This window comes from Magnolia sinica, chromosome 14 (assembly GCF_029962835.1).
Source record: "Magnolia sinica isolate HGM2019 chromosome 14, MsV1, whole genome shotgun sequence".
In the NCBI taxonomy this organism is placed as follows: Eukaryota; Viridiplantae; Streptophyta; class Magnoliopsida; order Magnoliales; family Magnoliaceae; genus Magnolia; species Magnolia sinica.
In genome coordinates, this window is record NC_080586.1 from 70,261,774 (window position 1) to 70,333,862 (window position 72,089).

At 40.0% G+C, this 72,089-nt stretch overlaps 2 protein-coding genes across 5 annotated transcripts; both read right to left on the reverse strand.

Moving 5' to 3' along the window:
* Nucleotides 1-26,840: 26,840 nt before the first annotated feature.
* Nucleotides 26,841-29,875, reverse strand: LOC131226112 (uncharacterized). Of its 4 annotated transcripts, XM_058221808.1 has the most exons (5): nucleotides 28,376-29,229; nucleotides 28,176-28,254; nucleotides 27,857-28,027; nucleotides 27,648-27,721; nucleotides 26,841-26,901 (listed from the first exon to the last, which is right to left on the reverse strand). In XM_058221808.1, exons 1-4 carry the CDS (start codon nucleotides 28,412-28,414, stop codon nucleotides 27,648-27,650), a joined length of 363 nt encoding a protein of 120 aa, XP_058077791.1. In that variant the 5' UTR covers nucleotides 28,415-29,229; the 3' UTR covers nucleotides 26,841-26,901. The 4 variants fall into 4 exon arrangements, 3 of the variants coding, with proteins under 3 accessions (XP_058077791.1, XP_058077790.1, XP_058077788.1); XR_009161646.1 differs by lacking the exon at nucleotides 27,857-28,027 and having other exon boundaries at nucleotides 28,376-29,223; XM_058221807.1 differs by lacking the exons at nucleotides 26,841-26,901; nucleotides 27,648-27,721 and adding an exon at nucleotides 29,857-29,875 and having other exon boundaries at nucleotides 27,728-28,027; nucleotides 28,376-28,455.
* A 2,089-nt stretch (nucleotides 29,876-31,964) lies between these two features.
* On the reverse strand, nucleotides 31,965-33,510 carry LOC131226111 (uncharacterized). The gene is made up of 2 exons (XM_058221804.1): nucleotides 32,764-33,510; nucleotides 31,965-32,052 (listed from the first exon to the last, which is right to left on the reverse strand). The coding sequence occupies exons 1-2, from the start codon at nucleotides 33,165-33,167 to the stop codon at nucleotides 32,040-32,042; spliced, it is 417 nt and encodes a 138-aa protein (XP_058077787.1). The 5' UTR covers nucleotides 33,168-33,510; the 3' UTR covers nucleotides 31,965-32,039.
* Between the last annotated feature and the right edge of the window lie 38,579 nt (nucleotides 33,511-72,089).

Consider the following 72,089-nt stretch of genomic DNA (forward strand, 5'->3'; position numbering starts at 1 on the left):
AGAGAAGGACGGTCCATGACCGTCTTGTAAAGGCTCGTAAGAGACTGCCAAGACCGTCCTTTTTAAGGACGGTTTACGACGTCCTTTTTAGGACGGTCCATGACCGCCTTTTTTGTCAATAAAAATGACGGTTTTCAACCGCCCTTTAAGTAATACGACACGCCAAAATTTGACGGCCCTTGCGACGGTCCATGACTGTCCTTTTTGTCATTTGAGACGGTTTTGGACCGTCCTTTTTCGCAGTTTTGGCGTAGTGAGTATTGCCAGAGCAAGGAGTTAAGTATACGATATATACTGACGCCTCTCGCATTGGTCTGGGTTGTGTCCTTATGCAGAAGGACAGGGTGATTGCATATACTTCGAGACAGTTGAGAAAACACAAAGAGAATTACCCTACACACGACCTGGAGTTGGCAGCTGTCATTTTCGCATTAAAGTTCTGGAGACATTACCTCTACTGAGAGGAGTTCAAGCTCTTTTGCGACCACAAGAGCCTTAAGTATATCTTCACGCAGCGTGACTTGAATATGAGGCAACGCCGATGGATGGAAACATTGAAAGACTTTCAGTTCGATGTTTCTTACCATCTGAGAAAGGCAAACCTTGTGGCAAATGCGTTGAGTCGCAAGAAGACTATAAAGTTTGCGGCTCTGATAATGATAGCAGAATGGGACATGATAGAGTTTGTGAGGGACTTTAAGCAGAAACTTACGGTGGAAGAGCCGTACGAGGTTATCGCACACATTCGAGTACAGCCCCTCATTGACGAGAGGATCATTGCAGCTCAGGCAGATGATGAGCTATTGGCGAAGATGAGAGAGCGGGTTGGTACAGATGAGGACTCCGAGTGGAGTGTTGGTTCAGATGGGAGCCTACGATTTCGTGGCCGGCTATGCATCCCAGACATTCCTGACTTGAGACGGGAGGTTCTCAAGTCAGCCAATAATTCTAAGCTTGCGATGCATCCAGGTAGCACGAAGATGTATCAGGATATGAGAAGATCCTATTGGTGGGACAACATGAAGGTTCACATTGCTGAGTTTGTATCTCATTGTCTCACGTGCCAGCAGGTCAAGGCAGAGCATTGCCGACCTCCTGGACTGCTTCAGCCCATACCCATAGCAAAATGGAAGTGGAACTTCATCTCTATGGATTTTATTTCAGGATTGCCGAGAACGAAGAAGGGACATGACTCTATTTGGGTGATCGTCGACCGATTGATGAAGTCGGCTCATTTCTTACTGATCAGAGTCACAAACTCTGCAGACGAGTTGGCTAGGTTGTACATCAAGGAGATTGTACATCTGTACAGAGTTCCTTTGGAGACTGTGTCTGACAGAGACACGCGATTCACATCTATCTTCTGGACTCGTATCCAGAAAGCGATGGGTGTAAAATTGAAGTTCAGCACCGCGTTTCATTCTCAGACAGACGGGCAGACGGAACGTGTGAATCAGATTCTGGAAGACATGTTGCGAGCTTGTGTTTTGGATTTCAAGGACAGTTGGGATGATTGTCTCCCTTATGCAGAGTTCACGTATAACAATAGCTTCCAGGCGAGTATTGGCATGGCTCCCTACGAGGCATTGTATGGTCGCCCGTATAGAGCACCGCATTGCTAGGCAGAAGTTGGTGAGCGCAGTTTGATTGGCCCAGAGTTGGTACAGGCGACTTCAGAGAAAGTTGACATTATTCGACGTCGACTTCTGACAGCCCAGAGCAGGCAGAAAAGTTACGCTGATACGAGGCGACGACCGCTTGAGTTTGAGGTTGGAGACCATGTATTTCTTAAGGTTTCCCCTATGAAGGGAGTTCTGCGGTTCGGTAAGAAGGGAAAGCTCACGCCGAGATTTATTGGTCCATTTCAAATACTGGATCGAGTGGGAGCGGTAGCATACCGCCTTGCTTTGCCCACACCACTTGCGGGCGTGCATAACGTATTTCATGTTTCTATGCTGAAGAAGTACGTTCCTGATCCTTCGCATATTATCAGTTGGGAGCAGGTGCAGTTGAGCGAGGATGCCACATATGTACTGCGACCGACGCGTATTCTAGACAGGAAGGAGCAAGTATTGCGTAGCAAGGTCATCCCTCTTGTGAAAGTACTATGGACGCATCATAGTGAAGAAGAGGCTACTTGGGAGGCTGAAGCTGAGGTCAGAAAGAGCTACCCTCAAATCCTTGAGGAGTATAAGAAGGTACAAATTTCGAGGACGAAATTTTTCTTTAAGGGGGGTAGATTGTAATGACCTGAAAAATTTCGTGCCAAGACCCGAGTACTACCTCATATTTCCTTAAAAGTTATGTGTAGGTTAATTAGCGTTAAACTCAATTGCTTGTGAAATTTGCACCAATCACTTTAAATTCGATCTGCAGGACTCAAAACCTGTAAAATCGTTAATGTTATGTTACCCCGAAATCTAGGATTCAATGCTAAAGCCAGTTGCTCTCGGGAGTACTGGGAAACTTTATATCAGACCTGGACCGCGCGTCGAAAGTTCGATAGCGTCGATCTTAGACAATTTTAGTCATCTTATTGGGCTTGACCATCACCTCAAAAATCAAGTCCAGATGATGTCCTGGGTCGATTTGCTTGAGTCCGGAGTAAAGAGTGTGAGAAAGCTGAGAAATTAAATATAATTTATGAAATCTGAGTCGTGTCGCTTGCGCGCCGATTCTAAGCTTTCTGACCGTTGGATTTTGACCCAATTTCACCCTCGGATCAGGGAAGATGGCCCTGACATGTCCAAGTGCCGGTGGACCTGATCGAGTTTCGGTGACCGTTGAATTGAGAGTGGTCCGCCACGGCTGATCTGTAAATCCGATCGGTACGAAAACTCAGCCTGACCTAGATCCATGGTCAGTGAGCTTAAGTCCGACCGCACGTGGAGAAAGGACCACCAGAAGTGCTCCGTTGGACCAATATAGACCTGATTTGGTTATAACCTAAGTATACCTTGGCCCTAGGGCTATTTTCATCTCTTTTAGGCCTATATAAAGACCTTAAAACCCTCACTCTCTTTTCCATACGAATTTCCTAACCCTAGCTAAGAAAGAGAGGGGAAAAGAGAGAGAAAGTGAGAGAGAAGTTGGTGAATCATCTTGAGATTCTTTTCTGTTACTCTATGTACCTAAACCATCACTTTTGAATCGTTATTCCGGCGATTCTAAGTTCCTTCTTGGGTAAGTTAATCAAACCCTAGCCTGTTTTAGAGCTTAGACTTGTCTAAGTGTTGATGTAGCTCATTTCTATTCTTGCCTTAGGTTTTCTAGTCGCCGTTGACGAAGACCTATCGTCTGAATCAGATCTATCGTGTTTTTCTAGTTTAAGGTGCGGACTATATTCGTATAGGTTATGGTTTTCAAGGCTTTCAATGTTGGGTAATGGTTTATTATTATTGTGGTTGCAATTTCACATGCCAACTGTGATGTTTATTTTGCGTTCCTGAAATATATGAGTTATATTGAGATTTGTGTATTCTATGTATATGTAGGAAGTATCGTATACGTATAAAATATGAACATGTGTTTGCCATGATTAATTGTCGTGTACTTGTATTAGTTGTATGTGTGTCAACTCCTTGGCGAAAGGAATTGTCCAAATGTGTGTTGTCACCAACATACGTCATGTATGTTGACATATGTAGTCTAAGTGTTTGTAGAAATGTCTGAATGATCTAGTGAGTAATATATTATCCTATTTATGGGTGTTGAGAAGAGATTCTCAACTACCCTATAGAGGTGTATGATTTCCTACATGTCATTTACATTCTTTGTTGTTTAACTTTAAGCACTACTTATGTGTAATTCATGTTAAGTTGATATTCTTCAAATGCTCACATACTGTATGATTAGCATGGTTGTTAGTATGAATATCTGTTATAATTGAAGATGTTTGGGACTATGGAATAGTCCAGGAAATCGGTAACAATCTTTGAGTTCGTGGCCGAGGTTATTTTCGCCACGTAAGACGTGTTTGACGAAACCGAGTCGTATTAGGGTTGTCGGCAGTGGTTTGGCCACACGGAGTGTTAGCGCACTCTATGTCGTTCAACTCAACGTGCGCTCGTGCTAGTCGAGTTCGTCCAGTAACCCGATTGTCCGATGTATGTTCACCATGTATGGACGCTATTGTTTGAATCTAGGGTACCAAACTTACCAATGAAATTTCGTAACCATTGTACCTTGATCCGCTAAGACTCATGGGCCGGACATGGTGGTATGGGACACCGTGGTCGAGCTGTCAGCCTACGCTGGGGTGACGAGCCTCCCCGTAGTGACCAGTGAGCACATCAGACTCGTGAGCCGATTATGGTGGTATGGGACACTATATTCGTGCTGTCGGCCTACATTGATTGGTGACGAGCCCTTTGTAGTGACCTCGAGCATACCTTGCTACTGCATTGAGGCGACGAGCCTTAGGGTAGTAACTAAGGTATGATAGGCATGCATTGATTGGTGACGAGCCCTTTGCAGTGACCTGAAACCATATGATCATATGAGATTGTCTAGGACTGACGACCCTAGAATGGATCACTGTTTGGAAATTGATATGAGGAAGGTACCTTAGCTTCCCAATCCTGTTATATGAAAAGGACTAATAACAACTTGGTAATCATGTTCATGCACCGCATTGCATGTGCGTAGGAGTTGTTGGCACTGCGGGAGGTTGTCATGCGTACTGTAAGATGAAGACGCTGAGGGAGTGCAGGCGAGGGCATGCATCATTCCTACATACATCCTTGCATTAACAAGAGTAGTTAGGATGTGTTTGATTGTATTGCCTTATCATTACTACTTGATTGATTTGATAACATGTTAACTTTTACTGTATAGTTCCACTGAGTTGATCACTCACTCCCACATTCTGAGACGGTGTTTCAACACCAACCAGACTTTGTCTTAGCTGCAGATGATGACGCGACCCCTGAGGCAAAGCAGAAGTACGAGGATAATGAGGACGCATTTTCTTTTATGCAATTCTCAGGTGGGTTCATGTGAGCCATGTCCTGATGTGCGTGGATTCTAGGTTTTCTTTTGTAATAATGTCATTTGATGCTTGTAATTTTAAAAGCAGCACTTGTAATTATGACCTGGCAGAGTATACGTATTTAAGGGATTTGCACATGTACACATATATTTCTTTAAGTCTTCCGCTTGCGTCTTTCACTTATCCCTGAATTATGTTTGCAGTTTGGCTTAATCTATTCTATGTTTATGCACTCATACAGACAACATACATCCATCATTCAATATGTTGCATAAGTGATGTTTTGAAACTTGGGAGCTGAGTTATGCTCGACCCCCGAATTTCAGGGCGTTACATATTGCCTCTTCAAAACACTATGGTTCACCATTATCTGTCAGCAGTAAATAATGTAATAATGGTGAGTATCGGACCGTGGGTCTCCTCTCCCAAGTAGACCTCCTCACAACCGGTGTCTGCAGCTCTGCCTCACAATGCTCCTGTGCATGTTCATCCTATGGCACTGTAACACCTGTGTCTGGTAACTCTTCCAACTCTACGAATTCTTTCTCATCGGCTTTATTTTACTGTATACTATCCTTATGCATCACTTTTTCATTGAAAACTACATCTTTGTTTCTGATGATTTTCTGATTTTCTATATCTTATAAACGGTAGTCAAAATCATGCTACCCGTAGCCAATAAACATGTACTTCTTGGACTTCGCATTCAGCTTGTTTATGTACTCTAAATCAATATGAGCATATGAAGTGCAACCGAATACTTTGAGATGTGTAAGGTTCACTTATTTTTCAGTCCACTTTTCTTCTGGTAGCCCACCATTCAATGGTGCTGAGGGCCTTCTATTGATGAAATATGCGGCAGTATTCACAGCATCTGTCCAAAACGTCTTGGGCAACCCTGCATGTAACCTCATGCTCCTGACGCGCTCAAGGATAGTCCTGTTAATGTGCTCAACCACACCGTTCTGCTGCGGTGTCCCTTGAATCATTTTCTGATGTTTGATTTCATTTGTTGCACAATACTCCTCAAACCTCTTATCACAGTACTCTCCCTTATTATCTGATCTGAGATATTTTACTGTTTTACCTGTCTCGTTTTCTACCATTACTTTCCACTTCTTAAATACATCAAATTTGTGCTTTAAGAAATAGACCCACAATTTTCTACTAGCATCATCAATAAAAGAAACAAAATAATGTGAACCACCAAGAGATGATACCTGTGCCGGTCTCCATACATCAGTGTGTACAAGCTCCAACAGATGCGTCTTTGGAGTGCGTCTTGTTTTCTTGAAACTTATCATCTTCTGCTTTCCATACACGTAGTCCTCGCAGAATTCCAAGTCAATAGACTTTAGCCTTGGTAGCTTCCCTTTTGATAATAAAACTTTCATCCCTTTTTCACTCATATGTCACAACATCTGATGCGATAACTACCCATTCACTCTAGTTGATGTGACTGCGAGTGAACTATACGATCCTGATGTCATGTACAAAGTACCTTCCTTCTTACCTCAAGATATTACCAAGGCTCCTTTTGTGATCTTCCAGGAATCACTAGTGAATATCGTCACATATCCAGTATCGGCCAACTGCCCCACTAAGATCAAATTTCATCTCAAAATCGGAACATGTCTAACATCCTTCAATTTCAAAACCATTCCGTCTTTCTCACTTATATGAACGTCTCCCTTTCTAACAATACTGCACGACTCATCATCACCCAGGTAGACTCTCCCGAAGTCACCTGACATATAATCACGTAGAACTTCCTTACACGAAATGGCATGAAACGAAGCACCCGAGTCTATGACCCAAGACTCATTTTGCGTATCAAGAGATAAGATCAATGCTTCTGTGTCACTCTCCTTAGATAGATTCACTGAATCCTTCCCGCCTTAGGAGCTTCCTTCTTATTTCTTAAGCACCCTGCAATCACATTTCATGTGCCTCTTCTTCCCACAATGCCAACACCCGTCTTTGTCTTTTGGTCCATTAGACTTCTTCCTCGACTTAGAACGTCCATTTTTATTGTCTCCTTTGTTCAGTGATCTTCCTCTTCCTTTAACATTTAGAGCATTCCCTGAATCCCCTAAAACTCCTGATGTCTTTCTTTTATATTCTTTGCTGAGAATTAGACAGGCCACATCATCGAATTTTAGTTTTGTCGACCCTGAAGAATTGCTCACGGCAATCACCAAACCATGACAAACTGGACAAGATCAATAACGCCCTGACCTCGTCTTCAAAAACAATGTCAACGGATTCCAACTGGCTTGTGACTGTATTGAACTCGTTTAGATATTTAGCCACACTCCCACCATCTGACATCTTCATGTTGAATAGCCGTTTCATGAGATGAACCTTATTGGACGCTAAAGGTTTCTTATACATCGTAGCTAGAGCTTCCATTAATTCTTTTATAGTCTTCATCTTGGATATATTGAAGTCGAAGCTCTTAGACAAAGAGAGTTGGATCGTTCCTTAAGCCTTCCGATCCAATAAAGATCATTCATCATCTGTCATCTTTTCTGGTTTCTTCTTTTTTCCTTCTAGAAGAATATAGAGGTCTTTCTGATATAGATAATCCTTCATCTGCATCTTTTAGAAGGCAAAGTTTGAATCATCAAACTTCTCAATTCCAGTATTCCCTTCTTCCATCATTGCTCTCACTTGAACTAAACCAATAGCTTTGATACCAATTATTGCACAGCACGCCAACAACGTAGTGAACCGAGATCCAATCTCCGGTCTCACCCACAAACGATAAACAAAAAGAAATATAATCTAGAGATAGAATCAAAGCATACCAAAACAAACCACAAGACAAAATATACGTGGAAAAATCCCAATAAGGGTAAAAAAAACCACAGGTTTCCACTATGAAGAAATGAGATTACAAGCAATATACTAACCTCTACCCTTGGATGTATAGAAAAACCCTTTGCATATACCTTAGAATACTTTTCCCATACCCTAGAATAACCCAAGGACCCCTATTTATAGTTTAAGCAACTTCCCTTCCGCATTCTTGCAAAATTGCCTCAAATTTAATTTACGAGTCCACACCAAATCCACGCAAAATTTGCATAACCTCGACTAGGCGAGATAGGCCCTCTACCCGTCAAGTGGGCCACTCGACCAATCGAGCACCACGGACCAAAAATAACTTTTGCTTGCTAGACTTTGAGTCGAGTGAACCCTCGACTAGTCGAGTGGGCCATTCGACCGGTCGAGCAGACCACTCGACTGGACGGATAGCCCTATCCAGATGTGGCTCCACATCTTAACAATTTTAACATCTCTGATTCTCATAATTTTACATATGTTATCATCGCCCACATAAACTATACCACCATCACATAACTGATAAGTGTAAAAATAGCCCCTATGTGATGTCAAACGGAATGAAGCAGTTGACTTCAAAATCAATTGATGGTTTAGATTCTTTCATGAAATAACTAATGAAAACACTTTCCTATCCGCAGATGAATAGCCTTTTTCAACCAGGTTTCTTTAAGAATCATTTGAATACAACACTTGATCATGTGAATTAAGTTTAGATTTTTTTCTAAGTTTATAATTTTTGGACAAGTGACTAACCCTACTTTCCGTAGTTCCAACATTTTCCTATTTTATGCCATTTCAACTTGGATCTCGTCTAATTTCTCCCACTAGTATACATTTCTTAATAGATCTTTCTTTGATAATCATGACATTACCAAAAGATCCATTATGTGTTTCTTTATAGTAATTTTTAGTAAGTGATATAGACATAGACTCCATATTGAGATTCGGACCGTTGCTGAGATTCATAGTCAAATCGTCCTACGAATCTGGCATTGAACAAAGTAGAAGTGTTTACATTGACCTCTCTACCGATTTACTAATTAAGGTATTAAACACATTCAAGTGTTCTTGCAAAAAGGATCATTTCTTCGTCTTCAAGTTACACAAATGTGTAAAGAAGAAAAATCTTATTTGACGTTGATTTTTCTTCGTACTAGTTTCATAATTTATCTCATAAAACATTGGCAGTAATTTGATTAGATAAATTAAACAAAATTGAATCTACTGTAAGAAGAATATCCGTCATAACTAACTTATTTTTTTCTCAAATACATCATCTTTTATCTATACGGACTTCTTTTATTTTTCTTATATCCTAATTACCAGCCTTCTTTCACCAACATCGCATTCATCTTCAATTTTAATAGTACATAATTAAATTTGTTAAACTTTGGCATCTTAAATTTAGTAGAACTTAATATAACTATCTAAAATGCAATTATAACACAAATAATAGCACTGATCTTGTGCTAAAAAGTTTCTTAACTTTTAAGTCTAATACCAATTGTTGCATAAAACATCTACACACAATCAATGCAGGCAAAGAAAATTCACGAAAGAGATAATCAAATAAAAAATCCAAAAGTTAAAGTAAAAAAAAAAAAAAAAACAAGAGACATGAAGCGCACAAATTTATTTGGGCTAACAATATGACGTCCAATGGAGGATAATACGCAGATTTCTTCTTTACTAAAATAAAATAAAAACAAAAATATAAGGCTTACTTCTCTTGTACTCTTTCACTGTACAAGAATTATCTTCCTAAAAAAAAATACCTCATAAAAATGCCTTTGCTTTTCCTGTACTCCTTATATAGAGCCCACCACCTAAAGAGAGCGAAAATTTGGCTTCACTGTACCTGAAAGAGTAAGCGAGAGAGAGAACCATCTCTCTTTAGGAAACGCATGGACGCGAGAGCACCACTGCAACACATGGTGGCTCCCACCTCATGAGTGAACCCAATCTACACCTATGTGCCACATTTGCAGGTATGGCGAGGATTTGTATGACTTGATAGATGGACAGAGAGAATATGTTGTGGCGCAAAAATCATGCCAATCCATTTATCATGTAGACCATATCCGTATATTAAATAATAATCCACAATAGGTTTTTTTTCCGTCTAATTTTCACATATGCAGGCAACCCCACGATGAATAAACTAGTGCTAGTTTTGAACTTGGCCATGTTCAAGGTGGGCCCCACTCTAGGACTGAGCCAGCTGACTTCCACAGGTATGGCGGGAGAAGGATTTTGATGGTTAGATAGATCGAAAGAGAGAGCCTCAACCTTTCACATCTATGGAAATCATCTATCTCCGATTTCATCTACTATTTCATTAACAAAACCAGAAAAGGCGGACGAAGAACTGTAATACTCTGGCAGAGTTTGAGATAATACGCAGGCATTACTAATAACTTTTCAAATATAAGTAATTCAAACTAAACTGTCCAAATAATAGTACTGCTTAGATGTATCATGACCCATCAGGTTAAAAATAAAAAAACATCTAACGGTCCTATCTCAATAAACAAGTGTCCACAAACCAGAGGATAGAAGCTGATCTTGCAAATTTAACTTTAAAATGATGAGTTGGAAATTTTAGCTGGTTTAGTTTGAGTTAATACATACACACACGAGGAATTTCTTAGTGCCTGCATATCAAGCATGATACACAATCAGAGTATCGACTAAAATTACCAACGGTTTCTAATCTTTCCGAGGATTCATCATTTTTAGAGCACACGCAAAAAGATATTGCAATGACGTCGGATTAAATAATAGGCATTAAAAGCATATCAAGAAGCAAACCCTAATAATAACCTCAAAAGCTCTCCCATCCGTGCGCACGCTAAAGCCAGAGCTATAACAGTCTTACATTATTCAATGGTCGTTGGCGTTTGCTTATTTGGCCATTTCCCTTTTTCAGCACATGATATATGTGGATCTCACATTCCCTGAACTAGTGGGACCTATTCATCCATCCTTCTCGAGTGGAGCAACCACAGCAGATCACATTCAAATAATAGATTTTGGGTTTACTGAGGAATGATGTATGCACTCAAGTGTACTTTTATTTGGAACTCAACCTCTTCTCATGTGTCAATGTGGTAAGCATGTGAGAGATCCAAACCGGTCATCGGACACTTCATGCCTTGTCCATGCCTTCTATGAGAAATCAGGCCGAGGTGATAGTAGGATGAGGTTGCACATGTACGGAGAAAAATGAACTATTTGTATCTCACACCGTTGTCCAAGTGCAAGAGGCCAGTGCCCCTAGTAATGTTTGGATTATGGAAATCCACATGCATGCACATGATTACCGTACAAGTGGCATGCTAGCATACATATGCCTCAATCGAAATCACAATGAGTGGAATCTTTAACTATCCAAATCATGCGCATACATCCTTAACTATCCAAGTCATACCGCATTTATCAATTTCAACTGTTTGAATATATACGCGCCAGAAGTGCTTATAAAATATTTCTCTCTAATTTTTTTAAAATAAATATCTCATTCTAAAATTGTACATGTACGTGAGGCCAGTTCAAGAGAAAAATTGGACCAGAAACAGTGAATCAGGTGCATGCATAGAGAAGATCTTACCTTGGTAATCTCAATCATGATTGTTTGAGTTGAGTCTAAATAGGCTTGGTTTGTCATAAATGTGGCCCACTTATTAAGTAAAAAATGTGCCTCTTAAATGAGAAGCAAATTGATGTTTTTCAACTGGATGTTTCTTAATTGAGTACTATAAGAAGGGCTCTTCAAATTAGGGTTTTATAACCTAGCAATCTGCAATATTTCTCCGTGAGAAAAAATATATATACCCTTCTTCTTTATTTTTATTCTCTTTTTGGATAAGGCAAAGGCAGGCAGTGTTTTCTTCCGAGCCTTGTGTTAAGATATCCCTATTATTTATGTATATAGTGAGAATACATGTGCTGAGCGTTTGTACAATGGGAATGATGCATTGAGAGCCTTCTACACTGAATCTTCATACAGATGAGATAGCGACGTTGTATTCACTTCGATCCATAAACGATTTTGGATTGTTATTTAATTATTATTGCCTTTTTAAATTCATGATATAAGTGTGGAGTCCCATTAAATCTAGTTTATTTTATTTGTATATTTCCCATTCAATTGCATAATTTCAACACATTCTTCCCTCAAATCATGACCCTCTTGGGTCAATCATACATTGACGTACTTAAATGATCTGAACAGTTCATCCGGTGTACTGTCGTGGATGGTTGATGGTGAGAAATCATACAATCCATCTATCAGAGTGGCGAACTAACGTGGACAGTTGAAGAGAACTGATCACCTGCAGACTTGGGCACATACCATCTTTACTGCGAACGTGACATATACACACAACATCCGTACCATAAAAACAGTAGGTCCCACCATGAAGATCTCCCATCTCGAAAATCAGGCTGATCCACTCACGAAGTGGGCCTCACCTGTTTGTTGAATCAGACCGTCATTGTCCATTGATTCCAACATGTCGTCCATCTGATGAACAGATTGGCCTGAATTTTGTTCCAGGTGATCTTCTTGGTGGGCCTACCGTTTTGATGGTAAGGATTTCCTTCAGTTCCTTGTAGGTGATCAGTTCTCAAGAAAGGTTTTACCTCTTGCTATGAGGCTGCGTTGGGATGCTTAACTGAATTGAATTGAAATACTCCCTATATGGAGCTTGACCACTCCATTGACAATGAGGGCGAGTCATTTCAAGTTCAACTTGAAATCGCATTGAATTGAAATTGGATGTTGATTATCATCATGAACTAAATGCCTACCTCCATTACGGTCGTTTTCTTTTTATTAGAGGTTGAATGATTGCAATGCAATATAATTTATTATCCAAACACACGTTCTAAGTCACGTAAGAGTGAGTAATGCGAGTGTTGAAATTTATGAGAAATGGAATCGCTGCTTGTGAACTCTCCTTGTATGTGTGGGGTGAGTGGGTGGCTCTGTGTGTGTGTGTGTGTGTGTGTGTGAGAGAGAGAGAGAGAGAGAGAGAGAGAGAGAGAGAGAGAGAGAGATCTACGTTGTTCATCAGTGGGCCTTTCAATCTATGTGGCTCAGAATCAAGCTGGCCCCATCGTCAAGTTACCCATGTGTGTATAAAAGAAATGGACCGTTTGAAAAGATTGACCAATGGACCACATTTGTCATACGTGCGTGCCCCACCCAGAGAACGAATCAGAAAGTCACAAGCTAGCAGATTTTGCAAGTACACGTCTGTGTATGTGTCTGTGTCTTGAAAACCATGGGCGGCCGTGTTTCACTTAAAGTGGGTGTTTTTTTTTTGTTTTTTTGTTTTTTTTTTAATACAATACATCCCATTACATGACATGTGGGTACTATGGTAATTGCATCAGGGTCACGTTTGAATGATCTAAACGGTTAAAATGATGCTATTTACAGTGGACAGCGACATCAAATGAAGAAAAAAACAAAATCAAAACTCCTAAATTGGAATGATTTCAACCCTTTAATCATTCGTTTTTAAATCCTTAATATGAGCTACTTATCTAAAGTATTGGATTTCCCGTTCTTTAATATTTCGAGGACACCAACTATAAACGCACGTTTCATGTTGGAAGCTAAAGTGCTTCGAAATTTATTAGTGTAAACAAAAAGAAGTTAGCAATGACAACTGCTTTTTATTCTCAAATGCCAACAAATCTAACCTTAATTAATTGCTGAATTGAAGATGGCTTTACATCTTGAACTCTCCTGGGTCTAAATATGTATAATATATTTGAAGTTGGCATGGAAAGCGGGAGTTAGAGATCAGTGTTTTCTTCCAGTACGATGAACCTTGAAACCATAGGGTGATTTTAAAAATAATAATAAATAAATAAATTATTATTATTATTATTATTATTAAAAATTAAAAAATTAAAAGAGATAAATTATTGAGAATTGTAAGTGAAATCGTATGTAATAGGATACTACGACTACGTGCGAAAGCTTGGCAGAGCTAAGGAATGATGACTACGTATTAGAGTGGGATGATTAGGACCAAATAAAAATTATGCCTTTTAAACATAATTCTCTACTTAAATTAATATACAATTTAAATTAAGCAAAACAATTAACTCTAAGGCATTCAAGCCATTAGAGGGTTCAATCACATAAACTACAAAAGATGTGGTAATTAAGCAACTAGTATATAAATATGATAATGTGTATGTGTGTGTGTGATGTGCTAACTATCAACACCTAGCATTCATATAATCATACATACATATAATTAAACATTCACCACATAAGTATAATTAAAAAAGTACTCAAATAACAATCACAAACACAAGCATGTATAGTGGTTTGATTTTTCTACTCCACTCCCGGTGGACGCACTCAACCCATGAGTATACCGGATTTCACTATCCGATGTTTTAAATCAAATTCACCTCTAACATTTACAATCCTACATAAGGACTCGCTCCCATGAGAAACTTTACATGGTTTTCTATAGACTCGCCATGAACCTCAGTCCTACACAAGAACGAACACTCCCATTGTAAGCTCACATAAGAAACTTTAATTGATTTTTTATAGCCTAACCAACAACCTTGGTCCTAATTTAATGACATATATTTGCTCCCATAAAAGGCTCCCACGAAGACTAACACATACAGACACATATCCGTTGGCCTCCACAAGTACTTTGATTTAAACCATAAATAAGAGTCAAGGTCCTACACAAAAATCAAGTCAAGTTTAGCAATTCAAACTCTTACACTCAATCCTGATAGGGTTTTCCTCCTCAGTTCAGAGGAGATGTCGTGCGGATTGGATGCCACAAATCTTGGTATTATCGCGCTACTCGACCAGTCGAGGGCACTGCTCGACCAGTCGAGTGAGCTGCTCGACCAATCGAACGGTGCTCGATTTAAAGTCCAGTGAGCTATTTATTTTGGAACTTCGTGGTACTCGACCAGTAGAGTGTTAGGCTCGACTAGTCGAGAGTTACGCAAATTCAATTCGGATTTAGTGCGAACTGCGTAAATTTGAGGCGGTTTCGCAAGAGGTGTGAAAGGAAGTTGCCTAAACTATAAATACGGGTCCTACGGTTATTCTAGGGCAATGCAAGAGACTTTTCTAAAGCTTTACAAGGGTTTTCTCAAGGGTTTAAGGCTATCAAAGGTGAGAGAGAGAAAAAAAAAAGGAAGCTTGTGGAAGGGAGATTCTGCTTGTAGAGGTGATCTACTTCGCAGTCGACATCTCAGTGCTTCTACGTCCTCATGATCGGTAAGATCTCTCTTTTTTCATTATTCTATTATTGTTCATCTACTCTTGTGTGAGCGAAGAAGGTTTGATCCAAGCAGTGTGTGCTTATGATTGGTTGTAACGTTCTACTTCATAGTGAATTATTGCTCTGGATGAGGTCCCATGGTTTTTACCTCTTTGAGAGTTTTCCACGTAAAAATATCTTGTGTTGTGTGGTTTGTGCTTTGATTTATTTCATTGCTTTATTATCCCATAATTTTGGTGTTTTTGGAAGGCTAAATCCTAAGGTTTTGTGCAACGGCCTCCAACAAAGTGGTATTAGAGCGTTCAGGTTTGTTAAACGAAGTGGGATCCGTTCTAAATTATGGAATGTGACTCATCAAAGATAATCAGTCTCAAGGGTTCTAACTGGACCATACCGAAGGCTAAGATGAAGGACTTGCTTTATTGCAAGGACTTGTATTCTCTAATTCAAGACATATCAACTAAGTCAAAGGATATGTCAGATGATGATTGGAAGAAGTTGGACCAAAAGGCGGTGAGGTTTATTAGAAAATGGTTGGACGATTCCGTATTCCACCATATGTCTGCGGAGACCTCAGCAGCTAGCATATGGCTGAAATTGCAAGGGCTGTATAAGAGGAAGACAGCCAGCACTAAAAATTTTCTGATATGATGACTTGTGAATCTCAAGTTCAAAGATGGTGGTTCTGTGGCTAAGCACATGAATGAGGTCAGCAATTTATTGAACCAGCTCTCTACTATGAAGATGGTCCTAGACGATGAATTATAGGCTTTGCTATTGCTTAGCTCATTGCTTGATAGTTGGGAGACATTAGTGGTGTCTCTAAGTAACTTCGCGTCAGATGGAAAGGTGTCAATGAAACAAATAACTAGTTGTCTCTTCAATGAGGAGACAATGAGGAAGTCTCAGGGGTCTACTCATTAAGAGGCCCTTGTGACACAAGATCAGGAGAGAGGAAAGACCAGAAAGAGCGGAAAGGCCAAAGATAAATCAAGAGGCAAGTCGAGTACCAGAAAGGATCTTGAATACTGAAATTGTGGCAAGAAGGGCTTCAAATGGCTACAAGCATGAATGTCATAAGAAGAAGAATGACAAGAAAGGAAAAGGAAAGGAGAAGGAAGTCACAAGCATACACACTGACAATGATAGTGAATACATTAGTGACTTCGATGAGTATTGTAAGTCCCTGGGTATACGACATGAACAGACAGTTCCCAAGACCCCCCAGCATAATGGTGTGGCTGAACAAATGAATCGCACCATTGTAGAGAGAATCAAATGCATGCATGTTATCTCATGCAAAGTTACCCAAGATATTCTGGGGAGAAGCAATGCACACGGTAGTGTATTTGATAAACAAGTCTCTATCAGCCCCGTTGAATGGAGAAGTACATAAGAAGGTGTGGACTAGACAAGATCCATCGTACAATCATCTCAGGGTGTTTGGATGTAGGGCATCTGTTCACCTACCAAAGGACACGAGGTCCAAGCTCGATATGAAGATCAGACAATGTGTGTTCTTGGGATACAGTGATAAAAAATTTAGCTACAGATTGTGGGATCCGACTGAGAAGAAGCTCGTCAGGAGTAGAGATGTGGTTTTCTTTGAAGATTAGTATATAAAAGACATTTGTAAGCCAGAGATGTTACAGCCTAGTTCAGGTGCGCTAGAGGACATGGATCAAGTTATTCCTCCCGTGGTGCCTGATGACGAAGGAGTACAGCAAGGTGCATAGGACGAGGGAGTTCCTAAAGAAATGGACAGGGGGAGCAGCCCCCACCTGATCCACCTGTTGAGCCACATGTGAGGAGGATATCAAGGGACAAACAGTCATCCAAGAGGTACTCATTGCATAAGTATATTATGCTCACTGATGGAGGAGAGCCAGAAGATTATTCTGAGGCCCTAGACCACGAGCATAAGGGAGAGTAGTTGAAAGCTATGCAAGAGGAGATGAAATCCTTGCATAAGAACCACACCTATAATATGATGAAATTGCCTAAGGGCAAGAAAGCTCTGAGCGACAAGTGGGTCTTTAGAAAAAAGAATGAGTAAAAGACTTCACAAAAGAGGTTCAAGGCCAAACTCGTAGTGAAAGCATTTAGTCAGAGGAAAGACATAAACTTCGAGGAGATATTCTCACCAGTGATGAAGATGACATCCATACGGGTGTTGCTTGGGTTGGCGGCTAGTATGGATCTGGAGATAGAGCAGTTAGATGTGAAAATTATCTTTCTCCATGGTGACCTAGAAGAAGAAATCTACATGCACCAACCAAAGGGGTTCGAAGTCAATGGCAAAGAGCATATGGTGTGTAGGCTAAGAAAGAGCTTGTATAGGCTGAAACAAGCTCCAAGGTAATGGTACAAGAAGTTCTACTTATTCATGTTAAAGCATGGATATGACAGAACGGAGTCGGACCACTGTATGTTCACACACAAGTTCTCATATAGTGATTTCTTAGTTCTGCTATTATATGTTGATGACATGCTCATCATGGGTAAAGACATCAAAAAGATTGACAGGATGAAATAGGAGTTAGGCAAGTCGTTTGCTATGAAAGACTCAGGTCCAGCTAAACAAATCCTATAACTCGTGATAGAAGCAGCAGAAAACTTTGATTATCATAAGAGCGGTATATTGAGAAAGTCCTAAATCGGTTCAATATGAATGCAGCGAAACCGGTCAGTACTCCACTGGATGGTCACTTCAAATTGAGTGACAAGCAGTGTCCCAAGACAAAGGCAAAGGTGGATGAGATGTAGAAGATACCCTACGCGTCAGCAGTAGGAAGTTTGATGTATGCTATGGTGTGTACGCGCCCAGACATAGCATATGCAGTTGGTATAGTCAACCGGTATCTTGCCAATCATGGCAAAGAACATTGGGCAGCGGTGAAATGGATACTGCGGTATCTAAGAGGCTCATCCAGGTTGAGCCTATGCTACAGTGATGGAAAACTTGTGTTAGAAGGTTACACAGATGCAGATATGGCAGGTGACATAGACTCCAGGAAGTCTATATCGGGATTCATGTACATGTTTGCAGGGGGAGCAGTCTCTTGGCAGAGCAAGGTACAGAAGGTCGTAACATTGTCGATGACAGAAGCCGAGTACATTGCAGTCACAGAGGCATGTAAAGATATGCTTTGGATGAAAAGGTTCCTACATGAACTTAGCCTGAAGCAGGAGTAGCACGTGGCTATTACGATATTCAAAGTACTATACACTTGAGTAAGAATTTAAGTCAGTAGTACTCCAAGTCGAAGCACATAGAAATTCAGTATCACTAGATCAGGGATACTTTGGAACAGAATGTATTACAGCTTGAGAAGGTCCATACAAACGATAATGGGTCAGACATGATGACCAAGGCTTTGCTTAAGGGCAAGTTTGAGGTTTGCAGAAACCTGGCTAGCTTAAAGAAGGCAAATTCCTCTTGAGTCGGAAAGGGAAAGATTTGATGGGATTTTCCTCCTCAGTTCAGAGGAGATATGGTATGGATCGGATGCCACAAATCTTGGCATTACGCGCTGCTGGACCAATCGAGGGCACTACTCGACAAATCAAGTGGGCCACTCAACTCAAGCGAGCTATTTGTTTTGGAACTCCGTGGTACTCGACCAGTTGAGGGTCAACCTTGACTGGTCGAGTGGGCCACTTGACCAGTTGAGCACTCGGCTCGACTAGTCAAGAGTTACGCAGATTCAATCTAAATTTAGTGCAGACTGCGTAAATTTGAGGCGGTTTCACAAGAGGTGGGGAAGAAAGTTGTCTAAACTATAAATAGGAGTCCTAGGGTTATTCTAGGGCAATGCAAGAGAGTTTCCTAAAGCTTTGCAAGGGTTTGCTAAAGGGTTTAGGGTTATTAAATGTGAGAGAAAAAAAAAATAGAGAGAGGTAGCTTGTGGAAGGGAGATTCTGCTCGTAAAGGTGATTTACTTCACAGTCGACGTCTCAGCACTTCTACATCCTCATGATCGGTGAGATCTCTTCTTTTTTATTATTCTTTTATTGTTCATCCACTCCTGCGTGAGTGAAGAAGGTTTGATCCAAGTGGTGTGTGCTTGTGATTGGTTGTAACGTTCTACTTCATAGTGAATTGTTGCTCTGGATGAGGTCCCGTGGTTTTTACATCTTTTAAGGTTTTCCACGTAAAAATCTCTTGTGTCGTGTGGTTTGTGCTTTGATTTATTTCATTGCTTTATTATCCCATAATTCTAGTGTTTTTGGGAGGCTAGATCCTAAGGTTTTGTGCAACAGCCCCCAACAAATCCTACATAATGAAGCAGTGTTTATGGATTCTTACACGTGACAACTTACTTGTCAGATTGAGCCCATTTTTCTAGAGAAGATGTAATGTTCATTAGAGTAAAGAATCATTAAGAACAGAGCATGAATATTATTAGGATAGAGCCTATGAGGTTTGGTAGAGCTTTATATATACTAAGGTATTTAAAATACAAAAATCCATCATTTGCTCAAAGATCTAGTTACTAAATTTATAGAAAAAAAGGCTCCAACAGATTTATAACGGCTAGTCTTCGGTCACACGAGTGCATGTTCAGTCACACTGAAAAGGTTCGGTCGAATCGATTTTAGATAAGATGGTCATTAGACAAATTTGAGCACTTTCAGTTGCATTGAATGTGGTCTTCGGTTGCACCGAAAATGGTCTTCGGTGAGACCAAAGGTGGAGCTCAATTGCTGTCGAATTATCTGAAATTCTATCCCAGCATGATGTCCTATTTTAACCATTTTCGATCAGACAGGTAGGTTTGGTAGAACTGAAGGTTGCCGAAATTGTGCAATTTTTTCAACAACACAGAACCTCTAAAGCCAATCTAAGGATGGTCAATTTATGGTCATATGGCTTAAGAGATGTTCAATTAAGAGTTTACCTATTGGGTTTAAAATCATATAAAGGTTTATGTTGTTTTGGATCAAAGGTTAGGGTCACCAAGGTACCTCATATACATGTTTTTTTACTAATTGATGATCCACATTCACTTGTTTCTTTGGTCTTCAGCTTTCGAAGGCTCAACCGACTACATGACACAAGGACTCACGTGATTGATGTTCACAACCCCAGGTGTAGGGCTACGATGTAGTAATAATCTCGGTGAGACTAAGGTCAAATCTACAGGGACTAATCTTGTGTGTTTTTTGAAAGCAATTAGAACTAGAACTAGAACTAGAACTAAAAGAAGATGAAAACCTAAGTCTGGAAGTATAGAGAGTAATTATGGGAGATTTAATGAAAAACTTAAGAAATTCAAAGGTGGAAAACTAGGGTTTCCAAGGATCCACTTGTAGACATCGGGGAGATCTATGCTTGATTCAATGACGCAACTGGAATCAGAGTCTCATCTTATCCAATTGGAAAATATCTCAGTAAAATCAAATTTGAACTTCCTTTGACCTAATTCTCAATGGAAGAGCGGTGTGAGAACTAGTGATTCCATCACAAAATCATGCCCATGAGACAATGGCTCACAACAGGATTTATCAATCCCACAATCAATCCGAGAGAATTATGAAAATTAGGGACGATTCCATCATCCAACCATGCCCAAGGGATGATGGTGAACAACAGGATTTCCTAGATCCACAATCCCAAAACATAAAAAGAACATACTCAAAGTTATCGCAAATCCATTGTAATTTAAGTGATCACAACAAACTATTAAAAACTAAAAGTATTTCTTATAATCAAACTATAATCAAAGATAGTTCAACTTAAACATAAATCAAAACAATAGAAAATATCCCATCACACTACCAGCTTCACCTCTTAGCCCTAGCTAAGAGGTTTAGCCAACCATAGACATGATTGAACTAAAATCTCTTAAGAAAAGCATAAAAACAACTAAGGAAATGGAAGAAAAAATCTTGGCGACGGCTTCTCGACACTTTTGCTCTATTCCACAAACACTAGAAGATGCCTAGGAACATCTAGGAAGTCCTATTTACAGTTGTGGAACTCTAACTTTCGCACCTAATTGGAAAACTCTAAAAATCGCCTCAAATTTACGCAATTTCCCAAAATCGCCTCAAATTCACTCTGCGCAATTTCACAGAATGACCAAGAATTTCAGAATATGCTTCTTCAGGACACTTTCAGGAATATGTTTGTTTTCAGGACAATTTCAGGATTCCTTTTCTTCACTTCAAATATTTGATTCTCTTCATTCCTCACTTGATTTTCTTGGATCTTTAGCATGTGAATTCTTCAATCTTGGCTTTCTAAGATCCATTCCTTGTCTTGGTGATTCTTGAGCATCAAATTCATGCTTTTAGCACCCTTTTCAATCCAAGCTCTTAAATTCACCTTGTAACACAAACATGATTAAAATAAAACATTGAGTATTATCATATTCATAAAACCAAGTAATAAATGGGGGATAATATGCAATATTTGACCTTCAACAATTGACAGATAGGATGCATAAATCAATGAACTAACAGTAAGGTCATAGGATTTGTATATATAGTTGTGCATGTACTCTAACAACAATAATGAATAAAAAAAAAAATCTATTTAGAAAGCAATTGATGTAATTTACACAATCCTTAAACCCCTATATTCTTAAACTTTGTTTAAATAGTTTAGTAAACTTAATAAAATGTAGAGCCCCTCCTTATGTGGAGGTGAGACCCACATGTGTGGACTTAAGTAGTCTTTTAGTGCCACATGTGTGTAGGGGTATTTTGGTTTTATGGCCAAGCAAATTAAAATAAGATAAAAGAGCGATTTTTGCCTAAAGTTAGTTCTAGCAACAAAATTGATTTTTTTTCTTTCTTAGAGAAAAAGAAGAATAAGAAGAAGTGAGAAAGGCTTTTGTAAAAGAGGAATAATAAGAGCCTTTGACCTCCAAAATCTTCGCATCCGGGTTCGTGAGGGTCCATACAACACCGATTTTTTTCTATATATTGTCTTCTCCAAGGCTTATGTTGGGGTTTTCTATATTCCCTAGTTAGTGAGAAATTCATTTCTTTATTGTTGCTTTTAATCTACCTTTGGGTGATATAGTTTGGACATCCAAGAAAAGTTTTTGGATGATTGTACTTCCATTATTTATACTGTAGTGAATTTGGCCCGAACTAGGTTATGTGGTTTTTTCCTTCACATCAGTAAGTTTTTCACGTAAAAAATCTTAATCTCTCTTGCATCTTACATGTTTAATGATTTGCTTATTTGTGTTATAAGCAGTTTTCATCATTTAAATATTTTATATTGTTAATCTCACTTATTTGCTCATAGAAGATAAAGGTGTGTAGTTTCCCAACATAAAAATAGTAAACAGCTTCTTAATTGACTCAATTTTTTTAAATAACACAAATAATAACTTTAAGCATAACTGAAGTTCTTTAAACACTAAAACCCTCTAAAATGATAAAACCGTAACTAATAAAAAAATATTAAATTTTAACTTAAAAATCAAAATCGACCCCTAAGTCAACATTATTTTATAAAACTGTTCGGGAGCCAATTTCCTTAAGCATTGACTAGCACGTAGAGATTGTTGATTACTTTCTAATGATATAGCATACGTGTGATTCCGATAAACATTGCAAATTTATAATTGTCGAAAGTTATAATGCACATTATGCTAATTTTTTAACCCATCTCGAGCCACATGGCCTGATTTTTCTCAATGTTAGTGCTCCATATGATTGCTTTAACTTGTTCCACATCTAAAGCATAAGAACATGAAGTTTGGAGGCCACCGCAGATTATGTGAAAAGCAAGGGTGTTGAGAGTGTAATCTAACAAAGTTTTGATTTAATAGTTACCACTAATCTTCTGACGTAGGGATGAACGTGGTGAGGTTGATCACTGTCTTCCTCAAGGATAACTACTCCAAATCCATGGAGCTTCTTTGGACTCCTCACAAAGATTCCTCTAATACACGAGGAAAAATAGAAAAGAATATAAATAAATTCTAATAAATTTAAATTTTCATTGATAGATAATAAAAATTAATATACAACCCTTTAAATAGTGATACCAAACCTTAGAAGAAGTTTCAGAACCAAACTCCAACTCAAACTCCCTAAAATTCGTAACTTATTATAAATAGTAAATTTACTATTTATAGTTAGTGTCCTATTTGGCTTAACCACTTTATTCTCCTAATCTTTCTAAGAACTTTTCATATTGGACACAACTCCTAAAGCTCAAAAGATGAAGAGTTATAATCAAACTAAAACTTACTATAAATAGTAAAAATGGAAATAAAATGGATTTTCGACCGTTGATATGATGGAATCTTGCAAATTCAGCATGGGTAACCCGGAACATCCGGGTTGGTTGGATAAAGTAGCTTCTCCTATCCCAAAATCATATATGATACGTCAAGTAACTCATTCCAGTTTGCAAGATATGCCTGTTGTAAGGTTCTAACAGTCCGGATCACCTCTGCCTCTAATCGGACCTTCTCTAGTCCATCTTTGACATGAATGTATCCATGACCCACTCTAAGTCATCTTCTGAATGTTATACCCTACTTCTAAGCTTGGAAAATCATTGAAATTGATACGTACCCCTATTCATATGTTTCACCATTTCAGGACACAATTATAACAGGTCAAGCCAGCAACACACCCTGCACTGTAATCTCTGTCAATGGCTTTGTCGTGCCATGACACCAACTGAAATGCTGTATTTTCTCTCTCAGTGGTGCATTTGTTACATGGACATCTTTGTATACTTTTGAACCTCTAGATTGAGTCATAAGTGTTGTAGAAGATGGATCAGAAGGCTGATCCCGTGTTGTGCAAACTGTTTTAGTACTTTGTTAGAGATCTAGTTTATGCTTGAGGTGACGTAATCTTTAATGTACTATTGAATTGTTTGGTTGCTCATTTAAGTGGCGCAAATTCTAGAAACCTCAAGTCCTTTGATGCATTAATTGAGCGTGAGAACTCCACGCAATTGTTGCAGGAGTAAATGCAAGTAATTCAAAATTATGTAGAGTTGTAAATGGGTCCTTACTCTTGCTCGGGTGGTAGACTCTTAAGAGTTTCAACACCTAGTCAAGGGTTCAAGTACCCATAGGTGGTGAAATTCCACTACGGTGTGAGTTTGTAGGGTCTGTGTGCATGTGTGAAAAAAAAAAAAAAATTTGTGTGTAGGGTCTCTGTGCATGTGTGAAAAAAAATTGTAGAGTTGTAAATGATTTAGATCCAAAGGTACTGTACATGATTTAGATCCAAAGGTTAGTAATATGCACTATTTGAATATGAGAACTTCAAGCTTAATTTATTGATGTGGCAATACTTGTTGATTTTTTAGGTAAAAAATACGGTGAAAATTAAAGATTTTTCAAAATTTCACACCAAGTCCCGAGTTCAGCGCACCACAAGGAAGATTTTTTTTATTGAATTTATATATATATATATATATATATATATATATATATATATATATATATATATATATATATATAGAAAAGGTACTATGCGGTCGACCTCACGAGTCCGTCCCATGAGGTCGAGCTGTGTGGGCCCCACCATGATGCGTTTCGAACATCTACCCCATCAGTCAGATGCACCATTCCATCGTGGGCCTAGATCTCAAAAATCAAGTCAATCCGTGACTTGTGTGTGTCACACCACATACAGAAGTGGGGAGGGGCCGTGCACCATTAAAACATTCATAATCATTTTTTGGGCCCATCGAGATGTGGTTTGCAAATCCAGCCCATCCATTATGTGTGTCCCACTTGCATGAGGGTTCAGACCAAGTTTTAGCAGCATTCAAAACTTAGGTGGGCCCCACTAAGTATTTTTATATGTTTTAACGGTGTCTTCACATGGTTTTAGATGGTATGACCCACCTGAGTTCCGTATACGGCTGATTTTTGGGATATCCCATAATTTAGAGGTGACCCATCAAATGCACAGTGTTGATGGTCGACACGCTTCACAGTGGGGCCCACACAGCTTGACCTCATGGGAGCTTATCGTGAGGTCGAGCGCATAGTACCTTTTCCCATATATATATATATATATATATATATATTGTAATTAGTGATTTCTTGTTATACATGGGTTAGAAAACATAAGAGAGTTCTCCAGATCCCATGTTATTAGTTGTTAGGTAAGTTAAAACTCTATGGCATGACAATTGCCTATATAGGCATCTTTTAAGTAGTTCCAAAACTTTATAGAGGTCTCCAACCTTACCTCAAGTTTAAGGGATTCTTTAGAGAGAGTTCATTGATCTATGCCTTTAGAAGCCATCATATTTCTCCCAGTACGTATAGTTGGGATTCACAGTTTCACTCTTATCATTAGGAGAGGAAACCATTTGATATGGAGTAGTACGTAAGTGTCAACACCCCACTCAAGTTGAGAGAGACTACTTCATAGGAATCAGGCCAAACTTCAAAATCAGAGTTCTAATTAACCTGAAGAAGCACCACAAAACTAAACAGGTTGGATGGAGAACATTCTCACAACTCCCGGACATAGCCAAAAACAGTAAAAAGGGAACCTGCAAAATTTGGATTTCCACCAATTACATGGTCCACCCAAAGTTGCCAAACGAAAACCAGATGACTGATGTGGAAACACAGAGTAAACTGGCAACGTCCAAAAGGTCCACTTACTAGCATGACAGCTCGTATCATCTGAAAAATATCTCGAGAAATGCAAAACAGCCACGTAGGCCACCTGTGGGAAATGCATTTCTACTAGTTAGACTACACCAAAATGGTCATTTAGGAACGGTTTCAAACCGTTCCTAAACCGTTCCTAAATGCTTCAGGAACGGTTTGAAACCGTTCCTAAATGAGGCGTCGCGGAAAACAGGAACAGTTCAAAACCGTTTTGGGTACCGTTTCAATTTTTAGAAACGAAATTTTAGGAACGGTTTTAAACCGTTCTGGTGCCATCAGTCACATTTTAGGCTCAATTTTAGAAACGGTTTTGAACGCTTATTAATGTTGCCAACGGTCAAATTTTAGGACGGAATTTTATGAACAATTTTAAATCCCTTTGTTCATTATATGAGAGAGAGAGAGAGTGGGGTATGTAATCTACTTGTATTATATGCCAGATAATTAATTACACAGAAGAAAAAAGACAATAAAATGATTCACACTAATCTTTTCCTTCTTTTCTAGTATACATTTCAATTTCAATTCCAATTTCCAATTTCAATACAACATTTCATTTTCAGGCTTCTATAATCCAACAATTCCTTGCTCATGTTCTTCATTTCTTTGAGTTCTCCGTGGTAGTTATCCAACTGCAAAGAATCCATTTTGAGGCCAACATCAAAAAACACGAGAACCATAGTTTCGGTAAAGAGAGAGATTGACAGATTAATCCATTTCGCTTGCTATCAATCATATACCGGGAAGTTGATACGAGTTGAAGGTCCCCAATACTTGAGCGTCGCTAAGTCGTAAGCTCTTGCAGCTTTCTCTTCAATATCATACCCCCCTACAATCCACAAATGGCAATAAAAGGTACAATAAATAAACAAGATATTGTATTGGATGATTAAAGAAAATTTCAAAAACTTAAAAAGGAATGAAAGAGAAGGCTCCCCCAAATAAACTGCTAGGCATTCGATTGGATTGCAATCGCACATGCAAAAAACCGGACAAACCACATATCTTAGCAGTCAGGCCAACAATTCAAAAGTGAAAGGGAAAAATCAACAATGCTGAAAATGGTCATCCCCCTATTGTTTTACTAACCTTGCCTTCCTTCTTGCAACTATTGTCCCATAGATGGGCTTCATATCTACCAGTCCACCTATGCCTGATATAAATAAAACCAAATAGCCTTATTATAAGCAAAATAGAAAGCAATGAAAATAAAATAGAAATGGGAGCAACCCACAGGAAAATAAAAATGTATCATTGGAAGCATCACACATAAAAGAACAAGACACCCAAGAGAAAAATATCAAAAACAAGAACAACATTAAAATAAGTGGATTTTCCAAGAAAAGCTGACATGTCTCAAGAAAAAAATACACTTAGCCAATTCAACCAGGTTCATGAAGTTGTGGGTTCAATGAGAAACTTTCTCAGGTTCATGGTAACTCAATGGAGTCTTAAACTTAGGCGAGTCGAAGAACTCAACTTGTAGAAGCTAGGCCCATATTCTTTTTATTTATTTATTTATTTATTTTGCACTACCTATAGCTTATATTCTTCTTGGAAATTTAAAAATTAAATTAATTGACTCGCGGAGTTCCAAGTTCACTCGGCCTGGTTAACCAGTTCTATTTTTCAAACCTTTTTGAGCATGGGTATCAACCAAGAATTGTGAGCTAATGAAATACCATGAAGAGATTAAATCCTTTTTAATCATCCAGTTGCATGCCAAAAGTCTAATAAAATCTTTACAAAGTGGGGACCACCTAAAGTGACGCCTAGCATGGAATGTTGAATGCTTGCATGAAACAATATATATATATATATATATATATATATATATATATATATATATATATATATATATATATATATATATATATAAAATAAATCTGAGAAACCAACCTAAATTGGGTGTTGGGAGACATGTTTGCAGCTCTGGCATTGTAGCCTCAGCACAATCTTTTTCATAGTTTCACCTGTAAGATAGATCTAACAAAATGGCATTACAAAGTTCGGGGGCAAAGCAAACTGACATGGTAGGTGCAGTAAATCGACAAACAGCAGAAAGACATCCAGTAAATCGACAAACAGCAGAAAAAAAAGGGTCTCACTTGGGAGAATAGCTATAGCAGACAGACATCCAGTAAATCGACAAACACGTTGTAGCAACATCTGCAAGTCACGATAATGCCTCAATCTGCCATTATCAGTAGAAACACTGAACATGTCTTCTGTTTCGCTCCACCAAAATGTACAAGCATAGGGCCTGTTTGGTGTTGCTTCTAGAAATGGAAAAAATGATTCCAATAAACACTTCTCTGGAATTGTTTATTTAGAATTGCTCATGCAAAATTCATTCCCAATAAACAAGTTTAGTAATCAAATTTACTGAAGGAGCACCTTTGGAACAGAAACAGATATTTTATGTACCTGGTCTTTTAAAACATGTTTCAGGATTCCTGGTATTCCCTGGAACCCATACATCAGTAGTTACCCTCCCTTCATTTTTCTGCAAATCAACAAAGAAACTGTTCATGTCAATAAGAAATATCCACCCAGCATACAGTAATTTGCAAAGAAAAAGTAACGGACTAAGAAGGAGAATTGATTTTCTTCAGATGCTTTCTCACCTTCGTATTATCAGGACCAGCTTTCTGCCTCGGCATCATGTGGAGGCATGGGGCGAGGACCTGTTTACAATTTCATTTTCCTGTGAAAATGAAAATGGAATGATTACAATTTCATTTACCTGTTTACTTTATATTTGAACACTGAAATGATAATGATGGGCCCTTTACATTGAATTACATTGGAAATTGGAAAACCACACACGCCTTCAGTGCAAGTGGTTTATAGAGATGAATTGATGATGGACCATTACAGAATGAGAACAAACTTGTGTTACGGCACAAACCACTGGATGAACAATATAGATCTACATGGTAGTTTCATTGGTAGGTGGAAAAGATTGTATTTTACATATATGTTGTTCCCTCTGCACGTAAGTTACTTTTCTTCGCAACTTTTTTACTTCTTTTAGTTTCATCTGCTAAGGGTTTTTTTTTTTTTTTTTTTACAACTTTTGAACTCTTTTCAGTCTTGACAAAATACAAGGATGACTCGTCTAGTTTCTTGCATTAATGATGAAGAATTTCACAAAATTAAATAAATAAATCTCAAAAACGGGGGCATATCAAAATTCATCATGGTGGTTACCCATTTTAAACAGGTTGCTTTTGTGCTTGATTATCACTGATCATGCTGGCTGGAATATAGCCAGAATTCTTGTGATAACTCCCAAACTAGTAACCTGACATGACCCAACCCAACCTGAACCAAATACATGTGATTATTTATTCCCAACCTAAACTAAATGCATGTGATTATTCCCAACCCGACCCAAGGACCTTGACAAACTGACCAATCCGACCCAATTCAGGTCAACCCAAACCCAAGTTGCAGCCATAGTCATGGTATTAGCAGAAGATGCTATCTGAAGCACATATCCCTTGCAAAAATTTAAGTTCCCCCAAACCATAACAGAAAATCAAGCACATTCTTATGCATGATAAATACTAATGATTTTATTGTCTGCCAACAAATATGAAGTATATTTGATTTCAACAGAGTATTATTGCAAGGATTTCGTCATCCTGAAGACACTAAGAACTGATAGGCAAGGCATAATAGATAATCATGTTCTGACATGTTGAAAATTACCGGATCTAATTTGCAAGAGGTATCAAGTTCGGGTAATAGGGAAGCAGGAGGTCTCCTCATACTCATTGCAAAAAGTGATGTTTCGACCTGCATAATGTAAGCTTATCATCAGCACTGGACATTGACCATTGACAATCTAAATAAGCTTCTAATAGCATGGAAATGAGTACAATGTTAGACCTCTTCAGCAGCAAAAGATCACCAAACAAAACCTACTTTTTCCTATACCATTGTACATTGTCTAAAGGCTCTTTGAATTATATGTAAAATGATGAAAGAAACCAATGTTGTGCCAATGCTCTCTTTGGGCGGGTCTTCTCACATACGGTGATGCAGATGCTCATGTTGTTATCTGACACTAATAATAAATGTGAGGGTTTCCATGACTCACCATCCCAACATGAAGTCGACTAACAGTCTAAACGCGTATTGTGATCGTCGACAGACTGTTAGAGATTTCAATATACAATATATAAATTAATATATATATGTGTCTGTGTGTGTGTGCGCGCGCGCACGTGCGCACTTGTCTGTGGAAGGAAAAAAGAAAAAAGAAAAAAGCAAAAAGGACACAGATAAGCATACTAGCAGCAAACTTTATATAACTATGTGTTAATGTCTATAGAAGAATTAAATGTACAATGTTCACAATCAAGCTTCCTTTATTTATTACAACTAGTAGAAGACTGGCATTTTGTCGAACATGTCAAGTTAACAAAATTTACTGCCTTGCGTATACAGTTTGTGTAATGAGAACTAACCTTCAAATGATGTGTTTCTTAATCCTGCAAAAATGGCAGATAAAGAATTCAAATGAGCATATGTTAGCTAGATTGGATCACAATTAAAAACAGAATGCAAATATGTCAACAGAACTTGATGGAATACTGCATATGCACCACTCCAAGTAATTCACAACATGAGTATACCAGATAAAAGAAGATCAGCAGCAAAAACATCTCTATCAAGGTCTAAAGGGAAAATTAATACATGAAACATGTACATTCTGTATCAACAGCTATGCAAATAAGTAGATGAGATGAATAGCTTAAATATCATGCAATATCGAGTAGACTTGCCCAGTTGCAATCAGTACTGGCCCTAGAAGCGACGAATCCATGGCCAATTCAGGCATGTACCAAAGACTCATGCATATCAGCAAAGTCGTACAGGCAACTGGTCCATGTCAAAGAAGCCAAACATGGATCATGCAAACCAAAGTTTTGAACAGATTCAGTGTGGCTTGCCTGAATCATACCAGTTTCTGGAATATGACTAGGACTGACCACTAACCAAGTGAGTCTGGGATTTTAGACCCTGCTACATGCAAGGTCATGTTTATATAAGTAAAATGATTCAGCAACCTGAGAAAGATATCTATATGATGAAGAAAAGGTGAGTGTTCTGACATTAGCAGTGACATTATCTTTGTAAAACATAGATATCTAAATAGCTAATAAGAAAAAGTGACTTCTATCAATCCATTCTATGCAAAGAAAAAAGTGATGACTGAATTGGCTGTATTGGCACTGACACCTTTTTCCAATAAAAACAATATTAAATTACCATTAGTCACTAGCCAATGGCTCTTTGGATGACACACTTACCCCAAGCAGGCCCCATCGAATGAATCGCTCAGTGACTCATTGGAACCCATGTCTAATAAACGAACTACTTGTTCTTCTCACAAAAGAAGCTAAGTAAAAATGTACGAACTCAGATTTTGAAAAGTTTGCTACCTCCAAACACATTGTTTCACACAGCACATGTGCCAATCTAGCAAGTGTGTGGGACATCAGAGTGGTGCATAAGTATCATGCAATATATATCACGATGAGCCTCACAGCACCAACGGCACCTACTGTGTTGGATGGTGGTGGGGTCAATCTGCTTCCACCGATTGAACTTGGGACGTAGATTAAGTAGTGAGGCTCTCACCCCCATCAGCTGTGGTGGGGTGAGTTAGTGAACTTTAATTGGTGTGGCTGTACATTATCATAGATGGCTGGGAACCTTCTATTTTGTTATCGGTTTTCAGCTGATGTAGCTGGGCCCATTTCTTATGGTGCACAGCTTTACCAATCAAATCTCCCTGTGTTATACTGTGACGAGGGCCTCACTACCTAAATGAGATATTGGTCGGCGCCCTGTTTTACATAGGCCACTTCAAGCATTGGCAATCCAGCATGCTAAGAGCCCGAATCCATCGATCCATTATCGAATCAAAACAGCTAAATAAATGGTTGCAAGACTAATATTCTTCTGAGACTTATATGTAAATGCCTACATTGACTCACAATGCAACTTATTGCTTGTACCTGAAAGTACTAACAAAAGAATGGCAGTAAAAGCAGATAAAAATAGATCTAATCATCAACTTGAAACATCTATTTGACATGCCTCACCTTGGATTGCTAATCATTCTAAAGAAATGCTTTTGTCACACGATGATAAACATAAACAAACATTTTCCAGACATTTACAAATATTTTCATGTACCTGAAATCTAAATCTTTCACAGAGGCATGGGCATCAGGCTGATCAAGGACTTCCATACTAGCCACTTGAAAACTCTTAAATGGCCATCCTACATTCAACAAAGCTGAAGTGTAACATACCACCTTGAAGATTAATCACATTCAACTTAATCTATGCATTCAGACTAAAAATAATGGCATGATGATTTTGCATGCACATGCACACAACCAGCTTGCTACATGCTTAAATGCAAGATTGGACATAAAAAGAAACTGGCCAAAGACCCACTTATCACGAACTGGCCCTTCTTAACCATGAACTTTTTGATGGTATCACCTTTTCAACATGGAGACGTTCTGACAAACTGGGCCATAAAGTTCAGATGTGGAAAATCATCACCACAGACAAATCAAAGAAAAGTATGAAAAGATGGCATCTTTACAACAAATTCCAGGGAAAAAAGAACTCTAATGGCAGACATGCTGATGTACAATGTTTTGGTGACTAGACATGTGACATACAAAACCATCATCAATGATCCAACATAGATTGTCCTGATTATAACACTGAAGCACAACGAATGAGTTCCCTAACGCCGAAAAGACGGAAGGAAGCATGAGGCGGGATCCCTAAGAAGCGAATCCAAACAACTTGATGGGCTTGGGCGAGGGCAGGGGACCATACATCAACCCTATCAAATCCCATACTGGAATGCAGGATAGTATCAGTAAAGAAGGAGATCAGTTCCATCCGAGTCTTGAAGACCAAGAGAAACTGATCCTACCCAGTGCGGATGATGTCTATGGCAGAGGAGATATACCTTGAGTCATTGAGGCATTTAACCAAATGGCTGATGGACAGGTCACTTTTGGAGGCATACCCCACCAAGGCGAGGCTCAGATCTCGTAGCTTTTCTCGGACCTCCTTAGAATCTGCATGCGCCAGATGCGCGGCTGCCGAAGAAGGAGGGCTTGCACTGATGGGGATGGATGCATTTCTGGTTGGAGACTTGGGCAGATTGGTGGGTCCGGATGCAGATCTGGTAGGGCCTTTGGCTACATCAACGAAGGAGCGGCCGGTGCTCAGCGTTTGAGCAGGAGATGCCCTTGAGTTGGAATCTTCGATGAGGGGCTCTGATCTGGTGGGAGAGGGAGGAACCCTGGGTTTAGCCCAGGAGATTCCCCAAATCCTTCCGTCCACCATCTTCCCATCAAGGAAACCCATAGCCGCGCGCACGTCATCTTCGTACAGGAAACGGATGACGGCGTAGTTGTGAGGTCTCCTGAATGTGGGTTTCCAGGGTATGTAGATGTCTACTATCTTCCCATTGTAGGTGTTACCGATGAATAGGGAGAAATAGGTGGAAAGGGTAGCTGAAAATGCGGGTTTCGGATTTTTTCGAGAAACCACTTTCCAATCGCTGGGGCGAATGACAGGATTTCAGACTTGATGCAGCGAAGAAGGGTGGATGGAGTGGCGATTTGGCAGGATAGGGTGCTCATCGGGGTTTCTGAAATGGGAGGGATTGAGGCGGATGGGGTTAGGGTTTCTGGAATTTGGGGGTTTTTTCGGGTTGGGGGGTTTTTCGGACGCATGCTCTCTTACTAAATCTGTTTTTAATAAGGCGTCTAACATCATGGTGGGCCTGATCTTAATGAAGTGTTCCCTATCTCTGTACTCGGGTACGGTTCGAAACCGTTTTGTATTAGAAAGCGCTTAAAACCGTTTCTGAACCAAAACTATAGCCGTTCCTGAACAGTAATTTTGGTGTAGCTAGTCTCTAAAATTTGGCTCGATTTCTCTCTCATTCTCTCTTTAGAGGAGGGAGGAGAGCTTTCAAGTGATAGGAAAGGGCTCTAGAGAGGAGAGGTGATTTGCGGAGAAGAATAATCTCCTAGAGAGAGTGATTTGAAGGCAAAAAAGCCAGAGAAATCGTACATGAGTGACAAGAGAAAAGAAAAGGGGAGAGGGGGAGGGAAGTTCACCTAAAGTCCATGAGTAGGGTCAGAATTGGCTATGCCCTATCATCTCTTTGTTTAAAGTATATTTGATTTTTCATTTTCCTTCTCACATCTTTTCCGAACCTGCATTTATATTCTTCCCATAATTCTTTTATTTGCTCTTACTTATTGTTTTTTTTTTTTACTTTCCAACTCCAGTCAGTTAGACTAACGTTGAGCGCATACATGGTCTCTATAGTTCCACCTCTAATATAGATTTTTAAAAACTAAGTCAAATTCTCAAAAAAAAAATCAAAAAAATCAAAAAAATTAAAAAAAATTAAAAATTAAAAATTAAAATTTTAAAAATCAAAATCTCATAAAGTAGAAATACCCATGTGGGCAAAAAAGAAAAATTCTTGACTCATTTTCCATCACCAAGGCCCTTGTCATCTTTGACCGTGAAACAACCGTAGGAGTCACTCAAACTAGAGAGTCTTGTGGTTCCCCACCTCACAAGCAATTTAATAGTGTTTAGCTGACCATAAATTTAGAACTTTATTTGGTCAGTGGCAACCGCAAGTCCAAGAAATGAAGAAGGTAAGATGTAAGCACCACTGTTTTCTATGGTGTAGTTCACTTAAACTTTGGATATACTTCAATTTTGGGCTCATAACCGAAAGTGAGCTGGAAAAATGAATGAACAGTGTTGATAAGACACATCACGTGGGCCCCACAGATAGCATGCTAAGTTACTCTGTACCCAATTTGGATCCGCCATCCAGGGGGATGTGAATTTCCTGCAGCCCCCAACTATAAATATTCCTATAGCCTTAAGCTTTGTGGGACCTAGTGATGTATGTGCCATATTCATTCCATTCATCTATTTCACCGGCTCATTTTAAGACATGAGCCCTAACAAGAGGCAAATGCAAATCGCAAGTGGACCGCACCATAAGAAATGGTGGGGATTGAACAACCGCCATTAAAAACTTCTTAGGGGCCACGGAAGTTTTGAATCAAGCTGATATTTCTGTTTTAATTCCTTTCATTTATGTCGAAGTCACCTTATGAATAGGTTAAATAGCAAATAAATATCACGTTTGGCCCTAAAAAGTTTTCAGCAGTGGGCATCATTATCCCTACTATATTTCTTATGGTATGGTATTATAACAATCCAAAATCTGGCACTCAAGTATAGATACTTATATACCAAATTCTAAGGTGTTAGATAAATAATAAACGAGTGCTTCTTTATAATACATCTTTTTTTTCCATTCAATCCAATTTTCACATTTGCATGATATACATCGCAGAAAAGTAAAATAAACTTAACTTTAAAAATAGAGTTCCAATCATCATCAAATCAATTAAACTTGTCCACTCATTTATTAAAAAATTAAATAATTCGTTAAGTGCCAATTGTTCTACTAAAACATAAGGAATATATTTATTTATTGATTGATTTCTAAGAGCTCCGCTGCACTCATGAAAGGTATCTCGTCCATGGATTCTCATAGTTCTTCAGGATATCATCACCTTTTCTTCTGATCCTACATCATCCAATGGTGTGTACACTAAAAGGGTGAGTGGTCATCTCAATGAAAACTCCTCCCAAAATTACACATCCATCATCATAGTCCAGTATAGTTTACAAATATAAAAAAAGAAAGATACTATATTCACTTCACATGTAAATCTTGATTAATACATGAATGTACATCGGCCTGGGAATGCAGATCTAGCCAGCAGTGCGAGTAAAACATACGATACAAATAAACTACAACAATGACCTAACATCCACAAGGGACAATCATCGGCATGACCCAGCATCTCTAAAGAGACAATCATCGGCATCATGATCCGAAAATTATAAAGGACATACATCGGCATTACGACCCGACTCCCCCAAGGGACAATCATCAACATCATTAGGTAAAAGTACCATAAATGCTTGATTAGCTAATCTTTTATTAATCTGGTTTACAAAGCAATCAATTATGAAAACCTTATACACTTAGTGGCCTTTTTTATCACCATATCATGATTAATAAAAGTAATCGCTATAAATACAAGTCCATTCGTGTATACATAACAAATGGCTCATCACCCATACTACTTAAGGCTCATAATGTTGGGAAGAAACGATTGGATACACCGAAAATATCAAAAAATAAATCGAAAATAAAATATTTCACTAAGCTGAATCACGTATAAAATACACTATCCTTAAAGCGTGATTCGCCCCCTTATCAATTGTTGATGGGTTACAAGCAAATTGCTTCCAGGATAAGACAAGTCTTATCTGGATCCAGCGTGAAGCAATCACGATAGGTCCACTGTAGAATAATTTTAACGCAGCAGATTTCTTCTGGCAAACTCAAATGGTGGAGATGTTCCAAGTATTTTAGAATGGACCTATGAATTGTATCTAATTTGATGGGAAAGCTGGTGTGTTGAGATGATGAAATCAGACTGGAATAGTCCAGTTTATATAGGTATCATGTAGTGGACCATTGCTAGACTGCTATCAATGGTTCAGAATGTTTGGATTACATTTCTGACCGTTGATCATTAACTCCAGCCGTTTCTGGTCATCGGATCAAAAGGATCTGACCGTTGGATCATCATAGTCCATCCGTTTTTAGACCGTTTGGCTTTTAAGACAGAGAACCGTTTTCAGAAACTGTTAAACGTTTCAGATTTATGATCCGACCGTTCTCAGTCTTCTATAAAACTCAGACCATTTTAAACCTACTGCACACGGGCACAGACTAGATCCATCGCACCGTCTCACGTAAGGTCGCGAGGGAGCAACCACTCTGAGACATGATGGGCACGTGCAAAGTGCAAAGTGCGTCATCTAACGTCACTACAGCCACACTGCCTATGCCCTTGCCCATGCCCGTGCCCGTGCCCGAGCGAGAGCGTGCACGTGCGTGCGTGTGTTCCAGTGCTACACACTGGAACACACAACCCGAGTATCACTTCTCCAAAAACTCCAAGTAAGAATACTCTTCACAAGTCCACATATAAACCACAAAAATTTTTTTCTCATTTTCGATGTGGGACAAAGCACACACACCTCACTTTTTAATTGAAAAAATTCAAAAAGTGTTTTGGCGGGAAAATCCCAAAATTTTAAAAAATTTAAATTTTCATTTTTATTATTTTAAAAACCATTGATATTCAATAATCCCCTACTGATTTTTTAAAACAATGAAAACTCTGCCAGAATAATAACAGTTATTATGCATAAAGAAAGATATCTTGCGATTTGAATCTTTCCTTAGTGTAAGTATTTTAAAGTTATTTCGAAATTTCTGGTTGCCGCAACATTGAACCAGTTATTTCTATATTATATAACCAAAAATACCACATACATAATAGCTCCTGCACTAAGTGTTCATTTATAATCTCGCTTAGCACTTTTAATGGCCATGTGCTTATCTTGTTTCATGAACGATCCCGAGATAACTCTAACTCTCATGAGAAGCGGCACCACTTCTACGTTCACGTAGGTGGAATTCTTCTAGTATTTCCATTAAAACACTTGTCCTGTTTGACTGGACTTCATTAAGAGTTTAATACTCATCCCTCTTTTAAAACGGCCAGCATTATCATTCTGGATGAGGTTATTAATTTATTTAGTGCTAAAACTTTTCACTTATTAGTGAATTGTTGTTACCTATTAAACCCAATATTTAGAGATTTTCTAATTTAGGGTTGAGTTTCTTTCACTGGTGAAACTTTAAGTAAAGAGTTTCAACTCCATCCCTCTAGATGTTGTCCTTACTACCTCTCTCGTTAGGGGTTTAGTAAAAAGATCAGCCAAGTTATTACTTGACTTTACATATGAGATCGCAATGATTCCATCTTGAATCAATTGCCTTATAAAATCATGTCTCAAACTTATGTGTCTGGACTTCCCATTATATGTACCGCTATAGGCTCTCGCTAGAGTGGCTTCACTACCACAATGAAGTAAAACAGCCGGTATAGGCTCCACATAGAATGGAATTTCTAATAGAAGATTCCTTGACCACCCAGCCTCTTTGCCTGTAGTAACCAAAGCTATGAACTCAGATTCCATAGCTGAGTGTGTTGTGTAAGTTTATTTCTTGGATCCCCAAGATATAGCTGCACCTCCTAGGGTGAATATTCACCCTGTAGTGGACTTATTATCCCCTACACTCGATATCCAACTTGCATCGGTATATCTTTCCAATACTGTTGGAAATTCTGAGTAAAATAACCCTAGTTCTTTGGTTTCTTTAAGATAATGTAGAACTCTACTTACTGCTTTCTAGTGTTCAACACTTGGATTACTCATAAACCTTCTTAGTTTATTTACAGCGTATGCTATATCCGGTCTTGTACATTGCATTGCATACATAAGACTGCCTATAGCACTAGCATACTCTAGTTGTGCAACTGCTCTTCCACTTTTTTCTTTTAACTTGATACTTGGATCAAATGGGATCTTTGCCTCTTTAATTTTCAAGTGATTAAACTTGTTTATTATTTTCTCAATATAATGAAACTGGCATACTGTGAAACCCCCACTATGTTTTTTAATTTTGATACCTAATATGATATCTACTTGTCCAAGATCCTTCATTTTGAAAACTGAAGAGAAAAACTTTTTGATTTTAGTTACACCTTCTATTTTATTACTGATTACATATCATCTATATACAAGCATATGATTACAATATAATCATTACACACTTTTGAATATATGCATTTATCAGCAATATTATGTTCAAAACCATAAGACAGAACTTTAGAATCAAATTTATCATGCTACTGTTTTGGTGCTTGCTTTAATCCAAACAAAGACTTAACAAGTCTACATACTTTTCTTTCATTTCCTGGTAGAACAAACCCTTCTGGTTGGTCCATGTAAACCTCCTTATCAAGATTACCATTCAGGAATGTTGTCTTCACATCCATTTGATTGATATGAAAATGATGTATGGATGCTAGGGCGAATAAAATCTTAATCGATGTTATTCGAGCTAGCGGTGAATAAGTGTCAAAATAATCGATTCCTTCTTTCTGTCGGAAACCCTTAGCAACTAATCTTACCTTAAAGGTTTGAATTGTACCATCTGTATAATATTTTTTCTTAAATACTCACTTACAACCTATTAGTTTAGAACTTGGAGGTAGATCTACCAATTGTCGTGTTTGGTTAGACATTATGGAATCCATTTCATCATTAATCGCTTCTTTCTTAAAAGCGGAGTCTCTTGAAGTCATAGCTTCACTAAAGGTTTTAGGTTCATCTTCTATAGTTAAAACCATAGGTATTTTTCTATTCACCTTCTCTCTATCACCCTCAACTAGATGAAAAGAGAGTCGCTATGAGTCTATTTGATCAGGATCAAGACTCTTTTTTACTCTTGCTCTTTGACTCCTACGAGGTTCATTAGGAGTTTTCTCTTTTATTTGTGTTTCTTTTATAATTTCATTAGGAGAATGAATCTCAACATTCTTTTTCTACGTGAATACAGAATTCTTAAAGAACTCTACATCTCTGGACTCTATGATTACATTGGAGTCTAAGTCTAAAAGTCTATAGGCCTTACGATGTTGTACATATCCTACAAGGACGCACTTGATAGCTCTTGGTCCTAACTTAGTTCTTTTCAGTTCTGGTGTTCTGCAGTATGCAAGACACCCCCACACTCTAAGATACCTAATGTTTGGTTTTCTTCCTTTTTATATTTCGTATGGAGAGGTCTTGATTTTCTTAGAAGGAATTCGGTTTAAAACATGACATGCAGCTAACAGTACTTTTGCCCATAGGTTTAATGGCAATTGTGCTTGTATTAGCATTGAGTTAACCATTTCTACTAATGTCCTATTTTTTTCTCTCTGTTACACCATTTTGTTGTGGTGTATAAGGTGTTGTGTACTGATATATTATGCCGTGTTCTTTACAATAGTTAAAAAATTTATTAGAGAAATATTCTCCTCCTCGGTCACTATGAAGGATTTTAATATTTTTATCCAATTGATTTTCTACTTCAGATTTATAGATCTTGAATACATTAAATCTTCATCTTTCGATTTTAACAAATATATATATATATATATACATATCTTGAACAATCATCTATAAATGTTATAAAGTACCTTTTACCTCCACGAGTAAGAACGCCATTTGGTTCACATATGTCAGTATGCATTGGGTCTAATATTTGAGATGATCTCTCAATACTAGGGAATGGTTTCTTGATTATTTTAGACCGTATGCATACTTCACATTTATCTTTGTCACTATCATTATATGATATTAGGCCATTCTTAGTCATGAGTTTTATGGTACTGTATCTAATATGGGCTAGTCTTCCATGTCATAGCGTTACAGACTCAATCATGTAAGCAGAAGAATTCTTTTCATTCAGAGATAATTTAATCATCCCATTACAAGCGTATCCCTTACCCACAAAGTTTCCGTTCTTAGACAAGATCAGCTTGCCTGATTCAAACATAACCAAAATCTTAGGTTTGCTTAAAAGATCCCCTGAAACAAGATTCCTCCTTATATATGGGACATGCAATACATTGGTCAAGATTACTTTTTTTCGAGAGGTAAAGAGTAATTCCACGGTTCCTTTTCATACAATTTTTGATCGTCCTTCATTTCCCATTTGAACCTCTTGACCATTGGTCTCGTCTTCATAGGTTTCGAAGGCATATCGATCATTGCATACATGGACTGTGCCACCTGTATCATACCACCAACCAGGAATTTTCTCTTGAACTAGGTTCACTTCTATGACCATGGCTATGATTTCATCGTCTACTACATTAGCCTCTTTCTTAGGCTTTTTTCGGTCTCTACAGACTAGGGCGAAATGCCTGGTCTTGCCGCAGACATAGCAAGCTTCCTTAGGTTTGCCATTTTCTTCTTTTGGATTTTCTTGAATTTTCCTTGATCTTTATTAGGTTTAAGGGAATCAGCTTTCTCATAGGTATTATTTTGGGATGGCCGTTCTACTGCGTTTACCTTAGATGAGGATGCACCATTAGCGTCATCCTTTTTGTCTTAGTTACGGGATTCCTCTTCAATTCGAAGATGCTTTTGGATTTGTTTCAAGGTGAACTTTTTAGATTTATGCAGTAGTTTCTTCCTGTAGTCTTTCCAGCTCAGAGGCAATTTTGCGATTATAGCTTCGACTTGAAAGGATTCAGGAAGATCAATTTTTATGGCTTTTATTTTGTTTACAATAAGTTGCAATTCTTGGATTTGGGCAAGCAGCGGTAGATTGTCGACCATCGTGAAGTCAAAATACCTGGCAATTAGAAAATTCTATGCACCTTCCTCTTCAACCTTATATTTATATTCCAGCGCACTCCAAATTTCTTTCGCTGATGTGGTCCCCATGTACAAATCGTACAAATGATCAGAGAGAGTATTGAGAATGTGGCCACGACATAGCAGTTCATCTTCTTATCACTTGATTCTAGCAGCAACCTGTTGGAGAGTCGGGTCCAGGATGTAGTAGATCTTCATAGCGATCAGTAGGAATTTCAGTTTGTCCTACCATCTAGTGAAATTTGAACTATCGAATTGGTTCAATCGGATCAGATCCTGGTTCATCAATTTGACTGATGCAACACTTTCAGTGTCCATGAATCACGCTTTAAGATTGTTGGGAATAAACGATTGGATACACCAAAAATATCAAAAAATAAATCGAAAATAAAATATTTCACTAGGCTGAATCACGTATAAAATACGATGTCCTTAAAGCGTAATTCGCCCCCTTATCAACTGCTGATGGGTTACAGGCGAATTGCTTCCAGGATAAGACAAGCCTTATCTGGATCCAGCGTACAGCAATCACGATAGGTCCACTGTGAAACAATTTTAACGTAGCAGATTTCTTCTGGCATACTCAGACGGTGGAGATGTTCTAAGTATTTTAGAATAGAGCTACAGATTGTATCAGATTTGATGGGAGAGCTGGTGTGTTGAGATGATGAAATCGGACTGGAATGGTCCAGTTTATATAGGTATCATGTAGTGGACCGTTGCTAGACTATTATCAATAGTTCAGAATGTTTGGATTACGTTTCTGACCGTTGATCATTAACTCCAGCTGTTTCTGGTCGTCGGATCAAAGGATCTGACCGTTGGATCACAATGCGCACGTGCGAAGTGCAAAGTGCGCCACTACAGCCACACTGCTTCACTGCCCACACCCTCACCCGTGCCCGTGCCCGAGCGCAAGCACGCACGCGCGTGCGTGCGTGTGTTCCAGCGAGCTTCACCTCCTCCAAAAACTCCAAGTAAGAATACTTTTCACAAGTCCACATATAAATCACAAAAGTTTTCTTCTCATTTCCGATGTGGGACAAAGCACACACACCGCACTTTTTAATTCAAAAAATTCAAAAAGCGTTTTGGCAGGAAAATCCTGAAATTTTGAAAATTTTGAATTTTTGTTTTTATTATTTTAAAAACTATTGATATTCAACACAACACATCATAATGTTATCTCCGTAAACAAATAGGCCATCTAAGTTATAACACATAGTCCGATAAGTGTGTTCTCAACATAACAACACATATTATTTATATAAATAGTTTTCCACACATATCGTACATGGTTCGTGTCTTAAATAGAGTCTTTGACGTGGATAACCATACCATACATCTCAAGGTTTAGCAATCAGATTGTAAGAATCACTGTTTCATTCCTTAGCATTGACCGTTTCAAATTTCTCATCATGTAAGCATCAATGCGCATGGATAAAGGATAAACAATAAAGTATAGTTCAAATTTATAGCAAATTCTAAATCATACATGAGTAAAATCCAATCCTATTAGAGTTGATAATAACAGGTAAAAGCATACTAAACGTATGAACTAAACATGTTATATAAAAGTTTAACTAAGAATGATAAATTTAACCAGCTATAACTATTTTATGAATTCTCGCAGAAAGCTTAAACGAGTGTTCCCATCTCTAAAGTTGGATCACCTTTGACATTGCTAAAATCACGTGTACATACTTTAGTGTCAAGCACTAACATAAATTACACATGTTGTGTTGTTAGATTGATATATTAATTCCATGTATTTGGTTGAGCCCGCTCATCCATACAGATACACGTGCTAATATAGAAACATGTGTGAAATCTGAGCTTTCCATCAGGCGTGCTACACTGTTTAGATCTTCTGGCCTCAAAATCGATCGATTTCAAACCACAGGTGGGCAACAACGTGCAAAAGAAATGGACGGCCAGAGAATAGATGGTTTTGACCGCTGCTTTACTCCATGCATCTGGCCCACCTGAGTGAAACACGTAAATGGGCAGATCTATGAAGCAGATGATCTATCCAGGGATGAAAAACTCAGATTTCGCACATGTATTCTATATTGGCACCTGTGCCAACATGTGGATGTGCCGGGCCTACTTCTTTGGGTAAGAAAACCGGCTTTCTTGCCCCAGAAAGGCCCCTAGTGGGGCCATCAATGGGCCGGGCTAGGCCCGTGACTCTGGATCCTAGCCTGCCTTGGTGCGGGCTTTGTATAAGATCCCACACACATCTCAACCTATTTAGGATTTCAAGGGTTCTTCTTGTTGGGGACTGCGGAAGCACACAGAAATGAATCAAGTAAAGTAATCCAATCACACTAATTAAGCACAATATAAACACATCAATTTTAACTTAAAAAAATTCTTTAACGAAAAGCTACAACATAAAGCGACAGATGATCACTATGAAAGTAGAAATTACAGAAGTTTAGAAAATACCTGATCTGAACAACCCCGAATCACCCCAAGCTACACATTTGAAACCTTAGTAACAAATTGAAAAGCTTTGAGATATACCCCAATTCCGATTACACTCCCATATAGCCTTAAGAAGAATCACAACCAAAATCATAAACCAATCCCGCAAATATGCTATTTTGCATAACTCTGCAATACGTGGTATCGAACAAGTACCTGAATGGTACAGAAACCAACCGGAGAAATTCCGAAATTCTTGATGGGATCAAGCAGCTATTCGGTGGCATGGAAGGGTGCGCACTGGCATCAAATGGCCTGTCAATGGCATCAACAAACCATGTTTCTGAATTGATTTAAGACATCAAAAACAACACTTGTCATTTACAATCAGTAATGGAGCACACCTAATGAACCGCTCAGCTCTTGAGCGGAAGTGGGTGGCCTTACTCACATGCATAATCATTGCGACCCAAGGCCCAGGCCTGTTTCTTTTGCCCCCTTCTCAACCCGAACCAGCCTCGGCCTTGGTTTTTCATTGCAAGCTGGGCTTGGGTCAGGACAGAACTTGACCTGCCCCAAGCATAGCCGTTGACTGCTCTACCCCAGGTTCAGATTGCTGAAGTGAAAATTGTTACCATTGATTGTCCTATGATTTTTTATGTGCAAGGATTGTATGGTTAAGGTATGAGCCTGTGGTTGGAGTGGGCCCAGATTTTGAACTGATGGAATCGAGCCTGTTCGGTTGACCCTATTCAAAATTTTGGTTTTGATTGTCGCAGGTCTCACCCATTAAGGGTGCTTTTATGTTATTCCTGACTAGGGTGATTACAATGGGGGCCTATGCCCATCAGCATGTTTTTCATGGTGACCCTTCAAGAGTGGGCCACACTTCATGAACGGCCCAAATTGCTAATAGTGCCAACGTCTTAAAGTTTTGCCCTCATTTTTTATAAGGAGCACCAGAAGACATATTTGTCCTTTGTGGGACCCACCGTGATGTGTGTGACATCTGCTCCGTCCATACAAAGCTGGTTTATTCCAAAATTCAAGTGAGCCACACCAAAAGGATGTTTATGAATCTCTAGAGCTGGGCATCGGACCGAGTCGGACCGGATTGGGTCCAACCCGATCCGATCCTAAATCTCAGCAATCTTACCAAACTCGATCCGATCTGGGACCAAGTCCCAGTCACCCGACTCGAACCGATTCGAAGTGTATATGGCCTGATCCAATCCGAGTCCAACTCGGTCAGAAAAACCAATCGGATTAGATTGGGCAAGGTTCGAATATCCTTGCTGCTATTATTGGTGTGGTCCATTTAAGCTTTAGATGTGATTAATTTTTTCTTCAAATGCTTTAAAATGATCTCTAAAAATATAAGAACGGTGTAGATATAATAAATACATCACTATGGGGCCCATATAACTTTGATCTCCTTTGAACCGTTCGTACAACTCAGAGCTCGAGGCGTAGGCTTACGTGCACAGCACGAAAGTGCATACTTAGGTACAATTTGCTGTATTAGGGTTAGCAAGTTCTATGTGTCTGATCATAGGGTATGTGTTATATCCAAACCGTCCATTCATTTGGCAAGCTCGTCTTAAGGCTTGAGACAAAAAATAAGAAAGATCTAACTATCAAGTGGACCGCATGAATTGTTTAACGGTGAAAATCATTATCTCTGTCGCTATTTGCGGTGTGGTCCAGATGATCTTTGAATATTATTCATTTTTTGGATAATATACTATAATGATCTCTAAAAATATATGAACAGTATAGATATAATAAATACATCACTGTGGGGCCCATATAACGTTGATCTCCTTGGAATCGTTCGTACAACTCGGAGCTCGAGGAGAGTCAGTGCCCATCTTTCACCAAAATCTCGCTGAAATCCTGACAGCTACAGCTACAACTATAACTACACCGTACACATACCTATAGCTCTACAACAACTAGGTGGTATGTGGGCCCCTCCATGATGTATGTGTTTCATCCATTCCGTCCATCTATTTGTCCATATCATTTTAACATAAGAAACTAAAAATCAGGTATATCCCAATATCAAGTGGACCACATTAATGGAAACAATGTTCAATAAGTCTCGACCATTAAAAACTTTTCGGGGGCCATAAAAGTTTTGAACCAAGCTGATCTTTGTTTATTCCCTTCATTTGGGCCTGCATGACCTAATCAACAGATTGGATGACCTTAGGTGGATTTTAATGATGGATATCCAATCACTATTGTTTTCCTATGGTGTGATCGACTTGAGATTTATATCCATCTCATTTTTGGGATCAAGACCTAAAATGATCTTAAAAAATGAATGAACGGAATGGATGAAACACATATATCATGGTGGGGCTCACAGAGCACTCACCACCAGCGACGGAGCTGGTGGCAAGGGGAGTAGCCAATCCCTTCCATCTAAATACAAGTCTCTCTCCCGTGAAAGCGCTCTCTCTCTCTCTCTCAGGAAAGCTCCGTCTCTCTTTTACCAAAGCTTCGTCTCTCCTTAAGGCTATTTCTCTTATTGAAAATGAAAGCTCTCTCTCTCTCTTACCGAATGTGATAATACGACTATATGATATCATCGTTCCTGTGAATGCATGTGGTTTATCCGCTCCAGATCGGTTTGGATCTATTCGGATCGGGTTTTGGATCGAATTGGTCCGGATTGACCACGATCCGAACCTGAGATCTGAATGGCCCAGCTCGATCCAAGCCGATCCAAGCTGTCGATTCGGATCGGGTCAGACATGCCCAGCTCTATACAGGCCTAAAAATCTCACACTGCTAGAGAGACCAAGTAAAATCAAAATTTTGAATAGACTTAGCCTTTACAGTTCAAAATTTAGGCCCAAGGCAACCCAGGCCTGACCCATAAACACCTCTACAGGTAGGGGTTGCAACTGGCAACAAGCGAGTCGACCCACCCATCGCGGCTTTGGATCGGTCTTAGACCTATTAACGTAGCTTGTGGGCTGCCTTTGGGCCTGGCATTCATGACCCAATTGTAGGTCCCTATAAAGCCCATTTGCTTAGCTAGCAGCTTGGCTATGCTTGTTTTGGGTTTGGGCGGGGCTTGGCTAGGCCCAGATAGACAGACCAGCCCAACATTGATGCCCAAAGCCCTAGCCCTAGCCCAAGCCTGGCATAGGCCTAGCACTAAGGTTAGATCATAGTTCCTTTGCTCTAAAATCCCTATTTATTTGTGCATGTGTAACCCTCTTAATTGATGGATGAATTAGGCACATTCAAGTGAGAAAATAGGGATTATATCAAAATTTAGGCAAGACCAAACCCTTTTTTTTTTGTCTTAGGTGTGAGCCTATTGTGCTCAGCTCATGTCGGGCTCAGGCCTTAGGCTGGGCCGTAGACCCAGCCTTGCAGAGCTTGGACCACTAAACTTGGCTTGAGAACTGTGCTGTGAAAACCTTTTACAGGAAGATCATGCAGTGGGATGCTAGGTGGGGTCCGCCACGATGTTCATGAGAAATATATATCGTGCATCCATTTTGAGAGATCATTTCAGGTCATGCGACAAAAAATGAGGTGTATCCAATATTCTAGTGGGCCGTACGAGAGGAAACAGTAGGGATTTAGTGACCATTGTTTGAAAGATTCGTTTGGCCACAAAGTTTCATATGAGGCTATGTTTTCGGTGTTTTCACTTCATCCTAGTAGGAATGACCTTATAAAGGGTTTGGATGGCACATAAACATTAAGGTAGATCCCAAGAAGGTTTCAATAGATCCATCTCATTTTTGGTCGCATGACCTAAAATGAGCTCTCAAAACGGATGGACGGTGTGAATTTATCACAAGCATCACATGGACCCCACCTAGCATTCCAGTGCAAGAACTTCATGCAAAAGGCTTTCCCAGGAAATCCGCGTCCATGTTTTCACCACGCCAAGCCAGGGCTAATCATGAATAACCAACCCAGCCCATTTTTCAAGCCGATATAATAAATAGGCATTAGTAACATAGATTATAGAATCCATATACCCATGTATATAGTATATGAAGAACTTTGATGCTCTGGGAGCATAAGTAGTGTAATGGACGACTCATGGGTACTGTCCAAATTGTGGACCCCATTTTAGATGGTTAATAATATATCGATACACGTATTTAAGTCCATGAATATGGTTGATGATAGGGTAGGGCCTATGTTTAGTTGATGAGTAATTTTATTTTCATAATAAAAAGTTTTGATTTTATGGAAGAGCATGATAGCTAATACATACAAATTTACCAATTATACATATAGCATAATATATTTTTAACTTAGAGGGCCAGTCGTGAGCCGACCTGGCCCAGCCTAACCCTAGCCACCCTGGCCCAACCCTAGGCCAACCTAGCCTAGTGCATGAACAAGGAAGCAGGTTGTGTGCTGAGTAAATTCCGTAGGGCCCACTGTGATTTATATGTATAATCCACTCTGTAAATTCATTTTACTAGATAATATTAAGGCTTGAGCCCAAAAATGAAGAATATCCAAAGCTCAAGTGGACCACAACATAAGAAACAACGCGTTGAAAAATTCTTAGGGGCCACAGAAGTTTTGGATCAAGCTGATATTTGTGTTTCCCATTCGTCCATGTCTGTACGATCTTATTAACAGTCTGGATGACAAATAAACATCACTATGGGCCCTAGGAGGGATTCAACTGTCGTAATCATTTTTCCCATAGTTTCTTGTGGTGTAGTCCACTTGAGCTTTGGATATGCTTCAATTTTGGGTTGAACCCCAAAAATGAGCTGAAATTTTGGATAGACTACTTAGATAAACCAAATAGATTCAGTGGGCCCAACAAAGTTTTCTCAGTACGCAATCCAATCTCCATGAACAAAGGTTGCAACCATAAGAAGAAAAGGCCAATGTTAGTGACTAAGACATCCCAAACATGAATTTATTTGGGTAAGGGTCCATCATCTATGTGTATTGGTTAAGATCTATACTCAAAACCATCCATCAGCATGAACAAATACATTTTAATTCTTAATTCACGTCTTTGCTAATTTCACACGTGGATGGAGCTCTACCCATCCACACACAACCACACGCGCCAATATGCAATATGTGTATGAGAATGGAGCTTTCCATCTAATTGAAAACAATGCTCTAATCTTCTACTTGGAAAATAAGGCATTTTTCACTCATTTGGTGGTCCATGATGTACAAAATAAACTAATGATTTTTTTAAAAAATGTTTAGCTAGCTTGACTTTTAAGCCATGAGATCTAGACAATGTAGCCACGCAACGGAAAGCATGGATCTCGCAAGTGTGTTCCATATCGGCACATGTTCTTGAGTGTGGTTGAGCATCCCAACACGCGTGGAATTAGCAAACCTCTTGAAATAGAGCTTTTGCTAAGAGCATGTTGTTGGTGTTTTAAAATAACACAATCTTTGGTATTACTTGTGTTGTTTCAAAATGCTTGTGAAGCCCATCTTTTGTGGTTCCATGTGAGAAAGTTCAATCCCTCATTGGAAATTTATAAGAATATAAATAAGGTTAATAAATTATCCCTCCTCTTCTTGTTTTCAAAAATGCGAAGGCTATGCACTAACATTTAAATGTGCATGAGTATGACCCGGAGGTGAGTTGGCTTGAAAACCAGTTCACTAGGCACAAATACATTATACTCTTTTGATTTTCATGCACAAAATCTCTTTCCTATTCTGTTTTCTCAAGAAGAAGAAGAAGAAGCATTTCTCTTAATCCATGTCTTTTAACTCCCTCTATTTTAGAAATAACAAAAAAGTGTGTTTGTGGAGGTCTAGTATTGGGCATATTGAGATTTTATACATTGTTGGTTGTCGTATGTTGAGTGACCATATCCAAGTGTAGTTCATTGAGAACCTTCTACATTAAAAGAGTCTTACATTGTGAGCTGATTATCTTAAATAAATAAAACAAGCAAGTTTGCACCTTGTAGAGGTGGCAATGCTCAACTGGCCCATCCTTATGGGGCTAGCGCTTAGGCCGCTGGGCTTGGATCAATTGAGAATAACATAGTGGAGCCGAAAGAACCAGAATGTGAAAGATCCATCTAAGAGCGGCAATGGGCCAAGCTAGGGTTGGCCCAAGTTGGGCCCTGGCTCTAATAAGGCTAAAAGGGCCCTGATCCTAAGCTATGTTAGTTCTAATAAAGAGATAAGGCAAAAAAAATCAGAATATTGTAAATAAGAAATAATAGAAATAATGTTCGGAGACCTAAGGCACATCAATCATTGTCTTAAAGACAAATTTTCCACGGCAAAGAAGATCCTCGATGCACTGGGTCTTAGCAACTCTACCCCAAGTACACAACCATTATTCAAGATGAACAGCTTTGATCATGTGTACACGAACCCAAGTTGCTCTTTCTGATTTGCCCAGAAGAAATAATGCAAAGCGAACCTAGAGAACTAGGAGGAGAAATATATTTTTGTGTGTGTGAAAAATGAGAAACAATATGCCTTTATAAAGAGATAAGGGATTGTCGTTGGTGCTTAAAGCTCATGCAGGCAGTGCATTAATGAAAAATTGGCATATGTTGGCTCATTAATTATTTGTCGGTGCACGACGGCTCTCCGCCCATGCGTGCATGCACATTACATCACCCTTGTAGAGAAAAACAAAAGTGATCGAGTCAATGGTACACCACAACGCACCTCCCCTCACCACGACCACAGCCGTAGCTTATGAGTGTGTGAAGTTACTCCCAGCATACTATTGGTTCTTAATACAAACAATAATCCAAAGAGTTTAATATAAATGCTTTAATTTCTCATCTTCTTTCCAATTTGAGACCAAACCCAACATCAAAACCACAAGATCAGAGAAAAACGGTTTTTTTCAATTTTTAAATGCATTTTCTCCCATAAATTAAAAATTAGGAAAAATGGTGAAGATAGACGAGGAGAAAATCAATTGGGCAAATCGGTGAAACAAAGTTCATTAGCAGAGGTATCTTAAAGATTTGAATCTTGCCTAGTGTAAACATGTTTGGTTTGTCAGGTGTCAACACAGAGTTTTTAACTAACTCCCAAAATGATAGCCCAAATACATCACACACACAACATTTCGAAGTTACTTAAATTTCCTAAGCCAACACATTAGGGCCATGTGCTTTATCTCAGTTTCATGAGTGCTCTGGAGAATGTCTCAATTCACATATGAAACAACCCTACTTCCACACTCATGTAAGTGAGTCCATCAAGGATGTACCTACAACTAAAGATCCCACTATATCACAGCTATAAAACTAATTGAGGACATAGTCTAATCTCCCTCGCTATAGGTTATAGCATTGTTGTATCATAGGAATGGGATTCTTAATTATTCTTATGCAGTGCCGGTATCAAATAACTTAAAGCAACTTGTTACCCATTGAACCTAGTTCTTTGGATCTCCAGTCATATAGTTTGGATTCCCATTATCGGCACTTTATTTAGATGGGACTCAATACTGGCCCATTTCCATCGTCGTACTTACCACTAACTCTATGGATAGAATTTTAGTTAATGAATCAGCTAGATTCTCTTTGTACCTCACGAAGTCATTGGAAATTATCCCATCTTGAATTAATTGTTTAACTAAGTTATGTCTCGGACTAGATGTCTTAATTTTCTATTGTAGGTTAGATTGTTCGCCGTAACTATATCAACTTAGCTATCATAATATAGTATAATAGTTGTCACAGGTTTATCCTATAAGACTCGTATCCTAGTTCGTACCGTTCCATATACTCTTACGGTCCTTCCGGTCGAATTCCAGCAACCCGCGACCTATAACCAACGTTTGCGTGCGAACCTAAACCGAGTCTTGCATATCTGAGTTAACTCGACCCGAGACTTATACCAGTGCGACCGCACCGTCGCCACGGTTCCGACGCCGCGTCTCGCCCAATGAGGCGATCCCGAGCCTGGAGATGTGGGCCTACATTCAATTTGGAAAAAACGCCGCGCTTTGCGAATTTCGATAGAATCTTTATGATATGTCCCATCAATCACATCAATCATAAGTCAAGCACATCTCATCACAAGCCATCACCCACCCTTACCTCTCCTTACCCAAAGTCAATGCCACTCATGCTTAACCCATTCTTTTCTTACAAAAGTCAAAAGAACCCATCCCTTTATACTCCATCATCACTCCTCTCTCTCATTTCTTACTCTCCCAAGCAACTCCCAAGGAGAGGAAACGTCCAAGTTCTCCATGAGAAGAGTCATGTGTGGCTCACTCCCTACCACCTTATCTTCCATCTCCACTCTTGGATCATTATCTCCACCGTTAAAGGAGCACTTTTGGAGCATTAGAAGGCTAGGAGGAAGAAGAAGGATAGGTGGGTGCTTCTTTCTCTCTCTCCCTATCTCTTTCATTATTTTAGAGTGATGATATGGCCGTGTGGCCCACCCGAATGTACCCCGCCTTGACGTATGTGATGTCCAAACCATCCATCAAATGGATCCCACGGCCGTCCAAGCCATGCTGGCCCTACTTAACGGTGATGGGAAAATGCAAATATCAATTGATCAAGTGGGCCACGTCCACGTGGGACCCACCTTGAAAAATACATCCACGTCCAGCGTCCCTGGACGCTAGACGTTGTAAACATGGATAGACAGTGGGTGTAGTAACAAAAATAAATGCCTGGTTTATGCTTTGGACGGGCTGCTCATGCAGGCCCCACCTTGATGTATGGATTTAATCTACACTGTCCACCCTTTTTCCCATCTTATTTTAGTTGTTGAGCCGAAATGTGAAGCCGATCTAAACCTCTGACGGGCCATAATGCAAGAAACAGTGGTTTTAGATGATTTAAATGGTTAAGGCCCACTGTGATGTTCCTATACACCAAAAATATTGCATATTAGACTCGCTAGTTCTATTACGAGCAAGGGAGACTAGTAGTTGTTGTGGATTTTTCTAATGCAGGCCCCACATTTAAGAATCCCTAGAATAACAAAAAAAAAATAATAATAAGTAAAACCATATACATGGACGTCCCTGTTGCTATCAGCGTTCTCTGGACACTGCAGTAAGCAGCGTCCTTGCTGCTAGTTTAAAGGTGGAACGGTGGGCCCCATGACGAAGTATGTTTCACATCTACACCGTGCATTTGATGGGTACCCTTTTTGGAACTGGGTTTCCCCAAAAATCAGCCGTATATACAACTCAGGTGGCCCACATGGCAAGAAATAGTGTTGATTGAACGTCTGTCATTGAAACCCTTTTGGGTTATCACCGAAGTTTTGGATCAGTATGCAATTTGTTTTTCCTCCTCATCCGGGTCTGTGTGACCCTATTAATAGATTGGATGGCAAATAAACGTTGTGGTAGACCCATACGTGGGACCCACCTGATGTAAGAATCGGATTGGCCTTTGTGCCTCAGCAGCTACAGAGCTGCTGTAAGTAACGTCACCAAGCTTTATGAGTCCCATCCACCGTCTGCCCGTTTTCTGGATGCGGGACCCACCTCACACGAGCTACACGTGTGGGGTGGGGGCCCACCTTGATGACATGTGTTTTATATCACGCCATTCATCTGTAAATCCAAACCGTTCATCTGATTTGGCCAGTAGCTGTAGCTGCTATGCAGCGTCAGTAGGCTCGGTGGGCCACCATGATGTATGTGTTTCATCACATGCCGTCCATCTGCTATGCACGTGGGACCTACTCCACACGTGTGACACGTGTGGAGGTGGGACCCACCTTGGTGTATGTTCTGTATATCCTCACCGTTCATTCATCTGTGTGGATCCCGCACGTGATGCATCTGTATATCCACCGTCTGTTTTGGACAGGTGAAAATCCACGGTGATGTAAGTGATTTATACATGACCCCCATGCTGCATGCGTTTCATCCAGCTGTCTAGCTGTGGGCCCTAGTGATTGTATGTGCTATATCCAAACCGTCCCTCCACTTCACATCCAGACCGTCCATCAATTTTGCTAGTGGGGCCCTGCCTTGATAGATTTGTTTATCCCTGCCATTCATCCAGCAGCAGATGGCTGCTGGGTTAATGTCAGCAATCCTGTGGGGCCACACATGCTATTTAAGCACCGTCCGTACTTGGACGGTGTATATTCTCACCGTCCACTCATTTTTCCCTGGCAGTGAGCGAGGCCCACCTTGGAAGTATATATTTTACATCCACACCGTCCAGAGTGCTGGACGGTGTTGGACAATGTTTGGGTGGTGCTGTTGCCACACCTTGATGTATTTGTCTCATCCACACCGTGATGTATTTGGGTGGTGCTGTCCAATGTCTGTACGGTGCAGATTTACATAGACAATGTTTGGATGGTGCTGGTTTACATGGACAATGTTTGGATGATGCCGGACCGTGCTGATCACATTAGTGAGCCATGTACCCCTATGATAGTGTACAGTGATACACGTGTTGCACCTGCCACTATTGAAGTGATTTTAGATGTGGTCCAAGCTCCCACTTGTGAGGCCCACCTTGATGTATTATATGACCCACTCGTCAGGCCCACTTTGATGTATCATGTGACCCATTCGAGAGGCCCACTTTGATATACTTATGACCCACCCATGAGGCCTATTAGTGCGGCCCATTGATGTAGCCCACTTGAAGTTTATGAGGCCCATTATTGAGGCCCATCTTGATTTATTTGTGGCCCGTCCATTGGGGCCCACCTTGATATACATGAGGCTCATTGGCGCAACCCGATTTGATATAGATGGGGCCCATTGGTGCGGCCCGATTTGATATAAATGAAGCCCATTGGTGCGACCCATCATGATGTATTTTGGCCGCGGGCGGGGCCCGCCCGTTTATATTGTTAAGCCCATGTAATGAGGCCCACTCGATATATGGGGCCTAGTATTGAGGCCCGTGCGATGAGGCTCATATGATATATTTGAGGCCCAAGTGCAAGGCCCACCTGTTGTGTATTCGAGGCCCAATGTAATGTATTCGTGGCCTATGGGCAAGGCCCATTGTGATATGTATTAGGCCCATGATGCATGACCCATTTGATGTATTCGAGACCCATGTGTAGGGCCCACATGTCATGTATTTGAGGCTCATGAGCAGGGCCCACCTGTTGTATATATGTGGCCCTTGAGTAAGGCTTATTGTATTGTATATTAGTCTTTTATGTGGGGCCGTGGGCCCATTATATGTTTGGCTCTATGTGGGCCATTCCTTGGGGGCAATGTTGGTTAAATGTCCACATTGTCGAGGCCGATCGTTGATACTGATTATGAGTATGTGACAGCATAGCATCATGATACATGCCTATACGTATCATCTGCATGTTTGTTATGAGATATGGTTGACCATTGCATATGTCATTGGGCAGATTGTTATGAGACTTCATGATAGGTGGAGGTTATCTCACATGAGTGCACGGTATGCGTAAGATTGATACAAGACTGGATTGTATGACTCATGCATCTTGCATTGTGTACCCTAGCGATATCAAGATTGTAGCCTCCACAGGCATATCGTGGATGGCCAAACGGGACACCGGAAATCTGTTACTAGCATCGAGTTGTCATAGATGGCCCTGGTGAAAATCCCTAAACTTTCGGGCCAGGAGACGCCCCAACGTTGAGATCGAGTGGATACATGAGTGCCCGAGTACCGAATACCAGGAGGCCACGTCTCCCACTATGTCGTGGTCGATTGGGAGGGGGTATGGCCTTACCAGCCCGAGCGTAGGAGGCATTGCTAGGCTGAGTTTGACCAGCTCGTAAATGGGTCCGCTATCGACGTACCAGATAAGTATTGGCAGACTATTGGCCAAGCGAATAGTGAGGTTTCTTACGCTCACTTAGACTGTATGGTTAGGAGAGTGACAGTGCCATTTGAAGTGTACTAAACCCCAGTGATGATACCAGAGATGAACCGTACTAATATGTGGACTTATTGAGCAGGAGTTGCATACTCATTCAATCATTCATACACTATCCACTCGGGCTAGTAGTGCACAACTATTTGTTATGTGTACCTTCGCATGGCCAAGATTTCGGTTGGGCGCGCGACTAACCTGAGATCAGGAGTTTACCACGTTGAGTCTGACTATCCAAATATAGGTATGGGACTGGTTTGGATAAGAGTCCTTTGTGGTGGACCCCGTAGCCTGCGATACTACGTACTATCATCCTGACTTCACACTCCAGCATGGCCATTCCATTCGCACCGCATATTACATTACATCCGTGGCATATGACATTTTGGGTTACTGTGTTTCTGCATTATATGGTCTAGAGATGGCTGATGCTATTCATGGACTCATCAGGAATTGCATATTGCATCGCATTCTCGACATCTGATATCTGGCTCTTTATGACTCCTCATTTGTATAACTGTTCTATATTGCGTATTCTGATATTGATCGACTCATGGAATTGTTCGTATTTTCGCTTACTCTGTTATCGTATGATTTATGATCTTGTTAGTATTTCTATTTACCCTAATAATTCATGATCTTATCATTATTTCTGCTTATTCCGATATTGTACGATTTATGGATTACCAGTATTTCCGGTATTGTATGATGACGGCATTGTATTGAATACTTGGCACTTACCTTTTGCACACAATTATACCATCTCCTAAGCTTTCTATAAGCTTGTGCACATAGATGCGTGCAGGTGATGTTAGGTTGCAGCACTGTTGAGCTTAGAGTGTGCAGCGGTCTTCTGGAGCATGATTTTCGATTGATGTATTTCCTTTCGGCATTGTACTCAAATGATTATATTAGTAGATATGTGATGATGATGTTGCCTTTGTGAATTGGGTAATCTTGTGGTTATGCTTATTACGAGTTAAATATATAAAAAAAAAAATCCTCCTTGTAGGATCCCAGGACCGAAATCTGGCGTATGGACGCTAGGAGCCGAGAATGGGGTACTATGGAGGCTGTTGGCACCGGATTCAGCGATCGAGATTCTTGTGAATCCGATTTTTGGGTTTGGGGTGTGACATATCCCATGTGGGTATATCTAAAAGAAGATTCTTCAATCATTATACTTCCTCCTACAAGTGCAGAGGCAATAAACTTGGGTTCCATCATGGACCAAGAGATGCAAGTCTGCTTCTTAGACTTTCATGATACTACAGCTCCCCTAAAAGTGAACACGTAACCACCCATGAATAGGGTTGTACATCGAGTCGAGTGAAGTCAAGGTGAGTCAAGATTGGCTTGACTCGTCCATGCTCTCCTCAAGTTCGAGCTCGATCTCGACCTCGAGCTTACCACTGGAGCTTGGCTTGTTTGCCAAACCTTTCGAGTTGATCTCGAGGTGAGCTAGTAGATCGAGTTGGGGTGAGCTTACCTCAAATCGAGTCGAGCCTGCTACCAACCCGACCCAACCCAGCACTCAACCTGCACCCAACTCAACCCAGCCACCCGACCCAACTGACCCAACCCGCACCCGACCCAACTCCCAAATCAAATCTTTAATTAATTAATTAATTATATAATTATATAATATTAAATAAAGCCATAAAGGTACCTTGTTGTTGGTGCAGAGAGAGAGAGAGAGAGAGACTGTGGAGCTCGGGCCCAGCGAGTTAGGTAAGGAAGAGAAATGGTAAGAAAGGGATGGACCAGTACGGTTTAAGTTTTAAATTTTTTATTTTTAAATATATATATATATATAAGTCGAGTCGAGCTCAAGCTTCAAGCTGAGCCAGGTTTGAGTCGAGTCAAGTCAAGATCCACTATGATCAAACTCGACTTGTTTTCAAAGTGAGCTAGGTTAGATGAAGCTTGGCTTGTCTCGAGTCGCTATTCAAGCCAAGCTAGATCGAGCCGAGTCGAGCGAGATTTTCGAGCTAGCTTGGCTCGTGTACAACCCTACCCATGAACCTAGATTAAAAAGAATTTAATATTCAATTTGCGTCGTTATGCCCCTCTAGCCAGCTAGATATTTAATCACTACGCTAAAATTGTGAATTTGCGGCGGACCATATCCATCGCAAAACGCAATTAATGACGAACTTGATCTATCATATGGTCTGTCGTTGTTTATTGCGTCACAAAAATTAAACGACAGATGGGATCCGTCTCTAATCTGCGACAATTTTAGTCAGTCGCAAATAAACAATGGATCTTATCCATTGCAAAAATAAAAAAAAGTCATTGCTGAACTATGGAAAAACCCACGTGAATTATTCATCATTATAAATTTTGGCGACGGATATGGTCTGTCGCTGATCTTAAGACAATCAATAATCCGTCAATTTTTGAATTGTTCAAATATTAGCGACGAATTTGGTCTATCGCTAAAATTTCTACTTATTTAAAAAAAAAAAAAAAACAGCAATAGATTTGTTGTTTTTTTAATTTGTTACACCTAATAGTCATGCAAAAAAATTCAAACAATTGTTTAATAAGAATCCGATTCACAAAATTCAAAAGATTGGCCTAAATATGAAACTGGACTAAATATCATTATGGGTGTTTGGATGGTCAGTTGGCCTCAATAGCAAACTGAACTAAATATATAGTAAGTAGCCAAAATTGAAGTGTGGCAGCATTGTCATATTACCATTTAAGCATGTTAAACATGCATTAATTACGAACATATCTCTTGTATATTATCAATGGACTCCCTCAAGTTCAAAGAATATGCTCGAATATAATAGTTATACTTACCGGCTCCATATCGCCATGATTGTGCTTTTCGGCTTCTTAATATTGTGATTAGAAGTCCAAATGACATGACCAAAGCAAACATCCCATTGGCAAAACTCCATGAAGGTATAAATTCTATCGAATTTCGATTTTCTTATTTGGGTCTATGAAACTCTTCCACAAGTCCCTATATAACAGCCAATCCATGAATTAAAAATAAGGTTAAATTGATGAAAAGAGTAATGGCTTACATCTCATAATAATGTATAGACACGAAAGATACATTTCAATGAGATAATTGCTCGAAGGATCAGATTTTTCAAAGAAGGATGTTTGGTAGTGTCAAAAGACCAATTTTGGATTGGTCAATTTGTCACTAAGAACCCATCCATGGTTTGCTGGAAATTGTTTTTCAAAAAATTAAAAAAGATAACAATAGCACATATGTGCCACAAGTACCATTCTAAATGTTAAGTAACTTATTTGAGATAAACAAACATACATAACAAACACATCAAAATATGTAAACTAAAGAAACACAATTCAAAATCTGACCATGTATAATCAAAGTAAGTAACCTAGTAATATATACTACATCTTTAGCCACATACAAACAATATTGGACCTAATATTATCTACTACATACAAATAACATACAACCAATATTGAGGCACCATACCATAAGCTACAAGAATATCATGTCCCCCTAAACAAGGTATCCTCCATTGATAACATATATATATATATATATATATATATATATATATATATATATATATATATATATATATATATATATATATATATATATATATATATATATAAAGTTGTTTATTGTCATTCACATTTGCAAATACATTTATCATCCAACTAGTTATTAACAATATTTATAAAATATAAAAGATATCTAAACAACTTTTTATAATAATTTGCAACTTAACCTGCTTGGAACCGTCATGCACCGTAATATCTTACAACAGAGCAGGTTTCAAGTTACAAACTAGACATCTACAACAAAATATAAATGAAGTAATAAAAATACAAATTAATCAAGATTAATTTAAGGTTTTAATAACTTACAGTTCGCTAAAGATTTATAGGTTCACCAGAGAGGAAGGAATTGGACCTGAACATAAACATGATTAAATATCATTTTGGGTGTGTTTGGAGGCTCAGTTGGCGTGAATAGAAAATTGAACTAAATATATAGTACATAGTCTAAATTGAAGTGTGGCAGCATTGCCATCTTGCCATGAAGATGGTCTTCCAATGAGAACCTCCACAAAAAATTCCTTATTTCCTTGGAGCCCATCTCCATTCAATTGTTTTATAGCAATAATCTCCACACCAAATTAAAAAATAAAAATCGAGTTCGATTAAGCTTTTGAAATAGACAATCATCACAAAAATCTAAATTAATAGACTTAAATAACGAAGTAAGTTTTGATTAAGAAGTATATTTATTCCTTACTAATGTGGCTCTACCACCTGTAATAGATTGTAGTAAAGTCTGTCATAGTATTGGCAACAATAGTATCGCCAACCACAGTATCTCTAATCAACATTTATATTCCATCCATCAACTCTCTCTTTGCAACTACCTTCACTGCTTTTATAATATTTAATTGACAATTTTCATAAGAAAACTTATCTCAATTTTCATTAATAAAAGACTCTTCCAAAAGTCCATACTGCTCACTTGAAGTTATACCGATGATACCATCAAACATGGTAAATCTGACATTTCCAATGCCCACAATTTTACACATGTTATCAGTACCCAAGTAAACTATGTTGCCTTCACATAACTGGCATGTATAAAAACAATCCTTGTATGGTGTCATATGGAACGAAGTGTCAAAATCCAAAATTCATTGATGGTTCGGATTCTCTTGTAGAACCATAGATGGAAACACTTCCCCATCCTCAAATGAATTGCATTTCTATAACATCTCGAAAAAATCCGTACAAAGACCCGAGTACCACCTCAGGCAGAAATACCTAAGGACCGTATCCTATTAAAATTAAGGCAAAATTTAGTTAAGTACTAAACTAAATAATTGGTGGATTTAACTATAACCACCATTTCCACAAATAGCAAGACCCAAAACCATTAGTACCATTGGCTCAACGTCCCTTAAAAACCTAGGAGAAATCCCAAGAGCCTGTCTCTCTCGGGAGTACATTGAAACCCCGTATCGAACCTGGACAGCACGTCGAGAGTCCGATGACTGCAAAACTATAGGATTATGTCCGTCCTAATGGGCTTAACAACCATTGCGAAAATCAAGCCCATATAGTATCCAGGAACGCATAACTTGAGCCTTGAGTGAAGTATATGAGAAACGCGAATATCTTTAGAAAATGAAAGGAAACTTAAGTGAATCGGGCCATTCACTCACATGCAAAATTAAAGATTTTGGTCCGTCAATTTCTGAACAAACTTTACCCATGGGAAAAGGAAATTTTTCGGTAAATATCCGTATAACTGTAGCCCCGATCGAGTAAGTATGACCATTGATCTGACACGGGTCTTCCGCGGTCGATCGGCTTATCTGATTGCACCGAAATCACATCCTGACGTAGATCTACTTCTGGAGAACTTACCCTACGATGTATGTAAGTGGTGGGCCTCCCTATGAGCCTTATTTGTCAAAAACAGCTGCCCAAAGGGTACAACCCATGTATATAGTGGCCCCGGGGCCATTTGCATCGCTTCTGGACTTATATATAGCCCTTATATCACCCCACCCCTCTCACATACGAATTTTCCTAAAACCCTAAGGGAGAGAGAGAGAGAGAGAGAGAGAGAGAGAGAGAGAAGAAGAAGAAGAAGAAGAAGAGAAAAGAGGAAGGAGAGGAGAAATCTTGGGAGATTGTTGCAGTGTTTCTCTCCCACGACTCCACGCCTCGAATCACCTCCCCGTTACGCTACTCACTCAGTTTCGGCTACGATTGTGGGTAAGAAAACCTAACCCTAATACCATAATTGAGATCCAGAACAGATGTTTGTCAACCTAGCTAACCGATTTCACCATTTAGGTACCCAACATTCCATTTTTGGGAATGTTGAATTCGAACCAAGTCTAAATCGAGTATTCCGACGAAAGGTACGGACTATAAACGTTTAGGTTATGGTTTTCAATGTTTTCAATATCAACTAATGGTTTATGTCTGACTTGATTGCCATCATATTGTCTTACACATGCCGATTTCGATATATTTTACATGTATGACCTATGTTGAACAAAATATGCATTCCATGTGTTTGTTGAAATGTTTGGATGAACATGTAAATATGTTTTATGCTTGCCTTGACTGCTAATTTAGGATTCATAGCCGTCATATGCATGCTGACCTATCTGTGTAAGGAATTGCCAAAATATATGTTATAACTAGCCTAGTCTATATATTTGGTGAAGTGTAGCTTAAGTGTTTGATAAATTGTCTGAATGAGAAATTGTTGATGATTTGTATTTATTAAGGGTATTGAGATAGGATTCTCAATTATCTTATTCATATGTATAGTTTCCTTCACGTAATCTTATTTGCCTCTGCGCGATTTATGGATAAAATGCAAGTCTTAGGTAATATGATCAATGTGTTTGATGAAATGCTCAAATGAGGAATTTATTTGGATTGTTTGTTGAATGTTGATATGATTATCACATGTGCCTACCTATTGCATCTGAGTAAGATTGGGGCTACAACCTAGCCCAGGCAATTGGTAACAGTTCCCGTTTAGGTGGTCGAATTAATCTCGCCACACTGGGTATACATGATGAATCCAGGTCATATGACGATTGTCGACAGTGGTTAGGCCATGAGTGGTGTTTATGCGCTCTATATCGATTAAGTCAGCGTGTGGCCGTACCAATCAAACTTGCCTAAAAAAGTGATCAGCCTATTATGTGTTTACCATATATGGACACTATTGCGTAAATCTAAGGTACCCCTCTCCGATGTAAAGGCCCACTTTAACCATGGTACCATGATCCGCTAAGACTCATGAGTCGGGCATGGTGGTATGGGACACCGTGTTCAAGCTATTGGCCTACGCCGAGGTGATAAGCCACCCCGTAATGACCAATGAGCAAACTTAGGCTCGTGAGCCAGGCATGGTGGTATGGGACACCGTGTTCGAACTGTCGGCCTACGCCGAGGTGATTAGCCACCCCGTAGTGACCGCAAATATAAACTTATGAACTTGCCTATCGACTGCTTTTTATTGGGAGTGATGACCCTATAACTTGCCCATCGTATGTGTTCGACTAGGAGTGACAAATCTAGATGGATTAAGCCAAACTGTAAATATAATTCAGGGATAAGTGAAGAACACAAGCAGAAGACTTATAGAATCATATGTGTACATGTGCAATTCCCTGAAAAATATATACATACCAGGTCGTTTTACAAGTGTTACTATTAAAATTACAAGTATCAAATTACATCATTTAATTCCCAAAAGAAAACCCAGCATCCCGCGCATCAGAACTACGCTCACTAGAACCCGTCTAAAAACTGCATAAAAGAGAAAGCAGCCTCATCATCATCAATCTCCCGCTCTGCCTCAGGAGCCGCATCCATATCTGCAACTAAGACGAGTCCGGTGGGTGTTTAAACACCGTCCCGAACGTGGGAGTGAGTGATCAACTCGGTGGAACAATAAGGCACGAGGTTAACATGTTATCAATTCAATCAGCGCAAGGTAAAGCAGAATAATCAAACATGTCCTAAGTACTCTTGTTAATGCAAGGATGTATGAAGAATGATGCGTGCCCTCATGCGTACACCCTCAGCGTCTTCATCTTACGTTACGCATGACATCGCCTCAAAGTGCGCCACGTCTACAAAGCACATGCAAATGCGGTGCATGAACATGATTACCAAGTTGTTATTAGTCCTTTTCATACAGCAGGATTGGGAAGCTAAGGTACCTTCCTCATATCACCATCCAAACAGTGATCCATACTAGGGTCGTCAGTCCTAGATCATCTCATACGATCATATGGTTGCAGGTCGTTGCAAAGGGCTCGTCACCAATCAATGCACGCCTATCATACCTTCGTTACTACACTAAGGCTCGTCACCTCAATGCGGTATCCAGGCATGCTCGAGGTCACTACAAAGGGCTCGTCACCAATCAATGTAGGCCGACAGCACGAATATAGTGTCTCATATCACCATAATCGGTTCACGAGTCTGGTGTGCTCACTGGTCAATACGAGGAGGCTCGTCACCCCAGCGTAGGCCGACAGCTCGACCACGGTGTCCCATACCACCATGTCCGGCTCACGAGTCTTAGCGGATCAAGGTACAATGGTTAACGGGATTTCATTGGTAAGTTTGGTACCCTAGATTCAAGCAATAGCGTCCATACATGGTGAACATACATCGGACAATCGGATTACTTGACGAACTCGACTAGCACGAGCGCACGTTGGGTTGAACGACATAAAGTGCGCTAACACTCCATGTGGCCAAACCACTGTCGATAACTCTAATACGACTCGGGTTCATTAAATCACGTCCTTCGTGGCGAAAGTAACCTCAGCCACGAACTCAAGGCCGATTACCGATTTCTTGGACTATTTCATAGTCCCAAACACATTCCATTATAACAGATATGCATGTACAATTTAGAACAGAATGGAACAATAACTCCAATCATGAGGTATATAAGCATTCAAAGAATCTCAACTTAACCTGGATTTTACACATCCGTAATGCTTGAACTTAAACAATAACGACTGTAACTTGCATGACGGAACACATACACGCTAATAGGAGAGTCGAGAATCGCTTCTCAACGCCCATACTAAGTTGATATATCACACTTTAGATCATTCAGAACATTTCTACAAACACTTAGAATACATAAAGCAACATACATGACGTATGTTGAAATACATGCACTTAGGCAATTCCTTTTACTAAGGAGTTGTCATACATGCATCTAGCATACATACACGACAAATAATCATGACAAACACAAGTGCATATTTTATACGTATACGGTACTTTAGACATACACATAGAATACACAAATCTCAATATAACACATGCATATCAGGAACGCAAAATAAACATAACATTTGGCATGTGAAAACTCATCTATAACAAGAATAAACCATTAAGCGGCATTGAAAGCCTTGAAAACCATAACCTATATAATTAAAGTCCGCACCTTAATCGCGAAAAGGACACCGAACTGATTTCAAACGATATGTCTTCATCAATGGCGACGAACAACCTAAGGCAAGAAAAGAAATGAGCTACAACAACAGATAGACTCATCTAAGCTCTAAAAACAGTTAGGGTTAGGTTAACTTACCCAAGGATGAACTCGATTCCGGAATAACGATTCCAAAGTCAAGGTTAAAGGATGAAGGAGAACAGAAAGGATCTAAGATGATTCACCAACTTTCTCTCACTTTCTCTCTCTTTCTTAATTAGGGTTAGGAAATTCGTATGGAAAAGAGAGCTAGGGTTTTAAGGTCTATATATAGGCCTAACATTGATGAAAATAACCCCGGGGCCAAGGTATACTTAGGTTATAACCAAAATAGGCCTCTCTCGATCCGACGAAGCACTTCGGTGGGCCTTTTTCCATGAAAGGTCGGACTTAAGCTCACCGACCATGGATCTTGGTCAGGTTGAGTTTTCGTAGATCGGATCTTCAGATCGGCCGTGGCGGACCACACTTAAATCAACGGTCATCGAAACTCGATCGGTCCACAAGCACAAGGACATGCCTGGCCATCTTTCCTGATTCGAGGGTGAAATTGGGTCGAATCCAACGGTCGATTGCTTAAAATCATCGCGCAAGCGTAACGACTCAAATTTCATAAAATCACATTAATTTCTCACCGTTCTCACACTCTTCACTCGGAACTCAATCAAATCGTCAGGATATTACCCGGACTTGATTTTCGAGGTGATGGCCAAGTCCAACATGGTGACCAAAAGAACCTAAGATCATCGCTATCGGACTTACGACGCGTAGAGGTCCGATCCAGAACTTCCAAAAATTTTCAAGAGCAACTGGATTTAGCAATGAATCCCAGATTTCAGAGTAACCTAGCGCTAACTATTCTACAGGGTTTTGAGTCATGCAGATCGAATTTAAAGTGATTGATGCGAATTTCACAAGCAATTGAGTTTAGTGCTAATTACCCCAATTAACTACTAAGGAAAAATAGAGGTAGTACTCGGGTGATTAGCCATCCCATAGTGACCGCAAATATAAACTTATGAACTTGCCTATCGACTGCTTTTCATTGGGAGTGATGACCCTACAACTTGCCCATCGTATGTGTTCAACTACGAGTGACGAATCTAGATGGATCCTTCGGTTCGGGTCAATGATATAAAGGGAGGTTCCTTAGCTTTCCAAATCTCCTGTGTGAATAAGCTTAATTAACTATTGCGCTAACATGACCATGCATTGCACAACATTAGTTAGGACGTGCTTTAAAGGCGTGGAAGTCACACAGGAGGCAGTGTTGTCATATGCGATAATGGTGTCGACGTCGCTTATTCAGGGAGCTTTGATGTGAGGGCACGCATCATTACTTGCACTCTATTCCCGCATTAATAAAAGTCGCTAGGAAATGATTGTTATGATGCTTTATTATTACTGCTTAAATGACTTGATAACATGTTAACCTTTGCCTTATAGTACCACTGAGTTAATCACTCACTCCCACTCTGGGACGGTGTTTTAAAACACCAACCAAACTCTGGTTTAAATGCAGGTGATGATGAAGTCTATGCGACGGAGCAGGACTTCATGGACAAGGAGGAAGAGTTCTCCTACTGTCAGCTTTTAGGCGGGTCTATGTAGACTTCGTGCTGATACGTGGGGAACACTGGGTCCTTTGGTTTAGATGGACATCTTACATTTTCACATTTTGTATATTTTAAAACAATACAGTTTATATTCATCCCAGTTACATCATCATACTCTGGAGGTTGTGAATTACTCACTTAAATACATACACTTCAGACTTCTGCTTGCTTAATTAAATTGTCCTTGGAGTATGATATGTTGTTTTAGTATAATCTCACTCATGTTTAACTCATTAATATAGACAAAATCTAAACATCATTATCCATGTTGCATAAGTGATGTGCTGGATCTCGGGAGTAGAGCTTTACTTAACCCTCAAAATTCAGGGCATTACAAGTTGGTATCAGAGCTTGATTTGGATTAAACTGGACCTGAGTTATAGGTAACACGACAAACTCTAGCGCACTCTGACTTAGGAAGGGGGCGATGGAATTTAGGAACGATCTTAGGCTCCCAAAGTTTTGCTGACGAGCGAGATTGACCACTATAGTTTAGCCCGTACGCGTCCTAGATCACGTGAATTGATCTCAATCACCCCTAGGCCGTCAATCGATGGGTTTAAACTGTTAGTCGACAAATTCAAAACCTGAAACAGGCTGAAAGGCACGAATACGCACTTGTTGAACTATGAAAATAGATCTTATGGGCCTAAGGACCCGAATCGTAAGATTTGGTGGGACCCAGGGGGCCCCACGCATCAAATCAGCACCTTGGGAGGGGGTGGCAACCACCCCAGGGCGGAGCCACCGTCAGACTCCACAATCGGGCGCAGTGGCACAGTGGCAGCGGCAGCGCACCGCCGTCTGGCCGCCCATGTGGGGCTTCTTCCACGTGTGGGACCTCTCACTTAACCGTTTTTCACCCCATTTCACCCCATTTCACTCTATTCTTACCCCAAAAACACCCCCAAACCCATCAATAACTCCCTTTCTCTCTCAAATCTCCTTCCATACACTTAAATCTCTCAAATCCTCTACAACTTACACCCCTCCACCACCATTCCTCTAAAAACCACCCATTTCATCTTCTCATTACTCTTATTCTCACCTATTTGAGCACAAAAGACCCTCTTTTTGTGTCTCATAACTTCCATACCTTCAAACTCACTTCATTCTCTAGCCTTTCCGCCTCAATGGCTCTTTGAGCTTATCACCACCATTTTCTCCATCTTAAGATCCTTTCCCTTATAAGAAAGAAGAGAGTGGCCCCAGATGAGGCCGGGTCTAGCCGTCCAAGTCATTTGAGGAAGAAGACGAGTGCTGAGACAAGGGCAAGCACCGAGCAAAGGTCAAAACGGGACCTTGATCCACGAATCCCGATAGAAAGATCTCTACCAGCGGGCGCCGAACTCGGTAAGTTCCGTGATCGTAAGGTTGTGTTTGAGGCTCATGTTGATGAGAAGTTATTTGGGTTGTATCCAGTAATCGACCTCCTTCTGGAGACCGAGTGGGGTCCTATATTCGAAGGAAAGGATCATGCAAGTGAAGGCACCGTACAACCCTTCTATGCTCACATACGGAACCCAACTCTAAAGCCTCTTCAGTTTACTATTCCATTGAGGAGACAAGAAGCCAGAGTCAATGTGGATGTTATGGCCCGCATCATGGGAATAGAGCATGGCGTGGTACATGCTAGTGAGGCAAATCTCGCTAGTGGGCGAGAGAGAGATCGCCGCACATATTTCCTTTGCAGCCGACTGATTAATTAGAGGCAGGAAAATACCTCCCATCGACACGTATGACGACAGATTTTCGCCTGCTCCACCACATATGCACGTACAATGTGTATCCTAGGTGGAGTAACCGCACAAAATGCACTCGATTTATGATGGACTTCTTATACAGAGTTGGACAAGGGGAAAAAGTTTCCTGCCTATTCTCACCTTATCTCAGATAATCAACACTGCATGATCTACTCGGGGGGATGCATCCCTCCCATTTGGCCGACTCATCTGCAAGATCGCCTGCAACTTCGGCTTCAGGTTTCATATGGATAATCTGGCACCTATCCACTTCATCAGTGAGACTACACTCAATAATATGAGAATGGCCCTAGGCAACGCTAAGCCAGAATAGATGAGTACGGGGATGAGAAAGAAGAATGCAGTGAAGAAGAGGACGACGGTGAAGAAGAGGAAGGTAGTGAAGAAGAGGAGGGCAGTGAGGAAGGGAAGCAGGAAGAAGATGAGGAGGCCTAGGACTCGGACAGGGGACCTCCTACTACTCCTGAGGACCGCCATGACCGAGCCACCTTAGAGGCCCGCATGGCCAAGATTGAGGAAAATCAGGCCTACTTAAAGCAGAAGTTTGAAGAGAATCAGGCTTATCTAAAGCAAAAGTTTAAGAGAATGTCTCGCACCCTAAAGGCCCTCCTGTGCTATATGCAGGATAAGGGTGTGCCTCCGTCTTCGCCAGAATTGGAGGACTAGTCATATGTTTGTAGTTGTTGTTCTTATTTTTTTTTTGTAATAGCCTTGGTTAGGCTTAGATAGATGGTAGGTTAGTAAGTATTAAAGTCTTGTTAAATTAGCTCACATGCATTCTCTATCATAATTCATGTAATGCTACATCATATGTATTGTGACAAATTTTGGTTAAATGAAATGCATGAAGCTTCTTTTGTTTAGAAATATGTAGAATGTTTGTAAAAAGTGGATGATGTTATCCTAATCCTGTAAACGTTGCACCTTATGTTGTATATAGGGAATGTCTTCTAAAACCACTCAGAATATGTCACGTCTCCCACTTGGCGGATCGATCGATGGGGCCCCTCCCCCGAGTGATAGCCACACGGACCCTATTTTGAGCCCGGGTATCAAGATAATGCCGGATTCACAACTCGCCACTGGCCCCACAAATGGGCCAACACCGGCTGCACCACCAGTTCTGGGTCAGAACCATGCATCTTCATCAATGCCACACAGGCCTCAGGCAGCCTCTCCCCTAATAAGTTGGAGCAGATGATGCTCAACAATAAGTTTTGGCTACTATAGTGGGGGCCATTGCCCAAAACATGAATGTGGTCCCGCCTATGCCACCTATGCAGCCTACTGGGACTATGGCTATAAGTGGCCTATTTGAACGCTTTCAGCACTTCCGCCCTCCTACTTTTGTGGGTACTCACAGACCCGAGGAGGCTGAGTATTGGTTGGATCGCATATCTAAGATGTTGAAGCCGTTGCACTATACTGAAGGAAAGCAAGTAGAGCTTGTTATGTATATGTTCGAAAAGGAAGCTAGTCTTTGGTGGGATAGCATCCTACGAACCGTTCCCGTAGGATTTGTGTGGACGTGGGACTCGTTCGAAACTTGATTTCATTGAAAGTACTTCCCCCTCACTTACCGTAATGAAAAGGAGGGTGAATTTCTTTACCTCCGACAGGGAGGAATAACTGTGGCAGAATATGAGAACTATTTCACGGAGCTGGCCAGATATGCTCTATTGATCCTAACAAATGAGCCGAGGAGAATGCGGTGATTTTCAGAAGGTCTACGGGCTGATATCTGCATGAATATGTGTTGCGCTAGCATTCCCAACTATGCTGAGCTAGTGAACGTGTCCCTATGAGCTGAGCAAGATGGTGAAAGAGTGTCTCGGACACGTATGCCAATGGGCCCAAGGCCTCGGCCTAAACTACAGAACCGGCCAGTCGTCGGCAAGAGGCCGCGTATGGACTCGCCTCTCAGGCTAATGGCTCTGCCGGCCCAGTAGAGCCGAATTGACCGTTGGTATACTTATTGTAACAAAGGGGGACATACTGACCCCTTTTATTTTACCAAGATGAAAGACAACGATTTCACGCCACCTCAGAAGATCAACCGCTAGCCACCACTAGCTATTTCAGCTCCACCTCTACGATCTGCACCACCGTCACAGCCATTCTATCAACCTCCCGTATCTCGAAATCGGCCACCTCAACGACCTATGACAGCACAACCAAATCGTCCACAATAAGCTTGAGTGCATGCCCTCGCAGCCGAGGCATCTGAATCAGCGGCTGCAGTACTGCTAGCCTTTGAAGTCACTTCCCACATCCAAGGTAAACCAGTATTTCTGTTGGTGAACACCGGGTCCACTATTTCAATGATAGCATGTTGTACAGTAAAGCGATTAGGGTTGAACACTACCGCTATGGTTGAGGTGAGAGTCATCGCAGCAGCAGAAACTTTCATAGACGCCACTAAGCTTTTTAAGAATTGCCCAATAGACTTGGGGAGTAGATGGTGTACATTAACCTGATAATAACCAAGCTATATCATTACGACATCATCATCGGCATGTATTGGCTCACCGAAATGAAAGCAGAGATTGATTGTGAAACCAGATTGGTGACAGCCCATGGGCCCGAAGATACGACCTTCACTTTCCCAGTTCAAGTCAGTTGTGCTTACTGCATTCGTTGTTACACCTCCCTATTGGAAAATTGTAATAGTCTGTCGCTTGGGAACACGCCAGTAGTCCAAGATTTCATGGACGTGTTTAAAGCGATCCCTGGACTACCTTCACAGCGCAAGATCGACTTTCGGCCGTATTTGTACCGATTCATCATCGTATTTATAGATGACATTCTAATATACTCTAAGAGTCGGAAGGATCACGAAGAATACCTGTGAGCAATTCTTGATACTCTCAGGCAGAATCAGTTATTTGCACAGTACCGAAAATACGACTTCTAGAAGGAAAAGGTCAAGTTCCTAGGACACGTGGTTTCTAAGGAAGGAATCGTCGTGGACCTCACCATGGTGACCATGGTACAAGACTGGGAGCAACCCGGTTCAGTAATAGAAGTGAGGAGCTTCCTCAGACTTACCGGCTATTATCACCGATTCATTAAAGATTTCTCCAAGATAGCCCGACCGTCGTCGCAACTCACTCGGAAAGAAATTAAGTTTGCTTGGAACGAGAAAGCAGAAGCAGCCTTTCTGGAATTAAAGGACAAGCTGGCATCCGCTCCCATGCTAGTACTGCCAGAGCAAGGGGTCAAATATACTATATACACTGACACCTCTCGTGTCGGTTTGGGATATGTCCTTATGCAGAAAGATAGGGTGATCGCCTATGCCTCACGACAGTTGAGGAAACATGAAGAAAACTATCCCACTCACGACTTGAAATTGGCGGCAGTCATCTTCGCATTAAAGCTCTGGAGACATTACCTCTACGGAGAGAAGTTTGAACTCTTTTGCGACTACAAGAGCCTCAAATACATTTTTACGCAAAGGGACCTGAATATGAGGCGACGACGTTGGATGGAGACCTTAAAAGACTTCAAGTTTGAGGTCTCATACCATCCTAGCAAGGCCAACCTTGTGGCTGATGCGTTGAGCCGCAAGAAAATAATATAATTTGCAGCCCCACTAATGATAGAAGAGTGGAATATAGTAAAATTCATGTGAGATTTCGAACAGAAGATGACAGTAGAGGAGCCATTCGATACTGTCGCACACATCCACGTGTAACCACTTATTGATGACCGAATCATTGTGGCTCAGAAAGAAGATGAACTATTGGTGAAGATGAGAGAACATGCAAGTGACAGCGAAGAATCTGAATGGAGGATTGGCTCGGCTGGAGGTTTATGATATCGTGGCCGCCTATGTGTCCTGAACATTCACGACTCGAGGAGAGAAGTTCTGGAGGCCGCTCACAACTCAAAGTTAGCAATGCATCCAAGTAGTACGAAGATGTATCGAGACGTAAAGCGTTCGTACTAGTCGGATAACATGAAGGCCCAAATAGCAGACTTCGTGTCCCGATGTCTCAGGTGCCAGCAAGTCAAGGTCGAACATCGCTGACCCCCTGGTTTACTTCAACCCATGCCCATAACCGAGTGGAAGTGGGATTTCATATCCATGGATTTCATTTTCGGGTTACCCAAGACGAGAAAAGGGCATGAGTCCATTTGGGTGATTGTGAACCGATTGATGAAATCGGCTCATTTCCTCCCGATTAGAGTTTCTAATTTGACTGATGAC

Coding starts and splice junctions, on each gene's coding strand:
- LOC131226111 (XM_058221804.1), bottom strand. CDS start 33,167: ATGGGTTTCCTTGATGGGAAGATGGTGGACGGAAGGATTTGGGGAATC.
- LOC131226112 (XM_058221807.1), bottom strand. CDS start 28,414: ATGATGCCGAGGCAGAAAGCTGGTCCTGATAATACGAAG. Junction 28,255..28,375: donor CTGGTCCTGATAATACGAAG/GTGAGAAAGCAT, acceptor GTTGATTTGCAG/AAAAATGAAGGGAGGGTAAC. Junction 28,028..28,175: donor AACATGTTTTAAAAGACCAG/GTACATAAAATA, acceptor TTCCATTTCTAG/AAGCAACACCAAACAGGCCC.